Source organism: Camellia sinensis, chromosome 2, assembly GCF_055761805.1.
Source record: "Camellia sinensis isolate YWXY chromosome 2, ASM5576180v1, whole genome shotgun sequence".
In the NCBI taxonomy this organism is placed as follows: Eukaryota; Viridiplantae; Streptophyta; class Magnoliopsida; order Ericales; family Theaceae; genus Camellia; species Camellia sinensis.
Window position 1 is genome coordinate 188201402 of NC_138962.1, and position 72089 is coordinate 188273490.

General features: G+C 40.2%; 1 protein-coding gene across 3 annotated transcripts; it reads right to left on the reverse strand.

Moving 5' to 3' along the window:
• Positions 1–6624: 6624 nt before the first annotated feature.
• LOC114297248 (putative disease resistance protein At4g19050) lies at positions 6625–29843 on the reverse strand. Of its 3 annotated transcripts, XM_082916380.1 has the most exons (4): positions 29598–29843; positions 16802–24429; positions 16034–16179; positions 6625–6880 (listed from the first exon to the last, which is right to left on the reverse strand). In XM_082916380.1, the coding sequence occupies exons 1-2, from the start codon at positions 29651–29653 to the stop codon at positions 22353–22355; spliced, it is 2133 nt and encodes a 710-aa protein (XP_082772506.1). In that variant the 5' UTR covers positions 29654–29843; the 3' UTR covers positions 6625–6880; positions 16034–16179; positions 16802–22352. The 3 variants fall into 3 exon arrangements, with proteins under 3 accessions (XP_082772506.1, XP_082772505.1, XP_082772507.1); XM_082916379.1 differs by lacking the exon at positions 6625–6880 and having other exon boundaries at positions 15748–16179; XM_082916381.1 differs by lacking the exon at positions 6625–6880 and having other exon boundaries at positions 15748–16179; positions 29684–29842.
• Between the last annotated feature and the right edge of the window lie 42246 nt (positions 29844–72089).

A 72089-nucleotide genomic window follows, 5' to 3' on the forward strand; every position in this document is an offset into this window, starting at 1 on the left:
CAAGGTCGTTTTGTATAAGTGAATTGGACCTAAGGTTGCTCTGTAAAATTGAAATGGGCCTAAGGACGTTTTGTATATCTGACAAGGTGGACCTAAGGTCGTTCTAAACATTTGATAAATCTGAATATCTATATAGAATGATTGAATGGCCATTATACTATTGTAAATGATTGGACCCAAGGTCGTTCTGTTATCTGTTGGACCTGAGGTTGTTCCGTTAACTGTTGGATCTAAGGTCGTTCTGTTAAGATATGATTGACTCTACTCTGTACATCTGTTTATAGTTGGGTCCAAGGTCGTTCTGCCATATGTTGGACCCAAGGTCGTTCTATCATAAATTGCTTATGCTATTTATTGGACCTAAGGTCGTTCCGTTACCAAATGATTACGATATAGAAATGTATCTATTGTTTAAAAAAACTCATTCACTTAATCTCTTTACTCTGGTATTATTTACTGGGCTTTAGCTCACTTCGTATTTATATGTATGTAGGTGAGCAGCATGATGTCCAGTCCTAGCCTTAGTGAAATTGAGAAAGCGTAGCAAGATTTTGGAGTCAGCCAAGGTTGCCTCACGTATGAGGCTTTTATTTTATGAACTTTTGTTTTCTCCTTTGCTCTCTTTGACCGATATTTGTATATAAGCCTTGGTGATGTATAATGATGATATATGCTTGATCCTGGACATGTATAATATTTTATGTTCTGTAGGGTGTGAGTTATTATATATATGCGAAAAGTTTTTTTTTATTCATGCCGTATAAGCATAGCTCGTTGGACAAAATTTGTTATTCTGCTTCCGCTTCTGACCCCCTATTATTAATTTTATTTAATTTAATTTAATTTAATTTTTTTTTTCGTCTGAGGCCGTAGGTAATCTCATAACTGCTGGCTGGTTATGATTCTAACCTTTAGGGGTGGGTTTGGGTCATGACAATATATATGTAGGTGAGCAAGCGAAACATCATGTTTAAGGCAGCCTCGGACTCTACCCTTGTAAAGTCAGCTTTGATGTGCCTCTGTGATGGGGCGTACTTGGACTTGAGAGGAGCCAAGCTTGGTCAAACCCTTCTTTTTGTTTTGTTTGCTTTTGTTATTTTGGAACTTGCTATAGATGAATGTTGTATAAGTCTATTTTTGATGTATGTAATATATATCAGCACATATGAATTATATGAAGTTTAAAGTTTTAAATATTTATGATTTTGGCATGAATGCACTGCTCAATGGACTTTGTTATATTTTATTATTGCTTCCGCTAAGCCCTATTATTATATTATGATTGAAATTGTCATTGAGGCTGTAGGTAATCTCGAATTACTGGCAGGTCATGACTCTGAACCTCTAGGGGCAGGTTTGGGTCATGATAGAAATGGCCTAGCTCGGTGAACTCAGGAGGTCATGGCCAAGGTGTTGTCTCCTTGGCCGAGTTGTAGGCTACCCGCCTAGGATGTTACAAAGTGGTCGGCAAAGATGTATTGCGATCAGCTTCGGTGTGCATGCAAGGCATATCAAGGTGCAAGTGATCATGCTACGTAGGCCAAGGTGAGATGCAATGCTTGGCCCAGGAGTGAAGGCTAGACAAGAGTAGGTCTCGATGACCACACTTAGAGAATAATGAAATCTGAAAATTTAGGTTTCCCTTGAAAAACATGAACATGAACATGAACATGAACATGAAGAACATAAATGCTAAAATCATAACTTCTTATACAAAACCTGAGATTTCATGATTTAAGTTCAAAAATATGGACATGGATACCCATATTTGAAGATTTCATGAAAACAAACACAAAAACATAGAACTTAATACAAACTTTTAGATCAAAACAAAGCACAAGAACATCACTTTCTCTCTCTAAAACAAAACTTTAAATCATTGCATGGCTTATGAATCATGCTAGTCTATGCAATGTGATCGAATTAACATAAAGAACAACAAAAATAGATCAAGAATCTAACCTCAAACACAAATCAAATGGTTCAAAGTCTAAGAATCAAGCTTGAAAAATCTAACTTCCTCCAAGAACTTCTTCTTCTTCCTAGAGCTTCTCACTCTTTAAGACAAAGATATGGCAAAAGATATGAGTTTCTCAATAGTTGACTAACTTAAACCCACTATTGGGACACGTGGCATCATCTAGTCAAGTCTCCTCAAAAGGTGTCAGAATAAAAGGACAAGAGTAGATCTAAGTGTATACAACAAAGTAAGGTGGCATGGGTGCTTCTGACAAGGCAAGGATCCTGGATCAAAACATAGGCATCGGACAGGTAAGGTCCCTCTGACTTCGGCTAAGAGGGGTAATACTTAGCCTAGATGTGACACACCTCAGCCTAGGTTATACAAGACATGAAACAAGGTTCTTAGGTGTTGCCTAAGGTGCACAACTTAGCAAGAAGGTGCCTAACACGGCCGCAAGATTCAAGGATCAAAGATCTTGGATGCCTAAGTGATGCACGCCTGCATCAACAACCTCTTATGTTATCCAATTTTGTGGCAAATAGGACTCCATATGTGTTTTAAAAAAAATCCACGAAATAAATTTTGATGATGAACAAGTTGTCATGAGCAAATTAAATAAAACCTAATAATTTCATAATGTATATAATAATACACTGTTTGTGTAGATATTAAATTACATTAGTTAGTTGGTTTTTTGATTTTACAGACACACTAATATATATTTAAAATTTTCTTATTCCTTGAATTTGAACATAAAACTTGAATAAAATCCTGATCTTATATAGTTTTTTCATACATAAATATAATTAATTGTTCATTTAATAGTTTTAACATAAATCTTTAAACCCAATTTACATTTTTTAAATAAATATGTACATAATTCAAGGTTTATCATAGAATAATACAATTATTTAATGATTAGGCTATAATTAAATTGGCGTAAAGGTTAAGTCAACTAATTTCTAAGTCACTGTTAATGTGTAGACCAATTACACCTACACAAGCCAATCCTAATTCATTTTTTACGTGAGAGTTATGACATAAGATAAGTTATAATTTTTATACTCGAACAGACAAAGTTTTAGCCCTAAAAAAAATAGACAAGTGATAATTTGTATATTGATAATGTGAATTGTAATACATGTCTAACATGCGATCAACTAAAACTACAACGACAAAATCTATATAATAAAATAAGATGGTTTTCAAAAATGTCTATGAGATACAATTACTTAGAACGGTGTGGATTGACCTAAATATTGAACGGCTGAGATTAGTTGATTCGAAATAAAATTCTCCCCAAACAATTGTTAACTTTTATTTTATACAATCCCACATCAGGCAAAGAAGGAAAAAGTGAGTTGTTTCACTTACATAAACTAAATCTTATACTTCTATTTAATATTGTAGTGTTGTACATGCTTTAGTTCAAAAACATAACTTTCCTCAAAAACACGATTTTCCATTTAATATATGGGTATTTTATTTTAAAGTGAAAGATCCATATTAAATTACATAATTTGATACAAAAATTATGTATGATTTTTATTTATTTATATCATTATTAAAAAAATGATATCATGATATTTATTATGTCAATAAGATTACGCTCACTATATTTTTACATGATATCTAACGTGTGACATACACAATAATTGTTGTAATGGTTCCATATAAGTCTCATACATATTCATATTCCACCATTAATAGTTATGCGTGCTAAACAAAAAATAGTATAAAAATATAATAAATATAGAATTAATTCTTTTTTTAAACAAATTATTTTTTTTTTGATAATCTATTTTTTTGAACAATTTTAATGGTGTCAATTTATGAAAACCTCTCCAAAATTTTATATAATACAACATAATTCTAAAAAAAAATAAATAAATTCAAAGTTCAGTGGATTCAATTGAACCCACTACTTCATGCATAGCTCCGCCCATGTTTTTTTGATTATGTTACGTATTTTTGTGGTGTATATTATGTATTTTTACTTTCTTCCATTTAATTTAAGTTGCTGATAGTTCTTTTACATTTCCATTGATTTTCTTAATTGCTTGTTCTTTTGCTGAAGAAGTATTTGAAACTGAAAATTTTCACTTTCCTTTGTGAATTTTGTTGTCTACTGGCACCACTCTAATAGTGGCACAAGACATCTCAGTTAGAAGTGGAATTGCAGGGGTTTCTTTTTAGTATATGCTTCCATTTCGTATGAATGGATATGCTTGGTTGTGATCCTTTTATGAAATTTATGTGCCCATTTCTTTCGTGTAGTTGTAGACTGCTCATGCTTGTCAATCTCCATTTGCAAAATATCCATTTCCTCTGCTTTTTTATGTATCTCTTCCTGTAGTTTTTCTGTAATATCTTTCCTCTCAGATTCTAGTGCTAAAAATTTCAGCAACAAAGGCCTATTTCAGCAACAAATCTTGCTGCCCTTGGTTATTGATTAGAGCCTTGGATAGGCAGGCTTTTTGTTGTTTTTATGGTGCTTTTAGCCTTTACGTTTTGAACTGATATAGAAGTATTCTTTTTCTTCTTTTAGAAGCTAGCTATATCTATGAGGGCTGAGGGTGCTCAAAATTGTGACCCTATTGTGAACTCAACCTGGTATAAGTGACTGAACATCTAGTTCCAGGATTAGAAGGGGCAGTCACCCTCACTAAACATTACCAATGGTGTTTGAAACTACAGTAGTTAGCAGATAGTCCTAGGAAGATTGACTTTGGACATTTAAATTTTTCATATTTTGGTTTCAGTGGATAAAATTGCTTAAAAGTGATATGTTGGTTTAGGTGGATGAAATTGGTTAGAAATTGTACTGATGGCGAAGTCTTTGTGCATAATAGCATATAAAAAAAGAACGAATTGTTGGAAAATATTAATTTTTCAATGACTTTAATGGGAAATTCAAGTGGGTCTCAACCGCTGGTTGTGGTGGGTTCAAGTGGATTTAGATTCTTTACACTGAGATCTTTATACCACAAAAAGAATGACAAAAAATCATTAAGATTTAAATGAGAAATTGTCTCATAAAATTATCCTCATGAGGTTTTGGGGAAAGTGTGTAACAACCTATCCCACGTTGTTTATAGAAACAAACATTAATGGGTATTTAAATCCCTAGTTTAGCCTAAAGGTGTGAGCCTTTTGAGGCATCCAAATTTTTCGGACAAAATGGAGTTATCAATACTTCAAGGATGGACTTAGACCAAAACTATGGTCTAAGTTGGTTATCAAAAAAATAGAGACCGGGGCTCGTAGATCTTGAGGCTTGCTGGAATGGATAAGATTTGGGCTTGGCGCAAGTTGGTGCCCCCACAAACCTTACTCTTTTTTTGACTTAGGTCAGTTGATGGTTGCTACAGGACCTTGTAACCTTTGTGTTGAATGGTGGTTTAATCACAAAATTGAGTCTGCATTTGTTGCCTAGCCTTCATGGTTGAAGGCTCCTTCCCTTTCCTTCCCATGTGTATAAATAGAGACCTCATTCTCTTGTTTTCCTACCTAGAAATTCCAGAATTCTTTCGTTATTCTGTCTTTACAATATTTCTTCCAAGTGTGAGAGAGTACTGCTATTGTTTTGTTCTCCGGAGCTCTACTTAGAAGGTGCCCCCTGTTGTAGCTATCAACTTTCGATGTATCTTGAAAGACAGACACTGATGTACTTCCAACACCCATCGGTGATGCGACAAATCTGTTTGAAGGAAACTATATGATATACAGGCTTTGGTTTGCTTCATTTATAATTTTGTTCATTTTATTTTTAGAATTTGCTTCATTTTACTTCTCTATTCTTCAAGTTGTAATGTCCAATTTTAGTAGTTCTATTATTACTACTTTGTAATTCAATTAATAAATCTGAGTCTCTTTTATTTTTAGTTAAACACCAATTTTATACAACAATGTTAAAAGAGATTATTTGTGTTTCAAAAAAGAAGACTAAAAACAGATTCTTTTTATAAAGTATATTATAATAGTTTTATTTTTCTGGAAAAATTATATATGTTCCTCAATTTACTTGTTCTCTAAATTTTTCTTATTTAAAAAAAAATAAAAAAAAATAATAATCAGCTTGTTTGTTTTCATTTTTCAAAAAATACTTTTTAAAAAATTCTACATTCTTATTTTCCGTATTTTTTTGTTTTTATTGAATTTTTTTAATATTTTAAGCAATTTTTTTACTTTTTAGATACACCTAACATAAATACACTTAAAAAGTAAAAAAATTATATAAAAAAATCTTTTAAAAATTCACTAAATACCAAAAATACAAAAAAAAAATACAAAAATTCAGTATATTTTTTGTATTTTTATATATTTATTAATTTTTTAAAATATTGTTTTACAAATTTTTTACTTTTTAGATACATCTAGGTAAGGTGCATTTAAAAAAGTAAAAAAAATGTTTAAAATTTTAAAAATATTCACTAAAAACAAAAAAACACGAAAACTAAAAAATTCAATTTTCAAAAAACTTAATTCAGAAAACTCAAACCAAACACACTGAATAATAATTAGAACAAGTTGTTTTGGTTTTAGTTTTGTTTGCCTATTTCTTTCTAGTTTTATTTGGTATAACTTAAAATTAATTTAATTACTATCATGCCCCGTATTTTATTATTCGGATAACACTACCAATATTCATTAATTAAGTCTATTTACAAATGACAATTCATCCTTTGATAAAATGATGAATAAATAAATACACATGTTCCATCTCATTACACAACAGTGTCAGTTACATACAAATAAAATAAATACACAGAGGCTTACAATAAATATGATGGCGTTGTCCTTTACAAAGTATAAAACTTGGCCAAAGAAACAATAAAAAACATTACAGCTCATCACCACTTTATAACCATGTCAAGATAAAACTTCTTGTTTGATTCTCAAGTCCAAAAACATTCCCTGTACACATGTACAGGTAAGGAGTGAGTAAAGCACTAGCTCACAAAACAATCTCATATTATATGTTAGAATTTACCTACACCTACCACCACCTACTACCACACCTACTACACCTACCACCAATTTACCCTCACCTACTCCTCACCTACTACCCAAACCCTCTCCTATATAATGAGCCACTCTGATTTGTAATATAAGATATCAAGATACAACAATCAATAATACATAAATTTTTACATGGTATCAGAGCAAGGTTAAGAACCTGGTATTTTCGCTTCACCGGCGGGCGGCAGCCTCGCCTTGGCCGCCCGCCGGACCTCTCATCTTCAAACTCTTTCTGCATGACTTCCATCACAGTGAAGGCACAAGCCCTGTTCAGATCCACCTTGCCAGTTTCAATCATCACCTTCAGCCTCACCCACTCCTTGAATTTCTCAATGCCCAACAAAAACTGCATGATGGACCCTTCGGAGAGGTTTTGAAATCTGCCCAGGAAGCAATAGTTTTGCCTCCATGGGTTGCTCTTGCTATTCGGTTGAGGCCCGGTGTCTGGGAATACATCCGAGTGAATATTAATGCCCTTGTTGTTGAGGAGTTGAGCGTCCCGGAGTATCTTCATTTCAAAGAAGAACTTGTTGAAGGACCTCGCAATGGCAACTTTGTTCTTGAGTTGGATTTTGAACCATTCACCGCATCGTTTCCTCGCCCAACTCTTTCAAAGTCAATTGGGAATGGAGTTGAGTTCCTCAACAGGCACCTCTCTGCAAAAATGTTCCATGACAAGGAAAGCATGCTACCTCCATTATTTCCAACCCACAGGCTGCTCTCTCTCTCTCTCGGTCTGAACAACCAACAATGCCGTCGCCGGAACTCCACGGCCACCGCCAAAAGAACCACCAACAGAGGCGGAGGCCGCCAGCGACGCCTCCGACACAATCACATCTCCGCCGACACCTGGCTTCACCGGCTGTAGCAGTAGTTGAAGTTTGATCCAGCGATTGACTGGGTACCTCACCATTTTCCCCTGCAATGCGCTCTTCACATTCTTTGATCAAGTTGGTGAATCTCAAATCTCACTTGACCGATTTCTCTCTCTCTCTATGAGAGCCATGTTTGTTTAAAAGCAAAAAACACAAAAACAAGTGTGAGTGGATCTGACACTCCACTTCCTTTTCCTTTCCTCACCAAACCAGCTTTCACACTTGCACTCACGTGATTTTCTTTTATCTATTTCTTTTAATTTTTAATTCCTTCCATTCTCCAATAAAATAATTCTTCCACAGAACTCCCACAGAGGCCTATATGTCACACACCCACCTTTTTTTTTATTATTTTATCACACAAGGGAGACAGTCCCATGTGAACCATTCACACGGTTTTCACTTCCCCAAACAAAAATAAATAAATAAATAAATAAAATAAAATACCATAAAACAACAAAGCACAATACACTCATTTTATTCATATCGGGATCAACCTCGATCCACATTTTACACAAAAAAAAAAAAAAAAAATACACAAAACATCACAACCACAACAGCTTTGTTTTCTTTTCTGCAGCCGGCCACCAACCGACCTCACTTCTTCGCCTATTCCGCCGGTCTTTTCTTCTTGCCTCCGTCCTGGGCGGTCCTTGACGGTGCTGCCTCCGTGCTTCCTCGGTCACCCAGCAAGTTGCCTCCTGCCTGCTCCTCCACTGCAGCATATGGCGGCCCTCCAAATCGGAACATTACGGTGGCCTTCCGCTTCAGCTCCTTATTTTCCGCCTTCAGCACACTTATCTCTGCTCGCGCATCCTTATACATACGTTGGAGCAGAGCCAGTTGGGCGTTTAAATGCTGCACCTTATTTGTCCTACTCTGCAGCCGGTTCGACAAGTTTGTAACCGCAGTCATGGTTTCCACACATGACTTCAGCGTATACTGATTGGCCTCAATATCAGTTTGCACCGCCATTTTTTGCTCCACCGACCGCATCGGAAAGTTCAACGGAGCAAACTCCGGGGCGCTTGGTTGAGGTTCCAGTGCCACCGCACCAGTTCTCTCTCTTGTTGACTCGTTGAGGTCGGGAAAGAGGGTGAGCAGTCCACGGGAAGACGAAGACGAAGCCATTTTCTGGGCAACAGAGTGTTATACAGAATCTCTCTCAGCAATCTCTCTCAGAATATCTCTCACAGGTGTTTTTGTCTCAGCCTCAGCCTTCGTCTTGGTTATATAGCCAAGGCAGACACGCGCATCGCGCGACGCCAGCCGACAACACGGGCGCGCTAGCCAAGGCGCTCACGTGCCTCACCATCATGCCCGGCACACCTTTTGATAAGTTAGGCACGCCTTTTGATGGCACGCCTTTTTATGGATTGGGCACACCTTTTGATGGCACGCCTTTTGATAGATTGGGCACACCTTTTGAGGGTGCAACTTTTTATGGGTCCGACAAGACTCTATAAACTGTCCCGACATTGATTCCGGTTAGCTCCTTTATGGGTCCGACAAGACTCTATAAACTGTCCCGACATTGATTCCGGTTAGCTCCTTTATGGGTCCGACAAGACTCTATAAACTGTCCCGACATAGATTCCGGTTAGTTTCTACAAGGGTCCGACAAGACTCTGTAAACTGTCCCGACATAGATTCTGGTTAGTTTCTACAAGGGTCCAGCAAGACTCCGTAAACTGTCACAACATTGTCTGCTACAACGGTCCGACATGACCCCATAAACTGTCTTCTACATCGGTCTGACACCGCCATCCAGTGTCCTCTACACCGTTATGACACCACCATACAGTGTCCTCTACACCGTTATGACACCACCATACAGTGTCCTCTACAACGTTATGACACCCCCATACAGTGTCCTCTACAACGGTCTGACACCACCATCCAGTGTCTTCACCAACGGTCTGACACGACCATACAGTGTCTCATATCCTCTTTTATTTTTATGTATTTTCTTGTTTTGTTACTCTCTCCAAACTCAAGTTGGTTAGTTTCTATCCTCCTTGAGTTTGCGGGGGGTTGTTAGAATTTACCTACACCTACCACCACCTACTACCACACCTACTACACCTACCACCAATTTACCCTCACCTACTCCTCACCTACTACCCAAACCCTCTCCTATATAATGAGCCACTCTGATTTGTAATATAAGATATCAAGATACAACAATCAATAATACATAAATTTTTACATTATAACATTAAAATACATGCGGACCCAGCGATACAGTGATACCATACATATATATAAAGTCATATCATCCCATATCCTTGTGATTTTATTACCTAATTCCTCAAATCCAAGTTTAATTAATTAACCACAATTAGTTAACTTAAATAAATCAACATGCTTCAATGTTAACAATACATCTTTTTCAAAATGAATGCGATGCCAAAGTTTATAATACGAGTTATATGCATGTCTTTTCTTCAAAGCAAAAAATAGACAGTAATACACACACTGGGAATCTTTAGGTACGTGTCGGCAAGTAGGTTATGCAAGCACTACCAATTGTCATATTTACCGGTATTAACTAGAAGGCTCAACACCTAACTATGCGGATTTCTAAACTTTCACCACGGACACACAGGCCAACTTAATTACCACAACCCACACCTCCTAATCAGATTCACCACGGTATTCACCAATTTTTCTCAAAATAAACTTTTTCAATGCACGAGTATAAAACACTCGAATAGATGCAATACATAAGTGAATTAGTTTCAATCAACCTGAGTCTTATGTAAGTTCTACAACAATCAATACTATCCCCCACTGATAGCCTAAGCAGTTATCTCTAATGTATTAATCAAAAGATAACAACATGGATATACAATTCAACATACAACCATAACTTGGAATCCCGCATTATTCCCAACATTAGAAAATAATCCATATTTCACATTTTAAAGACAAATTTTCAACACTTATACAACTTTCCATTAAATTCAACATTTTAAAGGAGTAATCAATACTCGATATTCCAAAAGTTTCATAAGAGTTTTTCAATCAAATCCACAATTTTAAAACCAAACATAATCTTTTCCCAATAATCCAACAACTCCCAAAATATTAACATTTAGGTTTTTTTTTTTTTTTTTTTTTTTTCCACAAATTGGGGCTTTCTCACTTTCAAATACCAACATGTAATTTTATATACAGCAAATACATTTAATAGCAAGATTATAGGTAATCAACTCCCAATTTAACCAACCCTCAATTTACAAATCAAGTATCTCATATATGAATTTGAGGTTCAAAAATACATATTAGCATGCTCAAACTAGTAAAACTAATAATCAATTTCCTAATTGTTTTGACTCACACAAAACTTTCAATCAACTCTGTTCCACCTCAACCTAGATAACCAATATGATTTTCATCTAATCTCATACTTATTGAATATTACCATTCCTATCCTACTATATTAAAAGCTATAGTATAATCTTAATAATACACTTTTAATCATAAAGGATATAAACTTTTAACCAAACTAATTTAATCCACTAAATTAGTAAGTTTATTATATTCACAATTTTCCAAAGAAATAATATCGAACATAATATGTCTCATCTTTCAAACATAATCATATTTCATACCAAGCTACTCAAATAGCCAATTTTCGCCAAATTCTCAACAAATAATAATCTTCACAACTTTTCTAAAATTAACTAATCAACATGATATTTACATCAAAAATCAAGAAATTGTCCAAGAGTAAACTTTTTAAGGTTAGGAGTTCAAAAGTCCACATTTCATCTTTTCATTTTCACAAAAAAAAAAAAAAAAAAAAAAAGAAAAAAAGAACAAAACCTAATCATCAATATATCACCATTCATAAAATACCATGAATACAACACTTTAAAAATTTTTAATCCCAAAATAACTCTATAATTTCAACTTAACAATATACTCAATATTCATTATCATCCATTTAAACAAACAATATTGTACACCAATATCTTCAACATAAAGATTTTTAGTACACATAATGAAAGCAAAATCTTCAAAAAATCCACCCATGTGGCTGGCCATACTAGGTGCATATATATATATATATATATATATGTACTTTTGATACACTTTGCATGATTTGAGGATGTAATTATAACCCTAGTACCTTAGTATCCCAAAAAATGGAGATTTTGTTTGTACTTTCCATTCAATCTCAACAAACATTCATAAGTAGATCATGATTAGCACCTAATTAGGCACCTTAATCATCCTCCATTCCATTCAATCATAACTAAATCCAAACTATTCAATTCATTTCCAACCAATGAGCAATATAAACTTTTCACACTATTTTTCCTATAAATACCCCCACCCCCTCTATACTTTGAGCATCAAAAACACACCCACACACCCCTATATCCAGATGAGAGAGAAAGAGAGAGAGAGAGGGAGAGAGCTTTGGTGGTGGAGGAAAGAAAAATAGAAGAAATCTTGAGCTAGCACTTCTTTTGGCTAGGACTTTCAAGTCCTTCGGTCCAGAAATAGTTGACAAAACCCAGAATGTGCCTGAAGAATTCTTAATAAAGTGCTTCATTAATGGACCTACATATGAAATTAAGGCTGGTGTGCAAGGGTTCCAACCCTATACCATGGATCAAACCATTGGTTGAGCTTTACTACAAGAGATGAGCAATTGGAGCACCAATTCTGAGATCAAATCTCATGGTAAGAATTGATTTTTGATGGAAGTGCTGGTAATCAAATACTTAATTCCAAGACAGTTTTTGATTTTTAATGTGATCCAAATATGCATTACAATGAAGCAAAGGAATTAGAAGAGGGTGTTTTAAGTTGGAATGATGAAGATAGTGATTATAAAAAGTGATGATTCAAAAGTGATAGCTAAAAACAGGGGAATTATTATCCAAGTTGACGATGTATTGAAGCCAATGAAGATTTTGACAGAAAGAATCATTGTATCAAGTATGCTGGGTACGAGGAAGAATCTTATGATGGAAAAAAGTCTTGGATGGACGGATTTCTAGCAACAACAGCCACAACAGTTCAGATGATGAGTCGTATACAAATAAGAAGAATGTGGTGGTGGTAGTACAATTGGGGAAATTAAAAGTAGATGTTCCAAATCTAGATATGAAAACTCACTATCTTTTCCATTTAGAGATTGTGTCTAAATAGAAGATTCCTAAATCTGACAGTTCATCAGTGAAAAATGACAAATGTTCAAGCATCATTGAATTGGGAATTAAAGCAAACGAAAAAATTCAGATTTCAGGGATTTCACTAGATGTGTTGGCTATGGGACATCAAGCCAAGGAGGTTAAAATGGCTTTTATCACAGATCTGAATTCAACAATTTCTCTAGTTACAATGAATTTTGTAGCACAATATGATGAAGAAACAATTAATGTTGACATCTATCAGTTGTCTGTTTGTTCTAGAAGGCATAAAAAAGTTTCTGCCAGTTTTATTTGCTTATTTCCACTTTGCTTGCTTCGGTGAGACTTGGGACCCTGGTGGATTTGAGTGTCATTGTATTTCAACTTTGGACACAAGGTTGAACTTGCAGAGAGGCCTGTGGCCTGCCTCTATACAAGCTACAAAAATCCAGCGCCTTATTTGGATTCAAGCAATAGCAAATAATCTTTCAAATGGGAGAGAGTCTGTGGCTCAAAAACATATTTGTTTTGGCATTTTAATGCAGAGACAAATTGAGCAGCTGTATGTGGGGTCTAGCAGAATTGATACAATGACCATATGGGATTTTCTTGTTATGCAGGAGCTAGAAGTGAAACATAAGCAATGGCCTAATCTTGCTTATCAGGTCATCATTTTGCCTCTCCTGAAGTCATTCATAGAGGCACAATTTGAGGCTTTGACTAAACAAGCTGCAAGGAAGAAGTCAGATAATGTGAAGAGATTTTTTGTCATCTATGTCTTCTGATGTTTCTGTATTTGATACCAACCTTAGTCGTCTCTCACTCTAGCTTTTGTAATAACAGAAGGATGGAGAATAATATAATGAGGACTTAGGGTTTTATCCTATCTTTTGTATATGCATATAATTGACTTCCAAAAGTAATTAATCTCTTTTATTTATTTATTTTATTTTATTTTTGTCTCTCCATTAATTTACATAAATTAAAATTATTAGATCAAATTATAGTTTACCATAATTTTCCTCTTAAAAAATAATAATAAATTTTAAATTGTAATTAAATAGATAATTAATTAATTGAAATTCTGGTTCTTACACATGTAACATAGAATTGGATTTATGAGAAGGAATACCAACATTGACATGGTTCAGATGATAAGCATGCAGCGTGCGTAGAGATACGAAGCATTCATGAAACTTTTTGGATTCATCAATGCAAACTGAAGAAAATTGTTATGGGCGTGACTTGAATTCAATACAGATTATGTTCATCACTCATTGGGACCACATGACCCAAATAATTGCTAGGTCCACTATTTGCATTTGGGATATTTTGTCCTGGTTTGATTCTTTTCAGACCCTTGTATATATTGGATTATTTTGGGATTTTAGGTTTGATGGTCTTTTGCAGATCTTATGTAAGAGATGGTTGAGTTCAAAGAGCTGGCTCATTGTAATCTTTATATTTCTAGTGAAATTCACTCATCACTCTTCACCCATGGAAATAGACTTATAGCCAGACCACATAAATCATTTGTGTGCTTGTGTGTTAATTTCCTGTTTATTATTTCTTGATTTCTGTTTTTGCCATAAAAAAACACCATTTTTTAATAGGGTATTTTATTGTTTGGCTTATTATGAAAAGAAAAAGGTAAGCCTGATAGAGAAAGAGGGTTAAAATGATAAGAAAAATCATAAATCAGTCCTGACTAGGGCAAGAAAGAAAGAGTGAGTGGAACAAATGAGGAAGAACGTAGCATGCAAAAAGACTCTTTTTTGATTTTATTTTTCCCAATGCAAAATCAAGATAATATACAAATCTAAGGAAGTCTAGCAGCACAGAAATAACGCATTGGAGTGAGCATTCTACAAGACAACCCTGAATTTCTGAAAGAATGGGAGGCCAACAACCAACATTGACATCTTTGCTTTATTTTACTTTTTATTTACTATTTATTTATTTATTTATTTATTTTATTGGTACTGGGGTGTCGGGATCAAAGCCCAACTAATCCTCAGGGGTGCACAAGCCCTTAGCAATGAGTTTTCCAAAAGTGTACCATGTTTAATTCAAAGGTTTTTCCCCCAGTCCGATGGCCCCAAGAAATTGTTCACACCTAAGAGGTTTCGATCCGTAAACCTTCGAGGGAGCACATCCCCAAGACCTTGCCACTAGGCCTACTCCTTGGGGTTACTTTTCTTATTTCTAGTTTTGAAGTTCTTTTGCCCACCAAAGCTGTCAGACTCATAGAACAAAAGTAGGCATAAGGAGTCTATGTTGTTTGATAGTATATAAAATAGAGTCAACAATACAATCAACACAATGATACGAAAAAGAAAACTGCAAGGCCATTCCTTGGAATCCTGAATTATTGGCACATTTTAACACTATGAGCACCATATAGTCCTCTGAAATACAATGAAAAACATGATTCCCCTAATTCAATTTCTAGAGGATGCATACACTTCAGTCAAGAATTGCTTTCTGAGGATCCCTGAATTCTAGATAACATGACATTCATGTAAACAGGCAACTGCAGATGACAGTTATTCAAAGGTAACTTCTAAACAGACTCGCACAATTTGTTTTTACACCCACCAGATGCAGTGAGATCCTTCCACCTTATGAAAGAAATTCATGTACCGTTGGTGTAGAGAGATTCTTTCGGTGTATTTTCCATCTCCCTTATTCAATGGGGTAAAACTTGCAGGTGTAGAAAAATGTAGAAATGGGAAAGGACATGGATGATCTAGTCTATTGCTTATTGAGGTGAAGTAAGGCAAATAAGCAATTATTAACCCAAGGCGCCCAAGTACAACAAGTTTACTTTTTCTCCAGAGAAAATGCAAACCTACTCAGAAATGTACTTACAGTGCCTGCATATATGGCATAAAACAAGAGCCAAAATATGACAATACAAAGCGAAACAAGAGTAGGAAAAAAATATATTAAACAAAGGTGGCATGTAAAAATAGCAGTCAGCTAATGTAGAATCACACGCAACCGGAGACAAAGATGCTCACCTCAAAGTTAAACTTCCTCCTAATCCCTGTCTAGTAAAATCCCATTTATGCTCCAACTGAGATGACCAACGCCCAGGAATAGAAAGCAACTTCTCAATACAATGCAATTGAGAAGTGCAGTAGCAGCTAGAATGAATATACAATCCCTGCAAAATTAAAATGAGAAATGAATATTAAAAACAGTTTCTGTTGTTCAGAAGTATATGACGACAGACAACTAACTGTACTAGGCCCTAGAAGTTGAGAAAGGCTTTAGATGTTCATCCTGACTTGGATAAAGTTTTTCATAAGGCAGCACTGACATAGGTATCCATTCGTGCCCCACATTATTTTTCATTCAAGAGTTCAACCACCAAAATATTCATGAACACCATAGACATTATTCTTGTGCCTCTACATCCATGATTTATTGGCAGCCTTCTTCCAGATGGAAGCTGAAGTCTCAACAAATCCAGAAAACAAACCTTTGATTTAGAGGCATATGTAACTACAGCATAAAATCAAACCAAGAAAAGATTTTAAAAAAGAAAAAAAAAAAAAAAGGCATCTAAATATATATATATATAATGTCTCTGATTGGGATGAAAAATGATCAGCTTGTTGTTCCAGATTAATAAAAGGCATCAAGAAGCTCATACTAGAATTTAGGTTGGCAAGAACAAACAAAAATAAAAATAAAAAGAAACAAAAAAACAACTTTCAGCAGGATGTGGATGCACTTGTAAGTGAAACAAAATGATTATGAAAAGTAATATTAAAAATAATAACCTGAAGCCAGATTGGGAGTGCAAAAGGCAACAATTGTTCAGCATCTCAATGAATTTGTATTTTGTTCAATTACAATTGCCCGATATCCTTCCATGTCAAATTCCTCTGATATAGCTAACAGGTGGAGATCTTGATATTCAACCCACTAGGGAATTTAGGCATCCTGTGACAACAGTTTTTTTAAACCCAATTTCCTCCAATTTTGCAATTTGTGCAGATTCAGTGCGTGCAGCTACTGCATTATAGACTCTGATAATGTGTTGCTTCCAGACACAGGCTTTAATTTGTTGCATGACTTGATTTTGACAGTCATGGGACTTTGTGGTTGCTGCAATGAAGTGACAATAGTTTCAAGCATGGGGCAACTCTCAAGAATCAAAGTTTCAAGTTGCCGGCTTCCACTGTATATGTTCTTCAAATCAACAACATTGGAAATCCATAAAGTCTGCATACTTTCAGCCAATCTGATAGTGTCTTCTAATTTCTGCAGTTTTGGACACTCCCATACTTTTAGAGTTTGTAGAGAGGGCAATTTGCATCCAACGCTCGTTAGTTCTGGTAATTCCCACAGATATAATGTCTCCAGATTTTGCAATTTGGGCTCTGCAGATGATTGTTCAAATACAGTCTCCAATTTATCACAAAATCTGACTTGAAAAACTTTGAGGTTTTCTGGCAGCTGGGATGACGAGAAAACAGTTGAAAGCTTAGGACAACAGTCAAGATATAGACATTTAAGCTTTTGAAAGCTCCGACAATGCAAGTTCCCACTGTATATACTACTCAAATTTTTAGCATTTGAAATCCCTAAAATTTCTAACCCCAGTTCAGCGATATCATCTTCCTTTCCTGCTTGAAAAACACCCTCCATTTTTGTGCATCTCTCAATCCAACAGGCTTTGATTGCCTGAAGGCTGGAAACACCAATATCAGAAAACCATTTGTTGAATGTGTTATTGATAAAAAACACACAGTCAGCATTGCAGAGCACATCCCCTACACCACCGGGGAAAAGATCGAATCCATGTATCTCCAGTGATCGTTGCTCTTTAAAACAATCAAATTCTGCAGTCTGGAAGAGGATATCTCTGAAAATATGGTCATTTCTATAAGAATATGTATCCCCCTTCTTATTTTTCCCTTTGGTAGGATGGACACATAAATGAAATTGAGTCTCCAGTAAAGAGGGATTTTTCTTTAAAATTTGAAGAAACTGAATACCACTCACAGCAATGTGAGGATTGTCAAAACTGGACATGCTCCACTGATTAGGATCATCCACTTCTGGCAGGGACATCATATTTCTGCTCTCAACCCCTTGTATTTTTTCCGTGTGTGGCAGATCAAGGCACTCAAGATGAGTCAACTTTGAGATTCCATAGGGAAGCTCTTTGACAGTGGTCCCCAACAGATCAATCATTTCCCCATGCATAAACCCTTCCAAGTTTGAACAACCCCTAAGGAGGAGCTGTTTGAGGTTGCTAAAATTCTCAAGGGATGGTATATGAGTGACTGCTGTTCCAGAAAGATCCAGAACCTCAAGGCTCATGAGCACTTCCAAATCTGGCACTGTTGGTAAATCCTCACAACCTCTTATAGATAGCTGACGAAGGCTTTTGAGGTTTGACATGGATGGCAACCATCCAATCTGGGTTTCAGAGAGGTCAAGAATTTGAAGGTGGCTCATGCGCTCCAAAAAACCAGCCCCAATTTTCTTCAAAGAACTAACACCACATAAATTTAGCTCCTTAAGATTTGATAGAGTTTCTAGAGGTGGAAGTGCTTTCAAGTTGGTACAGTTAGAGAGGTCAAGATTTTGAAGGCAAGACATCTGCTCAAAAGATGTATCTTTTATCTCTGTCAAAGCAATACAGCCCGACAATAATAGTTGACGCAGGTTTTTAAGCTTGGAAACTGAAGGAAGAGTTTTTATTCCAGTTTTCGACAGGTTGAGAATTTGAAGAAAAGACAGATGGCTAAAGAATTGATCTTCAATTTCAACCAGACTTGAGGTACCTGAAAGATCAAGTACCTCGAGATCTTTAAGTGCTTCTGTTAGAATTTACCACTCACCTACTACCTCCACTATCTTTCTCCACACCTACCACCTCCACTATCACACACTCCACTACCATCCACCTCCACTATCACACACTCCACTACCATCTTCTCCTCTATATATAGGAATTGTAATATACAGAATAAATAACAATCTTGTAATCAATCAATCAATATTACATAAGTTTTAACATGGTATCAGAGCAAGGTTAAGCACTTAGTCTTTTTTCGCTTCACCGGCGGGCGGCAACCTCGCCTTGGCCGCCCGCCGGACCTCAACTTATTCCGCTTATTTTCTACATATACCTGCCATCACTAGCTGTAACAAAGTCTAAGCCCATCTGCAGGCACAAATGAGCTTGCTCCGGCACCGGTTGCAGGGGTTTCTGGTTCTGCTGCACTTGCCGTTTCGATTGGATCTCTTATTGTGGCTCTAGTGGCTGCATCATTTCCTTTTATGTGTGTGTAGAAAGACAGAGAAGAAAGTGTTCTCAGAGTTGACCACAGCTTGCCTCTTAGCAATCTGACCTACAAGCAAATCCCCAACCTTTGTATACGCCACCACAGACGGCGTCGTTCGCTGCCCCTCGGAGTTTGTGACGATTACAGGCTTGCCTCCCTCCATCGCCGCCACAGCCGAGTTCGTAGTACCGAGATCGATCCCTACTATCTCAGATCTATCGCGATTCACTGGCTTCTCTCTCTCTCTCTCTCTCGCTTGCTCGGCTCTGCTTCGAAATCCGCCGCGAAGAAGATAGATAGTAGTATCTAAGCTCCTCTCCCTCCCTCTTTCTCTGTGTGCTCCGAAAACCCTCTCTTTCTCTCTCAAGATCCTTTTCACGAGGTGAAGAGCAAGCGAGAAAAGAAAAAAGAGAATAAGGATACCAACCTCTATGGTCGGGAGTCCCTGGTCAAGTATCAATGGCTGACATTGTTAAGATGGGTAGAATGCATGGCAAGACTTCCAGCACAACAAACTCATCGCAGTATGGTGTCAATCACCACCATGTTCAGGCACCTCGATCCAATGTGTCACATCACGATTCACGTTCCTCTGATGATCATGTATCTAAGATAGATAGTAGTATCTAAGCTCCTCTCCCTCCCTCTTTCTCTGTGTGCTCCGAAAACCCTCTCTTTCTCTCTCAAGATCCTTTTCACGAGGTGAAGCGCAAGCGAGAAAAGAAAAAAGAGAATAAGGATACCAACCTCTATGGTCGGGAGTCCCTGGTCAAGTATCAATGGCTGACATTGTTAAGATGGGTAGAATGCATGGCAAGACTTCCAGCACAACAAACTCATCGCAGTATGGTGTCAATCACCACCATGTTCAGGCACCTCGATCCAATGTGTCACATCACGATTCACGTTCCTCTGATGATCATGTATCTAAGGTCTCAGAGTTCAATCCTGAGCCAGGAGTTGGTTCAGGCCATCATGTTTCTCCCACTTTACTTTTTCCACCACCCACACCACACAACCCCTTTCTTTTCTTTTCTTTTCTTTTCTTTTCTTTATTCTCCACTCACCAAACATTTTTCCTCACTTTTGCACCTCCCCACGTTGCTCCACTTTTTTTCTTTTCTTTTATTTTATTTCTTTATTTATTTCTTTTATTAAAAAAAAAAAAAAAAAAAAAAAAAAAAAAAAAAGCTCTCTCTCTCGGGTTGCATTTTGCAGGGGGGGCAGCTGGGCACCCATACACGAGGTGCACACCCATCATCATCTTTTTCTCTGTTTTCTTTCTCTATTTTATTGTATTATTATATTTTTTTTTTTATTATTAAAAAAACATAAAAAAACAAACACATAAAAAAAAAAAAAAAAAAAAAATCAAAAATAAAAAAAACCATAAACAGAAACAGCAGAAGAAGAACTGCTACCACACTCATTTTATTCCTGTTGGGGCTCACCCCGATCACCATTTTACAACAACACAAAAAAAAAAAAAAAAAAAAAACAAAAACAAAAAAACACAAACCAAAACAAAACACCCACACCCACAGTGGGCTTTTTCTTCTTTACTCTGCTGCAGGTCTCTTTTTTTTGCTTCCGTCCTGGGCGGTCCTTGACGGTGCTGCCTCGGAACTTCCTTGTCCACCACGTACGTTCACTCCCCCATACTCCTCCACTGCCGCATATGGCGGCCCTCCAAATCGGAACATCACGGTGGCCTTCCGCTTCAGCTCCTTGTTTTCTGCCCTTAGCACGCTTATCTCTGCTCGCGCATCCTTATACATGCGTTGGAGCAGAGCCAGCTGGGAGTTTAAATGCTGCACCTCATTTGTCCTACTCTGCAGCCGGTTCGACAAATTTGTGACCGCCGTCATGGTTTCCACGCATGACTTCAGAGTATACTGATTAGCCTCAATATCAGTTTGCATCGCCATTTTTTGCTCCACCGACCGCATCGGAAAGTTCAATGGAGCAAAACCAGCGGTGTTTGGTTGCGGTTCACTGGCCACCGCCCCAGTTATTTCTCTTGTGGGCTCGTTCAGTTCTGGAAAGAGCGTGAGCAGGTTCTGGGTAACTGGACGGGAAGAATAGGCCATGTTTTTGAGTTGCTAAGTGTTTCAGAGAAGGGTTGGTTTCCGGGTGTTTCAAGATTTGCAGAGACAAGCTCTCCGAGCGTTCAGAGGTTTCAGACTCGTATGCACAGCCTTCGCCTCAACCTTGTTTTAAATAGCCAGGGCCAGCCACGCGCATCGCGCGCCTCTTGCCGCCCGACAAACTGGCACGCCTTTTCATGGCACATCTTTTGATAAAGTGGGCACGCCTTTTGATGGCACGTCTTTTGATGGCACGCCTTTTGATAAAATTGGGCACACCTTTTGAGGGTGCACCTTCTACAACGGTTAGCTCCTTTATGGGTCCGACAAGACTCTGTAAACTGTCCCGACATAGATTCCGGTTAGTTTCTACAAGGGTCCGACAAGACTCTATAAACTGTCCCGACATTGATTCCGGTTAGCTCCTTTATGGGTCCGACAAGACTCTGTAAACTGTCCCGACATAGATTCCGGTTAGTTTCTACAAGGGTCCGACAAGACTCCGTAAACTGTCTTCTACAACGGTCCGACATGACCCCATAAACTGTCTTCTACAACGGTCCGACATGACCCCATAAACTGTCTTCTACAACGGTCCGACACCACCATACAGTGTCCTCTACAACGTTATGACACCCCATACAGTGTCTTCACCAACGGTCTGACACGACCATACAGTGTCTCCTATCCTTTTTTATTTTTATGTATTTTCTTGTTTTGTTACTCTCTCCAAACTCAAGTTGGTTAGTTTCTCTCCTCCTTGAGTTTGCGGGGGGCTGTTAGAATTTACCACTCACCTACTACCTCCACTATCTTTCTCCACACCTACCACCTCCACTATCACACACTCCACTACCATCCACCTCCACTATCACACACTCCACTACCATCTTCTCCTCTATATATAGGAATTGTAATATACAGAATAAATAACAATCTTGTAATCAATCAATCAATATTACATAAGTTTTAACAGCTTCAATGCAAGGTAGTTTTTGTAGCCGAAGGCAATGTTTTATAAAGAGATGATGAGCATTAAGCTCAAAAGGTAGTTTTTCTAAAGGAGTTTGTGATATATCAAGAATTTTAAGGCCACTAGAAAGTTTTTGTGACTGCTCATGGAATTCCTTACACTTTATAGCACCTGAAAGATCAAGAGTTTGGAGACTAGTTAGTAAATCAGTTTTGGGTAGTCTATCTAGGAGTTTACAGCCACGTAGTGAGAGATGGGTAAGCTGTCCAAGATCTTTAAGTTTTGGTATCCTGTTAATAGAGGTATGTGAAAGATTAAGCGTCTGAAGTTTTGGAGTGTGTCGAAAGGTTTTGTCGATAAATTTTGTCAAAGATGTAGCACCAGAAACATCAAGCACCATGAGATTTTTGAAATTTTTCATACTGTCTATTGTTTTGAAGCAAGAACACCCTCTAAGAATGAGCTGGCGTAATTCTTTAAGGTTGTAAAGAGATGAAGGTAAAGGATCAGCCTTCAGTTCGGATATATGCAAGCTTTGAAGCTGGAGCATATGTGCAAAAAAATCATCTGGAATTGTTTTCAAGGAGCTAGCATTAGATATCTCAAGAACAGTCAATCTTGTAAGTTCAAACTTGTGGTCCATCTCCACCAAAAAATCACAACCTCTGAGAACAAGCACAATAAGCTGGCTCATTTTAGACAAGAGTTGTGTCAGTGATTTGGCAGTCGGGTTGAAAAGGGCAAGAACTTGGAGTTCCTCCAACCCAGAGAAACTATCAAGGATTTCCAGACAACGATTTCCATTAAGGAAAAGTGTTGACAGTTTCTGCCCCATTTTAGTTGAACAAACTGATTTTATCATTCCATCTGCTTGACTGATTCTCCCAAAGCCTTCCCACTCACCATCCTCAAACAAATAAGCCAAGCCAAGACTGGTTGTCCCCTCACAGTCCTCAAGCAGATTAGCCAAGCCAAGACTGGTTGTCCCTCCGAATCCACAGTGGTCAAAGTCATCCAAATTTACAATTGCTTGGCCACTGTCCATGACAACATAACCACTATCCAGTTTTTTCAACAATTGACAATCCACAAGCTCCATGAAAACAGAATGGCCCTTTTCATATGCCTTCTCCATACAATCAACATGCCCAAGGTATCCTTCCAATATCCAGTAAGCTATCAACTCACTGTAATGAATGCTTCCACGGTTGCGAAAGAAGCGACTACCATGCCGACAATAGTCAATTAAAACACTCCTTGGTAACATGTCATACCCATTGTGTAGTAGCCATGCTAAATTATAGTTTTTACTATCAAATTCAAATGCTTCTTTCAGAGCACTCTCAAGCATCTGTGTTCCGGAATCACATTGAACAAAATAACTGAAGGCTTTTGCCATCAACATAATTGCAGCAGGAAAATATTTGGTCTCTTTTATGAATTTTTCAGCTAAATCTTTAATGACTGGGTCTTCATAAACTCTTCTCCCAACCCTATCTCGAAATAAGGACAATGACTCTTCCATAGACAAGGGCTTCACCAGAATCTCATCTTTGGATCCCGCAGGAGCATTTGTGCTAGTGATTAGAACCTTGTATGAACTTACATTGGGAAGATTCAGCAGAGTTTCCAATTCGGTCATTATCTGTCCTTCCTTCATTTTGTTTCCCTCATCATCCAAAATTAAAAGAACCTTCTTCTTCTCAAGGGATTTAGCTATCATCGTTTGCAAGTCTTCATGGTTCTCCTCCTCCTTTTCCTTCTTTTTGCTATCCTCAGCTTCCCACTCGTCAGCAATGGGTAGGAGAGACAATTGACGAGCAATACTCTCACTAAGAGCTGTCCCATGATATTTTCTGTTGCAGAATACCCAGAGAGCAATCTCAAATAAACCCTCTTTAATTGCATGCTTACTTAACTGTTTAGCTGTCCATGTTTTCCCAACTCCGGAAACCCCAACAAGAATAATTTTCTCTACACCCTTTTCCCTGAACATATCAACACCCCGCTGAACCACAGTACTAGATGCCATTGCAGAAAGAATTCCACTACAAAAATTTCATAAAGGAATTAATACAAAATTTGGAAAAATAAATTAATAACATAAAAATTGAAGATAGCAGCAAGTTCAGGTTTTGTCCAAGTTTAGATGCAAATGAACAGGACCATCCCAACATTAAATGTTGCATGCCTCCATTTGACTTGGGCTGTATTGTAAATACCTAAAAAACACAAACATTTGGAGGTTCTATGTGTGTTGGACATATATTGGACACATTCATTGGATACTTTTCGGTCCAACACATCGGACATGCATTGCAACATCCCTCATTATTTTTTTAGAAATGGACATTCTTCAAATTGTTAGGGGGACATTCAGGCACTTATCCATCTTTGAGACAATCATGAAACACGATGCAAGTTTAAAACAATGCCCAAATAGTACACATAACTGTGTGTTTGGCAGGGAGAGATTGGGCACACACCGAACCTTTGGGATCTAATGATAAAATAAAAATAATGTGAATTTATACAGATTAACACCTATATCTTTAGAGTTTTTAATTTTTCGGAATTTTCAATCCCACAATTTCCAAAGTTTTTTATGGTAGAGCTTTCTAAAATAGATATTAGGATTTGTTTGTTATTCTTTTCCAATATGTAAAACTAGCAATGAACTCATGCAATGCATGAATTAAGAAAATATTTTTGAAAGAAATAATTAGGGACAATTATTTTATTACTTTACGTATATATTTGAAATATTACATTATATGTAAATTATTTATGATCACAATTGTTTCTTAAATTTTAATTGATAGGAAAAAGGTATATAATGAATATAATAAAAAAACTTATTCGCGGATTAAATGCAAGGGAATGACTATTTTAAGTTACATTTTTTTCATATGCATTTAGAATAATTACATGAAATTAAGTTTAGCATTAGGCATTTGGTACTAGAGTAATGCATGGTTTTTATCACAACAAACCAAATGTTTGTTTGTAAAATTAATTGAACCAATGAAATTTAGTTTATCTTGGCTTGGACCTACAACTTTATATCATAGACATTGCACCCTAAAAATTAGGGCAAAAAATTTTAGTCTAGAGTCATTTGACTCATACTAGTACCTAATTACCTTTTGATTTATTATAATAATTTTAACGATTAATTACCTATAAGTCCTATTTGGTGACGTTATGTTAGGATAAGTCTCATGTGAAATTTCTTATCCCAAGAAGTCCTTTTTTCCAATTGTTTTTATTGTGAGATGATTTTGCCCTCAATTAAAAAGGGAAAGGAGCCAGATATGTGCTGATGCAAAAGCTTGATGATATGACAAAATATCATTTATGTATTTTAAAATTTAAAATTTCATAATTTTCATATTAAACATCCGCTTTTTTATAAAATCTATATTTTAGAACCTACTCATCGAGATCTATCAAAGAGAAGTTATTTAGTGCTCTTGGGGCATGGTCAGGTGGTACCATCAAAGAGATGTGTTTGTGGGAGGAGTGGGGCTTACAATTTTGTGTTGGGGCATAGAGGCATGTTGTTTGTTGATTGATGGATGACATTACGTGATGCACCTAGAGCACCTAATAATTTTTCTTTCAACTAGGCGCACTATTTGCATGTATGGGTATTTCTGGAGGAAAAAAAACACTAACAAGACTAATAGGAATAAAATATCATAAGTAGGACCTAACCCCCAACAATTCTATAAAATAGGACTTCTCACTAAATGCCTCTAATTTTAACACGTCAATATAATGTCTGCATATCTTGATCCGATAACCTAATATCTATGTTACATAGATTTAGGTACGGGTGTCAAGTGCAGATGCATACCTAGAGGTGGATCCATCAAAGCTCAAATTTAAAAGTAAACAGACTTGGCAAAAATTTTATTTATATTTTTTAATCTATTATATGAGACAAAATGGTGTTATATGTGACATTTAATGTCAAACAAAAATTTTACTCATTATATAGCAATTATACAACAATACATATATATAATGATAGTGTTAAATACACATATATAAGAAGCACCCAATGGAAAATATTGGATACATATCCCACACCCTTATCCAAGTGTTGGGTGTCTGACATATGGGTATTTATTTTTCAGAGTCCATGCAACATAGCCTAATATAATAAGATAAAGCGCATGACAATTAGGTTGGATTATTTAAATCAAGTGGGTTACTTCGTGCATATATCAAATTAAGAATAACTTCTTAATAATTAGGATGCATTCATTTTTCATTCATTTCTTTCTAGTTTTTGTTTTTAATTTTTCTTTATATTTTAATGAAGAAAATTTTCTCTTCGATTGAAAATAAAATGTAGCGTCAATAAAATTCAATAAATAATTATGGTAATTATAAATAGAAAAAATATATATATCATATAAAATCACTAACTTTATTACATACTCAATGATTGTATGCTAAATGGTCTCAATCAATTGTAGGGTATAGATTATGCTGGAAATAGCAATATTGTTTAAGCTCCTTTGCAACTTTTGCGTCCTCCCCTAAGAAATAGAGAGCGTGACAATAAAGTCAACTATTAATCTTTAATAAGTTGATAATATAAAGTTTGAATAAGATCATATTGAAACACCTCCACACTTAATCCATTACTCTTTAAAAATAAATAAAATTAAAAATAAAAAAAAACAAAAAAAAACAATGTTAAATAAATCAACCTCCTAAAAATGTTATATAATATAAGCTTAAACCTAAACTATCTTAAATTTTGCATACAATTTTTTATTTCATAGATCAAAAGAGTTGTAATTATTAATTTACCCCTTACGTTTTTGGCAATTAGTCATTTATCAAGTTTTTATTACAAATTAATTAACCTTCATTAAAACTTTTCAAATTAAATGAATTTCCCCCTTGATTTTGGATTTTTGGGTTTACAATTTTACCAATTTTAGAAATTGTTCATCATTTCTTAAGGCCAAAAAAAAACAAAAAAAAGATTCAAATGACCTATGGCTGCCAATATATATTGAGGTAACAAAAATTTATTGTTTTGAGGTATATCACATGTTCTCTACCCAGACCTAATACAAGCACAATAGCATGAGACGAGTACAATGAGGATCAAACTGAGACATAGCAGCTCCAGCACACATTGATTTTGCACCTTCTAACATCTCAAGTTGAGAATTCTTGTCTGGTTTTTACATTCACTATTTTATGTTATACATTCCTTATCAATTCTTCCCCTCATTCCTTTTCTCTTGGGCATCTCACTTGGAATGCAAAGCATTCTTTTCAATCTTGTACTAATAAATTCAGTAGATTGAACACCACCCGATGAAAAAAAAAAAGGAAAGAAAGAAAACTACAACAAATAACCTACGTCAACGGACACTTTCTTTTAGTTATAGTTCTACAACTATATAAATAAATATAACGAGAAACTTTCGTGTTTTTTGTTAACCCCTCTCATGTTCTAGGCTACACCTGCGAACTGGGACAACAAATTGATTGACTATTAAGTGCCACTGTGCCACCCTATAACTAGATAGACTTGCCTTGCCTTCTTAGAGAGATATAGCCACCATAGACTTGCTCATTCATAGGGCTATGATCAGGCTAGGATTGCCAAGCGGTCTGGAGATCTAGTTAACGCTCGGAAGGAGTACACTGATATCCTTCAGATATACATATATAAATATATATAGATACATATATTGGTGTAAATTTTTACATTTGGTTTCTATTTTTTTCTAGTCCACAATGAAAATTATGCATGAACCCAACTTATATTTATCCCTTCTTCCAATTGATTCTATTTTTAATTGTAATATATATCTTTGTTACATGAATTATATTGTTTCAATCAATTTTACTAATCAAACAATTCACATTAATGTAATTATTTAAGTCTTAATTTTAATTTTATTTTGTTTTTGAATTACACTATTTCTATCAATTCCACTTATCAAACAATTCACATTAATTCATGTCTTTTAATTCTCAATGTAGTCATTTCAACTTCACATTTCAGATTCTTTATGACAATCTTAGTTTCGTATCATGAAAGATATTTAAATTCATTCATTTCAAAAATTGCTTTCATTTTTTTGTAAATAGTTGACAATTTTTATGCCCAGGTTTCATTTTTGTTTTTATATTCAATGCATCATATAATTCATCTAAACATTAAAACATTAGCCTAAAATCACATGCCTATCCAATGATTCTCATTTTAAAAACTACTAAAATTGGTTAGGAAATAGACCCAACAACATATGTTAGATTATTTAACACTCCCCATACCGTGTGACCCTATCTCGCATGTTGAGAGACAAACAAAAAAGTTGAACAGAGTCCATAAATACACACAAAGTACAAAATAATAAGAGAAATTACATAAATATCCCCATTGTTTCAACCCATTAACAAATTACACACTACATTTTATTTTGTCAGTTTAAACTCTGTATTTTTAATTCATATAGTTTCAATCCAAACTAACAGAGAATGGAAAATTTAATCCTTTTACCAATCTCCTTTTGGATAATTTTTCAATTTAATCCTAGTTCCGGTGAGTGGCATTGTTGTTGTCATAACTTGGGGCAAAAAGGGAAAGAAGAAGGAGAGTGACAGCACAATAAAGAGAGAAAGAAAAGAGGGAAAATAGAAATTATGAGAATAAATTAAAAATATTAACCTTTCTCTATTAATTCTAATTAACAGAAATGGGCAAATGGTTTGAATTGACATCGCATTGAAAGATCAAGGTTTAATTTGACAAAAAAAATTAGAATAAGAGGGTTTAATTCATTGCAAAGGTCAAACCTTGATGTTTATTTTGTAATTTCCCCTGAAAATATAATGGGAAAACAAGAGTATACTATAAGACTTGAACTCCAAAAATTTTTGGAACCAACTACAATTTTTTTTAGAACACTTGGTGATCTAACACAACAAATGTAAAGGTGATAATCATTTAGTCTGTGTATAAATTCCAAAGCATTGGCGCGACGCTAACCTAGAAAGGCTTATACATGCATTATTATAATCAAGAACAATCTTACAAATGTATAAACAGATTTATCTGCTAAGAAATTAATTATAGAACTAATATTTGCCAAGGAAATAATATTAGTAATTTGACTTGAATGGAACTCAAAACTGTCAAATTGCAATTTTATTTTATTTTTCTAGGTGTACTTACAAATTTGATCGGGACGATGTACTGACATAAACAGGGGAAAAAATGTGTTGGATCATGAGAGAGAGAGATAGAGAGAGAGAGAGAACCTAGAAAGCAAGAGGGCTCCTTTACTCCTCTTTCGTCTTCAAAGTTGCTCGGATCGGCAAAGTTGGTGATGCTTCATATTAGTCAACTGGAGTCGCATAGAGGTAGAAGCGAAATACTAACTATGGTCAATTCAACCATGATTAATATTCCTACCCCAGTTTCACATTTTTTTTTTCTTTTTTCATAATAAGTGTTATTTTAAATTTTAGGAAACACGTGTTACGAATCGTTGGCTTTTACAGGACAAGTTAGCCGTTAGTCTTGGAACGCAGTTGTATGGTGTTTTAAGTGTCTTATAATTAATAGAGGGGTGTGATTCATAATTTTATATCGTGATTAGGAAATATAAGAAATACGTGGGTTTGTGATTAATTAGGAATCCTAAATCAACTAATAATTTTTTCTTTTACCGTGCAAAAGTCAAAAAACATAATTATGAGATATCAATAACGATTCAAAAAGTGACATTTATACATGAATCTCCCTTAGCTTACGTATATTCTACTTAGTATAAATTATTTCTTATGTTCTAATAAATTCTATGCGTTACATAATTATCAAAATACCTGTAATAATAATATTTACATTAACATAGTAAATGTTCTATAATGTGAATATTCTGATTTAGACCCGACCCATTTCATGTTTTGGACTCGAGTTTCATTGTTTTGTATTGCTATTCATGACTTATTCCTCCATTCCTTCTTGAGTTTGGCTTTTGAGATGTATTGGTTGCGTTTAAAATAAGTTGGTAGCTTATTTATCAAAACTTTGTTGCCCAGAATTTGGTTCTACGCTCGAGTGTAGCTTCTTGCACTCGAGCAGTCTTTGATAACTCCCAACACCTTTGCAAGTCTGCAAAACTACTGAGAGGATGCATCTTTCGCTCGAGCGGCGTTTTTAGCGCTCAAACAAACATTCTTGAGCTCGAGCGGTAGTCACATGTCTGCAAAACTTCTGATAGTTTGTATTCTTCACTCGAGTGACACTTCTTATGCTTGAGTGGTGACACTTCTTTGTGTCTGGACGCTCGAGCGTCACTTCTTGCGCTCAAGCAATCTGTGCGTATATCAGTTCGTAAAAGTAATTTTTTTCATCACTTTTTCATTTTTCTCCCTCTCTCTAAACTTTCTAAAAACCCTAGATCTGGACTCCCTCCCTCTAAAACTCATATTCTCTCTACAAATACACCTAGATTTAGTGATTTCTCCACCTACTCTCTTTGTTAAAAAGGTAGAGCACTCCGAGGGCTTGTCTTTGATCCGAACAAAAGTGGATTTCTGTTTCCTTGAGGTTTCTCCACTCTTCTTGGTCTTCTAACTTTGAGGTAGGTATATATTCTTCACACTCTTGTATGAGTTTTACCTTAGCTATTTGCTATTTCAAAGATTTATAGCGAATTTGGGGATTTTTGGTAAAACCTAGGGTTTGTAATCAAAATTTAAAAAAGGGATTTTCAAATGGTTTCTTGGAAAAGGTTGTGATGATGAAATTGAGGTTGATCTACGTTGAAATGCGATATTTATTGTATTGAAATTGATTTTCAAAGAGAAAGGGGTTTGCCCTAAAATGCAAATGTTGAGATTGTAAAGAGGAAATGGAATTGATATTGGAAATTGTGAAATTGAAATGATGTAAATGATGATGGTAGAGTTGGATATTTATTATCATTTCCATTTGAGATTTTGGAAAAGTGTATCTTAATTGAAATTTAGTTATCTGTTTAGAGATATCTATTTTGTACTATCAATGGAGGATATCTATGATTGTTGTAGAAATTGCATAAGGATTAGGTGAACTAAAACTAATTTCTCATGCATTTTGCATTGAATATTGTTGTATATTTAATACATTGAAAATGTATGTGATTTTGAGATAAAGAGGTGAATTTGGAAAGGAAGTGTGTAACACCAAATTAAGTTGGCCTGTATGTCCATGGTGAAAGTCCCAAAAAATGTGCGTATACATGGGTGTCGAATCCCATAGACGAAATATCCATAAAATGACAATGGTAGTGCTTGTATAGCCCATATTTACATGGGTCCCGTTTGACGGTTTCCACGAATGAAATATCCGTGAAAGGCTATACTTGTTTAAGATTCCTAGAGTTATAATTCGTTGCCCTAATTTTCTATTGTAAAAGAAATGAATTCATATATGATGATATAAACCTGGCATGGCATGGTTTTTGAAAAGAGATGTAAAATGTTTTGGCACGGGCATTGCATATGCATACACCTTATGGCTTTGTTAAGATTTATACACTATGTTGCAGTATTTCTATTGGGCATTGGCTCACCCTATATGGAAAAACCATTTTTAGGTATTGATGATATGTCTCCGCCAATGACTTAGTTTGGGAGAACCGTGGAGCTAAAGGCTCACTGTTGTTATTTGTACTTAATTTTGTATAAGCCTAGGACTTTATTTGTATTGAGCTTAGACTGACTTTTGTTGCACCCAAGTATTGACTTGGAAAGATGTAAGCCATTAAGGCATATGATTATCTGTTTAGTTTTTACCTCATCTCTTTGTTATGTGGCATATGTTGTAGGTTCAGGATGTAAGGTTTATGAATGTATAACGTATATTTCGCCTTTTGTATATCAAACTCTGATGAATGAAAGCTTGTCATTTCATTTATGTTGTTATTTATTAATTGTTACGAGATGGGTTTATTGTATTTATTTAGGAGCGTTACAAGACCGGCCTAAGCCTATTATGAATTGTTGGTGGAAGCCATGGCAATTAGGGAGGCTATGTGTTTGGGGGTAAAGATAGGCTACCAAACCATTTTAGTGAAAGGTGGCTCGCAATCGATAATTAATGGATTGAATGGAAGGGAAGATAGGGATTGTAGAGTGGTTGTAGTTCTCGAGGATGTGTGTGAGCATAAGAAATTGTTTGGGTTGTGCGAGTTTGGTTTTGTTCACCAAGGTTGCAATGTAGTGGTGCGTGCATTGGCACGTTTTGGAGATGTAGAAGTTGATACTCACACCTGGGAAGGCTTTGCTCCTACCTGACTTCTAGAACCCTTAAGGGGTGATGTTTGCTCAGTTTTGTTTCTATTTGTTGCTATACTTTTGCTATCTTTGGGGTGGGGAGGGGGGAATTGTTGGTTTTTTGACAATTTGAACATTAAAATATAATTGTGAGGTGTCAACAAGGATTGAAATATTCTTACAAATTAATTTGAAGTAGAAAAAACAAACAGTTACACATGTCAAAATTTACTCCTTGCACTATTCCACATTTTTTTTTCTTTTATTATTTTTGGACAATATATGCTAATTCAAATTTTAGAAAACATGTATTAGGAATAGTTGACTTTTTTGACAGTTCTGTTAGGATTTTTTCATTTAATAAGTTGTGTTTTGGCAATACCTCTCTTGACAAAACTTATTTCTAATTATTGATTCAAGTTATTTTGATTTTTATATTTCACAACATTTGTTTTTCATCTTCCTGGTAAGACATGTTCTGGATTGTTTGATCACCTTGTTTATTGATTCTGTCTTATCTACCTTGAGCTAATTGAATTGGTATTTGTGGAAAAGTTTGACAAAAGCATGCTCATAAATTTAAAAGATCAAACATGTGTTTCTTGTCTCATATTGGTAATTGATTGTGCAATTTTTTATTTTATTTTTTTATATATTAAATCTAACTTTTTTGTGGAAAGATGGTCAAAATTATGTGCAAGTTGGCATGGCAAACATAGGGGCAAGAAGGCTGGTTGTTTGAGAAAACGTGCCTTAAATGATGGAGAAAAAACAGGGCTTAAAAGCATGATGCAAAATGTCAGCAAAAACTGCTAAGCATGCATGTGTTGATGTTCCTCAATCGCACCCGTAAACTAAAACACTGCGACGGTGACCTATGGAATGGCGCCTGCATCAAGCTCGTGATTTGAAAAGTCAGAAATTCACACTCCCAGTACTTTTTGCTCTGAGCTCACAAACACACTATCGCACCCGCGATTAACCTTAACCACACCAGCGATAGTTCTCGCGATGGGTCTTTTTTTTTGGCCTATTTAAAGCAAGCCCAACTGAAGTGTTTGTTGTCTCTCACGTAGTTTTCTATGTGCTCACTCCGAAGCTCTTCTGAATGTTTGAGACTGATCTTGTAGTGAGAAACATTTGTAATACTCTCATTTGCTTGATGATTCATTAGCATCTAGGAGCTTCAAGTAAATCATCAAGTTATAACAAGTTCTTCACTCCTTTCAAAAAGTGAACCTTCTTGGTGGATTCCAAGATTGTAGATTTTGGTAGATTTCAGAATCATTGGCGTCGTGGTGATTCAACAAAGCGAATATCTAGTAGAGGGGAAGGTGGAGCTACTCGTCGATTGAACAATTGTGTGAGCCTGGATTGGCCATTGTAAGATATCACTTGTACTACTCTTTCTTGCATCAAGATTTGTAGATTTTGGTGGATTCTGGAATCATTGGCATTGTGGTGATTCGACAAAGTGGATAACAAGTGGAGATTGTGGAGGTACTTGTAGAGTAAGCAAAGACATCTGTCGTGGAGTGGACTCGTGAAGCTTGGATTGGCCTTTGTAAGAGATCTCTTGTACTACCTTCTTTTATGATGGATTATTCATTTGGTCAAGGGTCTGTGGTTTTTTATCACAATTTCAATTGTGATTTTCCACGTATAAAAATATTTTTGTCATGGATGATTTGTTTTACTCTCTTTACTCTACATTGATCATGATAGCATAATTTTTAAATTGGATTACCTAAATCAATAATCACTTATCACAGGACATCTAGATTTTCAAAAAGAGTTTTCTGCATAAATCTAGATTTTTCAATTGGTATCAGAACGGGTCACTTGTAGTTTGTTTTTCAAAGCTATAGGAGCGTGATCTTTTGGTGATTATTGGTTATGGATTCAATTCAAGGCAACCATTTTGTTATAGCTTCCAAAGATGATCAAGAGTTTGAATCGAAAATGATGACTTCGTTTACTAAAATGTTTCAACAATTTTTGAAAATAAAAAAACCTAATTTCAAGGATTTAAATTCAAGAGAGAGAGGTAATTGTGAGCAAAATCTTTTTAAACCCAACAATAAAAACTTCAAATTTCAAGAAGTTCAATGCTCTGAATGTCATGGATTTGGACATGTTTCAGCCAAATGTCCTTCCAAAGAGAATAGAAAGACATCTCTCAAAATCACATGGGATGATGAGAGCAATTCTGAAAAAGAAGAAGGAAGAGAAGGTCCTTTCATAGCCCATTATGCATCATCTTTAAAACTTGAGAAAGCTGTAACCCATAATGTTTTGGTTGCAAGACTTGACCCGACTTTAGAAAATGAAGACATTTCTGATAGTAAAGATGGGAATTCTCAAGAAATACATAAGATGTACCTCCAATGCTGTAAGTTGATGAAACAAAAGAAAGAACTTATAACCAGCTTGGAAAAATGTGTGAAGGAGAAGGATTAGTTGAAAAATGAACTTTTAGCGGCTCAAGCAAAGATTAATGTTCTAAAAAATGAAAAGGACGTTCTGATTGACAAATTCTCCACTTGTGAAAGTGAGAGATGTTATGTTCTTGGCACACATGATAAACTTAAGAAGAGAAATGATCTTCTTAATGAAGAAGCTGAAATTTGCGTCAAAACAGTGAAAGAGCTTGAAGAAAAATGTGCCAAGAGGGAACTTGAATTAATTGGTACCAATACCACACTCAAGTTGTGGGACACAAGTTCAAAAAATTTAGATGTTGTTCTAAATTCACAAAAATTGGCAAGTGATAAAAATGGACCTGGTGTAGACACCCCATTTTTGACCGACCTTGAGACTCAGACGTCACCAGTTGAGCACTTGGTGATATTGCATAATGTGCTCGTTCAGAAGTTTCGGAGTTGCGGTCGTGAGCCCTGCCTCCGGACTCCTGAACCCTCTTCTGTGCCCTGTCTCGGTTTGCGAACCAGACTCGGTTTTCTCTGCTTCTTTTCCTGAGGGGAGAGAGAGGTCCAGCAGACCATCTCTCAATGTCCGTAGGCTACATTTGGTGGCCGTAGGCCATTTTTCCCATTTCGGAGTCCGGTTTCCGGTTTTCAGAGCCGTCAGGCCGTGTGCCTCGGTTCGGGACCGCCTAACCATCTCTGTTTGCTCTGATTTTTGGCATACATCTTATTTTCTCCCTTTTGAGGGACACTGGTGTCTGAGAAACCCACTTCGTGGCCGAACGCCACTTTCGGTGTTTAACGGGCAGTTTCCGGGGCCCCGAACTGCGTGTTTTGGCCCCCGAACATTCGTTTTGCATCGGTTTTCGTTCATTTTTGGCAGGTACCTCTGTTTTATCACCAGGAAGGTCACTGAAGGGTGGGAGGCTAGTAATTGTTGCAGCAACCAGTTATCTCTCCTCCGGAGCCTCCCGGCGCCCGTTTTTCGCACTTCCGGGCTAATGTTGAACACCCTAGGGTTAGTGTTGCCAACTTTCAACCACATATTTGTGATGTACACACATGGGAGGCCACTAAAAAGTGGTGGCCGGCCATTAATTCCTTTTGACCCTTTTGAACCCCTCCTTCCGGGCTAATGTTGAACACCTTGGAGCCATTTTCTTCAAACCCCAACCACATATTTGTGATGTACACACATGGGAGGCCACTAAAAAGTGGTGGCCGGCCATTAATTCAACTTGACCCTTTTGACCCCTAGCTGGCCGGCTAGGGGGGGTGGCTGGCCGGCTAGGGGGTGTGGCTGGCCGGCCACCTGCAGAAAAAGTGATAGGCCGGCCGTGTTCCTTGCACTGTGCACTTTACAGCTGTGGGGCAATATCCCCCAGATATTTTCTGTGTCCGGGGGATATTTTGTGGGGGAGTTTTACCCTCCTTTTTGCCCCACCTTTACACCCTATTTTTGTCCATATAACCAGCTGGTGGCCTCACTTCAAAGGGTTAGAAAATTTACTCTTCAAGCTTCCATAGCCAATTCCATCTTCTTCCTTCTCAATTCTTCAAAAAACCCTAAGTCACTAACCATCATTCCTTCTACACCACCAAGCTCTACCACCATCATCTCATTTCCAGCAACAAGGAAGCATTCTTGAAGGCTAAAGAAGCTGCAAATCCATCCAAGAAGCAACAAAAGTTCGAATCTTCAAGGGTAAGTTACACTTTTACCCTTTTGAACCTTTTTCTTGATATATTTCTAAGCCCCACTTCCTTTTTGATTCAAGCTCCGGCCCTAACTGAAAAGGGCCATTTTTTGAGCTCATCTTCACTTCTCATTAAGGGCTCAACCCTGTTTGAGCCCTCCATGACACACTTGCTTCATTGACCTTCTTGTATGTCATGATTTTGCATGCTATTTTTGGCCCATGAGAAATTTATTTTCGAGCATGTTGTAAACTGATATAGGGCTTATTTTGAGCCCCTCTTCAACATTGGAGAGGGGCTCAACATTGTTTGGTGTCTCCATGTATCACTTGTAGTTATATCCCTTGTTTGGCTCCATTTTTGCATAAATTGGTAGCCCTCTTTGCTTCTGTTTTTGGACCTTGGTCCGAACTGAAAGTGGCCTTATTTTGGCCTATACTTCATGTTTCATTCACACTTTTTTTCTGTTTGGTGATTATTTTGTATACTTCATGTTTTAGCACCTTTTGAGCCTCATTTTGCATCATATTTTTAGCATGTTTGTATACTGATTTTGAGGCTGCCATATACTGTAAATGTTCATATTTTTGGTCCATCTTCAGTGTTGTAGAAGGAAATTTTTCAGTTTGGGTTTTGCTTATACCACTTGCTTCATTACCCCTCTTTTGGCCCCTATTCTTGCATGCTATTTTTCCCCTACCTATACTTGCAGTTTGACCATGTTTATAACTGTGAAAGTGCATCTTTTGGGACTGTCTAGCTTCTGTATTTTCATTGCATGTCCATATTGTGCATGTTTAGCATACCTATAGGCCATTTCGGGTGCCTAATGTTGCATTTCGGGACATTTCCTTGTATTTCATGTCATTTCGCTTCATTTCGGGACTGTTTTCCCCCATATTTTGTTGCTGAAATTCCATTGGCATGTTTGCATATCATTTTTGCCATATTTCATCACATTTTATCACTGCCTCGGTTTGCGTGCCCGTGTGCACGCATTTCGAGGCACTTCATTTTTATCCGCCGGCATCCGATGTGAGTGTGGCTGAGGTTCATTCATGTTGGTATAAGCCCACTTGTCATTTTCATGCCATTTCATTGCATTTTATCATTGCCTCGGTTTGCGTGCCCGTGTGCACGCATTTCGAGGCACTCCATTTTTATCCGCCGGCATCCTATGTGAGTGTGGCTGAGGCTCACTCATGTTGGTATAAGCCCATTTGTCATCTCCATGTCATTTGCATTGCGTATGCATTGCCTCGGTTTGCGTGCCCGTGTGCACGCATTTCGAGGCACTTCATTTTCTGCCATCGGCATCTTATGTGAGTGCGGCTGAGGCTCTCTCATGTTAGTATAAGTCCATACTTCATTTTCCATGTCATTTGCATTGCGTATGCATTGCCTCGGTTTGCGTGCCCGTGTGCACGCATTTCGAGGCACTTCATTTTCTGCCATCGGCATCTTATGTGAGTGCGGCTGAGGCTCTCTCATGTTAGTATAAGTCCATACTTCATTTTCTATGTCATTTGCATTGCGTATGCATTGCCTCGGTTTGCGTGCCCGTGTGCACGCATTTCGAGGCACTTCATTTTCACCCGCCGGCATCTTATGTGAGTGTGGCTGAGGCTCACTCATGTTGGTATAAGCCCATTTGTCATTTCCATGTCATTTCATCATATTTTACCATTGCCTCGGTTTGCGTGCCCGTGTGCACGCATTTCGAGGCACCTCATTTTCATAGCATTTACCATTGCCTCGGTTTGCGTGCCCGTGTACACGCATTTCGAGGCACCTCATTTTCATTGCATTTACCATTGCCTCGGTTTGCGTGCCCGTGTGCACGCATTTCAAGGCATCTCGTTTTCATTGCACCTATCATCGCCTCGGTTTGCGTGCCCGCGTGTACGTATTTCGAGACACCTATCATCGCCTCGATTTGCGTGCCCGCGTGCACGTATTTCGAGACACCTATCATCGCTTCGGTTTACGTGCCCGCGTGCACGTATATCGAGACGCATATCATCGCCTCGGTTTGCGTGCCCGCGTGCACATATTTCGAGGCACCTCATTTTCAGTGCATTCTGTCATTTTCTCGGTTTGCGTGCCCGTGTGCACGCATTTCGAGACATCTCATTTTCATTGCATTTGTGCATTTTCTCAGTTTGCGTGCCTGCGTGCACGCATTTCGAGGCATTTCATTTCCATAACATTGAGTATGTTAGGATTATATCTTAGTTGCATTTCATGCATATCATGCATATTGCATCGTGTCCGGAATAGGAGTTAGCCCGGACACGGGAAACGAGGTACATTTCGTACTCCGAGTGACGGAATGTGTCTCAATTCCCTAGTCACCGACACTCCGGATTATCCATGATGGAGTTAGGTTTTAGCTGTAGTTTCATGTGCATTCATCCTATATTGAGTTGTGCATTTCGACTCCTCGGCCATCATGCCTCGGTATGCGTGATTGGTGGCATGAGGGTCGAGACATGCATATATCTGTGCAAATACATTGCTATGCCCCTTTCCTGCTCTCTGTTGCAGCAAAATCAAGAATCAGCATTTTTTTGGGGCTTGGCACGTATTTCAAGAACAGATATAAACAGAGGCTAATCGGGGCATTCCGGTGGATTTCCGCGCAAGACAACCCGGACATGCATCATCCACCAGAAGCAAGGCAGTCCCTGGCTTGCACGCCAGTTTATTTGCTTTCTAGTTAATTCATTAATTAATTAGAATTCTGTAATATTTTGGACTGTAATATTCTTTTATTTTGGGGACTGTAATATTGGGACTGTATATTTATTCGGACCCTCTGCGCGAGGGCAATGTTGTAATAAGTGTGCGTGAGTGTGATGTATGTCTTCCAACCCCACGTCTTTCTCCCTTTTATTTACCAGCTTACGATGGTTAGATTAGGGCATGTTTAAATTAGCATATAGTATGACAGCATGTTTGCATCATTCATATGTATTGCATGCACCGGGCTCGGCGCATCATACTAACTGCATTGTACTTTCAATTTCAAAGTTGAATACATGTTAGTTGTAGCATTTCATGTGCCATCTTAGAATAGCCGAGCCTACTATAGTTGCATTTTGCATGTGTTGCATTAAGCATTTTTGTATACTTAGGATCATGCATGATTTCTAATGTAGTTTCTGTTTTTGGCTTGGAGTACTCGGTAAGCTTTATGCTTTAGCATCCTCGCATGCGTGTGAGTGAATGCCATGATAGCATGCTTACCATGAGGCTATGTGCTTATTTGATATATCTGCCTGAATGCCGGTGGGTGAAGGTTGGGTTATCTGAATTGGAATGAATCATCAAAATGTTTCAAGCCTACCTGCGGGTAGCAAACCATTTTCAAAAACAAGCATTCCAATTCGGGCGACCCGGTCTATACTTATATGCTGTGCGCATCACATAGTAACCTAGGCTAATAACCAGTATAAGAACTCACAATGTTTTCAAAAATTGATATCATGGTTAGTAGAGGCCGGTCTATGACCGGGCGAGCGGGGGTGCTCACGAAGTGACCTTCCCCAATCGTACCCAAGTTCCCGAGCCGAGGCAACTTTGGTAATGACGGACACGTGGCCTTTTGGCACCGAGTCAGGGTTTCCTAAATTTCCCAAAATAAAATATTTAGGTGGCGACTCTGTATCTGGCAAAGCAGTCCATGTTTGGCACTTCTTTCAAAAATCTGTTTTTCTCAAAAACGATTTGCCGGATTTGGACTTTTTGGTTCAGACTTAGAACCGTGACTACGAAAGTCGAGTCCGAGCTGTAGCGAGGTCCCCCGCGGGCTTGTTACAGTTTCTGGCGACTCCGCTGGGGATTTAGAGAACTTGACTCGAACTCATGATATCTGTTTTTGACTACACTTGTGTGTTTCTTTGCATTACATTTGCATTGGTGCGCCTAGGACACCGTGTTTGCTATCTGCTATTCCTGAACGGTTTGCCGGAGGCTTGTCTTGTCAAGGCATGACCATAAGGCTGACCGGTTGTGGGCTCTGCCAGTATGGGAACACAAACCCCGGTTTTACCGAGGCACCCTCTTTGACCATTCAACCTAGTGCATATTCGGATCCATAGTGACCATTCCAAACTAGGACAGGTTGCTTACCCGTTTATAGGTTGTTTGAAGCCGCTGTGTGCGTAATGAAACCCTAGCTCCTGAGAAAATAAGACAGGGAAACCCTACCCCAACATAGGGGTGTTTTGGCTCTCACTTATCTGTTATGTGCTTTAGAGTGTGTCTCTACAGGAATGCATGTATCAGTATATGAGTTTGGGCATCAGGCCTGTGGGCACCAGTTTGCGAATTTTGGCATCAGGCCTGCGGGCATTACTATCAGTATTTCGGAGTCAGCTTTACCCGTGGGTATCAGACTCAGTTTAGGGCAGAATTTTGGGGCAGAATTCAGTCGAGAGCACACTCATTCAAATAGGCTCATATCTATTCAGGTGGAATCAGGCTGAGATGCTGTCTGTTTTCTCTTTTGCAAGGTAGTCTGGGAACCATAGCTTCAGAAGGCTCCGATATCCCCCGAGGTTCATCGAACTTGTGCCGATAGACTTTGCTAGGTCAGAGATTCAGTTCAAGGGCAACCAGTGTTTTTTCGCTGAGGCAAGGTAAAGAAAAGCCGGTCAGGGCTCATTTGTTCATCTAATCCGTCAGTCACCAGTCACATCACCTTTGTTCAGACCCAGCAGGCCGTGATGGCACAAGGTTCCGAATTTGCGGCCGTGACAGCAGCGCTAAATCAGGGAACTACCATGCAGGCTGAGACCAGTATTGAAACGCAGCGCCCATCTGGGGCATCTACCTCACATCCAGCTTTGGGACCCCAGCCGAACTTTGATCCAATTCCGCCAGTTGAAGACTTGCAGTGTCTGAATCCTCGAGAAGGCTTGGCTCAAGCTCAGGTGCTCAGACCCCTGGTGCAGCCTAATGAGAAAACTCAACCCTTTCATGTTGATGAGTTCAATCCGACTGCAGTGAAAATTGTAAACCTTGAGAAGCAATTCAAAAGGGCACAGGGCCTTAATTCCATTCCTGGCATTGAGGATGGGCACACCGAGGCTTCCATCCGGCTCCCAGACAGATTCAAAATGCCATATATCGACCGTTTCGACGGGTCTAGAGATCCAATGGTACATATTCGACTCTTCTTAGATGTCCTGAAGCCGATGGGTCTGACTAAGCCACAGAAACTCTCTCTGTATGGAAGAACCCTGTCGGGTGTAGCAGCCACTTGGTATGCCAAATTGGAGGATATAGTGAAACAAAACTGGGAAGAACTGGCTGAGGCCTTTGTTGATCAGTATTCTTACAATACCCAAGTTGAAACGACCATCCAGGAGCTTGAAGCAACCCGCCAAAACCCAACAGAGCCTTTTGTGGAATTCGTTGTAAGGTGGAGAGCAAAGGCAGCGCAAATGACAGATCGTCGCCCTTCTGAGAAGGATCAAGTGCAGATGATGGTGCGAAACCTCGAGCATGATATGTTGCAAAAGTTGATAGTCGCTCCACTATTCACTTTCAAAAATTTGCATGAACTGGGGGTTCAAGTCGAGAATGCGTTCAACAGTGGGATCATTCCCAGGACAAGGGAACTAACAAGCAGGGTGATTTCAGGGAGTACCAATGCTGGTAGTAGCGCCAGTCCCAAACCCACCGAAATCAATACAGTCGCCACAGCCGACCCTTTTGCCAAACCAAGCCTACAAACAGCTGGCCCAGCCCGAGCTCAGGGCAGAACTTTCGCCCCCCTCTATAGGAGCCTGACTAGCACACTAAAAGCCTTGATGGAAAAAGGGCATCTCAAACCCCTCGATCCTCAACCTCTTCCCGACCCACTCCCAGCCAGACATAACCCCGCCAAGTATTGTATGTACCATCAGCAGCGCGGTCATGGCACCGACCGTTGCTACCGCCTTCGTCATGAGGTCCAAAATCTCATCGACAACCGGACGATAGCTCCACCTTCAGACCCTAATGACCAAACATCTCCTGCCTACCTCAATCACATCCACATACTGCCATCCACCTTTGACCCCAGCATATACATCACCCCGGCCCATCTACCCAAGCCTGAGGTGTTTATCCCAGAAAGCATGGACTTATGCATGATGGGTGCACCTGAACCTCAACCATCTCAAACCCGTGAACCCACTACTTCTGAGTTGATGGGAATGATTAAAGATCTTCAAAGAACCGTGACGGATCTGACCTCCGGGACATTGGCTCCATCATCGACCACACCACATACCGGGAACTTCATGTCAAAAGGCTCCCCGATGTTGGGACGGGCTGCATTTGAGGAAGGCCAATCCCTTGGCAAAGTGGAGGCGAGTGGAAAAAACAAGGTAAGGGCGGGTATGGATCCCCATGAACATCTTCTGTCCGCTGTTGAGGCTTTGAAAGCCGAAGGACTGAACAAACAGCAAGTGCTTGCAGTGATTGCAAAAACTGTGGATAACACTTTCGCCACTCAGAATGAGAGCAGTCTGAATCAAGGGGCAAGCCGGGAGAAAGGTCATCATACCAGAGACGATCCTGCTATCTCTAATCCTCCACTCGGAAGAGATCAGCAAACTAGGCCGGCATCTGCTAATCCCCCTGCTGGTGCGTCCAGCAAAAATCCACAAACCTTGAAATACCAACCCCGAGGTCGGAGGGTCTTCCATGCCCTCTATATGCCTTTGTCCAAAGCTCTCCAAATCCTTGTTGGACAAGGCCATCTCAAACCCCTTGAGCCTCGGCCTCTCCCGAATCCTCTTCCGGCTACACATGATACTACCCAGTACTGCGCGTACCATCAACAAACTGGCCATACTACCAATGCCTGCTTCCGTCTTCGCCATGAAGTACAGGATCTATTTGACAATGGAGTCATCCCCGCACCAGGTCCTACAAAGTCTATCGGCACTTGATCAGTGAATTTGTAGGGGATAATGTGATGTGATTGGAGGGATGAACCACCTGCGGGCAGCGCTCAGTTTACTTCAGATATGGTGGATGGCATGCACTGTTTTGAGCATTGGCGAATGCCGGTTTCCGACTCGGGTATTGGGTCAGTCTTGTTGTTTTGTTTTGAGTCTGTCTTTTTGTTTTGAGTCAGTCTCTTTTTATTTTGGATCTGTCTTGTTGTATCGAGTCAGTCCTGTTGTACAAGAGTCGGGTGATTCCGGGGGGTGTTACCTCGGGCGTCACCATTTTGTTTTGTGTTTGTCTTTTCGTTTTGTTTTGAGTCCGTTTCTGCCAGGGAGCCAGTTGTACCAACAGATTTGAATGAAACAGCAGTAATTTTTGCACTTCTATGTTCGCTTCTGCCGTGTGCTAGTTGTGACGGAATCTGAATGAAATGGCAGTACATTCCACCTGCTCTCTTCTGCACCCCAAAATCATTGCATTTAACCTAAGTTTTTCAAAACTTTTTGAACACTGCGGTGAAAACAAAGAGGAAGTAATTCCTCGGGTTTTGCAAAACTTTGATCATTTGAGAGAAAGAGAGGCATGCTAAGCCCTTAATGAATGAAATCATGCTTGTTAGCGTGAGTACTGAGAAGGACCCTGGCTTGATCCAGATTGGTTCTACACTATCTTCAGCGCGAGCGATTTGTCGCTTTCTTAAAAATTTTCAAAAACAAAATGTTTTGCGCGGTCTTGCGAAGACCTGTGTGGAATCGCTCTTGAGATTGTGCAGCTTAGGATCGCTCTCTGCCTCGAGACTCAACCCCTTCGCTTCCAAACCTTGAACTTGAAATCAGAAGGTTCGACGGTCAACTACGATGTGAGGCCTGTGTGGCTAGATTTGAAGCAGCCCTCGAACAAGAGGCACCAAAGTCAGGTCAAGAAGATCAGACCTCATCAGAAGAAGCTTACAAAGCAAAGCAGCAGCCATTCTCCTGGATTCAAATGACTCTAGGATCTCAAAACCATTTGGCATGGACTTGTTATACTTTTACCCTTAAGAGGCTCGCTGGGCCGAAAACCCGGAAGGGCGACCCAGGCAAAAGTTAGAGCAAGAGAAAAATACAAAAAAAGAAGAAGCAAAAAATGCAAAAAGAAAAAAAGAGAACAAAAAAGAAAGATGCAAAGAAAAGAACGAAAAAAATCAAAAAAAAAAAAGAAATGAAAAGAATTGAAAAGAAAAGAAAAACAAAGCTCGCAAGGTCGAAAACCTGCAACAGGCGCCTTGGCAAAAGTTAGAGCCTAAAAAGGAGAGGTTAATACCTGAGTGTACCTTAACCCCGAACTACGTGAGGCTTGATTCCCATCTTTGGGATACGTAGGCAACTTCATTCTGAAGTCCAGCCGTAAAATACTTCAAATTGACTATGCCCATGTAATGGTTTTGATCATCTTCGATTTCTCTGTATCTGAGAATTTGGTTGTATTCGTCGCTCTAAGGACTGCCTACAATGCGCTGCGGTGCCATCCACACAAGGGGCAACTTTCCGTTGTCATTCAATGCGCTGCGGTGCCATCCAAACAAGGGGCAACTTTCCGTTGCCATTCAATGCACCGCGGTGTCATTCAAACAAGGGGCAACTTTCCGTTGCCATTCAATGCGCTGCGGTGCTATCCAAACAAGGGGCAACTTTCCGTTGCCATTCAGAATGCCGCAGTGTCATTTCAAACAAGGGGCAACATTCCGTTGCCATGCAGTGTCCTTCAGACAAGGGGCAATTTCCCATTGCCATGGATCTGAGGTTGCGCATCTCAAGAGTAGGTCCCATGCTCGTTCAGCAGTGGCCGTTTGCGAAATAGTTTTTGAGAATTTTTTACTGAGGTTGACTAATCTTCTCGAAAAGTATTCCATTTTCAAAACTGGACCTTTTCTTGGACCCAAAAGAGGAAAATTTTCAGTGCTTATAGCCTAACTTGCATGATTTTAAATTAGAAAATTGAACAAGCATGTTAATCTAACTCTCATTTTGGTCAATTTTTTTTAGGAGAAAACTAAAACTAAAAAATGGTCAAAATGATGAACTACGGGCACAGTTGAGTCAGGCTTCCTGTCTTTCCCGTTGTCAACATACTTGCCAAGAAGGGCACTCTATCTGCCAGAAAAGGGCACAACAAAGGGCAGAAAGCTCTCACATCCTCCAAGCAACGAGGTATCGAGCAAAGTGCGAAGCACGAACTAGAATGGGGCAAGATATTCCACTCCATCATCCGGACAGATCTTACCACGTCCAAACTCCCCAACAAAGCATCATCAACTGATGTTAGTTGCAGATTTGCTACACACCCAGTTGTAGCGCAACCTTTCCATGGGAAGAATTCACTAGTTGTGAGCAGAAGAAAGAGAATCTAGCAGAATGCTAGGGACACGAGCCCACAGTTTGCTGTTCGTCCATCAACCACCCAGGGGAGGGATGGAAAATGGGAAAATGAAGAATAGAGAGATGTGCGATGAGAGGAAAAGTGAGAAGAGGGCTTTTTCAGAAAAACCGAGCTTGAGAGCCGAGTGATGTGAGAATCACAAATAAGAAAGGGTGGGAATAATACCCAGTGAAACAGGCTCCCTGTGCACGCCTGTGTGTCATGTCTTTTGCTTTGTTTGTCTCGTTTCTTGTTTTGAGTCGTTTCGAGTGTTACTCGATGTGTCTAGGTTGTGTGCCTTTTATTTCCTTGTTGGGTCTTTTTCGCTATGTTCAGTCGTAGGCTCGACACCCGGTCGAGAGCTCATTTATCAATTCCAAAATAAAATCGTTTTGCGCTCCGAGTGCCGTGCCGTTCTCCACATCTGTGCAAAACGAGATTCATTCTTTCATAAAACTGCAGGGTTCAACCCAGGTTATGTTAGAACAGCAAAACAAGGACCTATCTGAAGCTATATAAGTTCCGGACTACGAAGCAAAAGAAAATAAGGAAAATTTTGAGCATCTGAGTGTGTTTCACCTTCAGAAAATTCTGAGATTGCATTCCATATGTACCTCTTCAGGCCTTGCCAGTGCCCTGAAGAATGAGTGTGCCTCTACTCCAAGCTTAAGCATGCTTCAAGCCAGAACGGCAATTAAAGCAGCAGCAGCAGATGTTATCTCCCGCCAATATGAACAGGGTGTGCCCCTTTTGAGCTGAGTGTGTTGCAAAGTCCTCTAAGAGGTAAATCAGAGGCACCAGAGTACATGTTTGATGCTCCTCTACTACATAGAATGTGCACTTTCATATACACTTCTGTGACATGCCTGCCGCACATCGTTATGATTCATGCATAGAATATGCTTGCTTTCGATTCTGCATAGAATTTGCTTTCAATATTGCATAGAATATGCTCCTGTTTCTTGCATAGAATATGCTCGTATCTTTTGCATAGAAAATGCACTCTTCCATACTTGCATAGAATATGCTCGTATCTTTTGCATAGAAAATGCACTCTTCCATACTTGCATAGAATATGCTCGTATCTTTTGCATAGAAAATGCACCTCATTTGCATAGAACATGCATTCACTCGCACTATCTTGTGCACTTACACTTTAATCTCACTAGCACTGTCTTGTACATCTTGTGGTTGTATCGCACTGTTAGTGCATTTCAATCGCGCTGTTTAGCGTATCGCACTGTCTAGTGCATTTCAAAATCAATCGCGCTGTTTAGCGTATCGCACTGTTTAGTGCATTTCAAATCAATCGCGCTGTTTAGCGTATCGCACTGTCTAGTGCATTTCAAAATCAATCGCGCTGTTTAGCGTATCGCACTGTTTAGTGCATTTCAACCGCGCTGTTTAGCGTATCGCACTGTCTAGTGCATTTCAAATCAATCGCGCTGTTTAGCGTATCGCACTGTCTAGTGCATTTCAAAATCAATCGTGCTGTTTAGCGTATCGCACTGTTTAGTGCATTTCAAAAATCACTCGCGCCATTTTGGGCATCGCACTGTTTTGTGCAGTTTACATTTCGCGCTATTTTACGCATCTCAATCGCACTTTCTTGTGCATTTCGAATCAATCGCACTGTTTAGTGCATTTCAATCGCGCTGTTTAGCGTATCGCACGGTCCTGTGCATTTCAAATCACTCGCGCTTTCTTGCGCATTGCACTGTTTTGTGCACCTTATTTGCATTTTGCATACATTCCATCGCGCTATCTTGCGCATCTCACCTGTACTTGTTAGTGCATTGTATCGCGCTATCTTGCGCACCTTATTTGTATCGCACCCGGTCTAGAAGACCTTAAATCCTCCGGTCTGCGGAGACCTTAAATCCTGCATCTTTATTCGCACTATCTTGTGCAATCCTGGTCTAGGAGACCTTAAATTCTCTAAAGGTGCAATTCCTTTGGTGTTAGTCGTGCCCGAACGACTCGTCATGGTCTGGTATAGCCACCTGCCTGTGTTTGCGGTAAGTTCCTAGGAGACCAACTGAGACGGTGGAAACTAGAGTTCGAATGGCTTATGCCTAGAACGCAAAGGTTCGGGATTTCCGAGACTAAAGTCTGGTTTAAATACCCAGGGGTATATCATCGGCTTGAAATCTGTATGGCAGCCCCATAGATTGAGATAGCATCTGTATGCACCTCAATTCTGGATACTGATCCAACCTAGTCTGTCACCCTGTTGGAGAATAGGGAAAGCTGCGACCATGGTCAGGGAGAAAAGTTGTACCTGCAGTTCAACCAAAAGAAGCGGAAGATCCCTAACAGCATGAGGTAAGTCATCGCCAATTACCCCTGTGAGGTACCTTTACCTCTAGCCCATTACATTGCATTTTAGTCACTACATTACAGTGCATTGCATGAATCCCCAACTTTCAAAACCGGCTTCGCGTAGCGTATAAGTCCAACTTTCAAAACCGGCTTCGCGCAGCGTATAAGTCCAATCTTCAAAATCTTCTTGCATTATCATTTGCATTTTTTCCCCCCTGCCTGCGGGCACGTCTCTGTTTATCTTGTATGTTTGTCTAAGTCTTCGGCCTTGTCAAAAATGGGTCGTCTCTGGGCTTTGACATTCACTCCCGTCACTTGTGACTTCCGAGTTCTGTCAAAGAGGGGCAACTGTAGACACCCCATTTTTGACCGACCTTGAGACTCAGACGTCACCAGTTGAGCACTTGGTGATATTGCATAATGTGCTCGTTCAGAAGTTTCGGAGTTGCGGTCGTGAGCCCTGCCTCCGGACTCCCGAACCCTCTTTTGTGCCCTGTCTCGGTTTGCGAACCAGACTCGGTTTTCTCTACTTCTTTTCCTGAGGGGAGAGAGAGGTCCAGCAGACCATCTCTCAATGTCCGTAGGCTACATTTGGTGGCCGTAGGCCATTTTTCCCATTTCGGAGTCCGGTTTCCGGTTTTCAGAGCCGTCAGGCCGTGTGCCTCGGTTCGGGACCGCCTAACCATCTCCGTTTGCTCTGATTTTTGGCATACATCTTATTTTCTCCCTTTTGAGGGACACTGGGGTCTGAGAAATCCACTTCGTGGCCGAACGCCACTTTCGGTGTTTAACGGGCAGTTTCCGGGGCCCCGAACTGCGTGTTTTGGCCCCCGAACATTCGTTTTGCATCGGTTTTCGTTCATTTTTGGCAGGTACCTCTGTTTTATCACCAGGAAGGTCACTGAAGGGTGGGAGGCTAGTAATTGTTGCAGCAACCAGTTATCTCTCCTCCGGAGCCTCCCGGCGCCCGTTTTTCGCACTTCCGGGCTAATGTTGAACACCCTAGGGTTAGTGTTGCCAACTTTCAACCACATATTTGTGATGTACACACATGGGAGGCCACTAAAAAGTGGTGGCCGGCCATTAATTCCTTTTGACCCTTTTGAACCCCTCCTTCCGGGCTAATGTTGAACACCTTGGAGCCATTTTCTTCAAACCCCAACCACATATTTGTGATGTACACACATGGGAGGCCACTAAAAAGTGGTGGCCGGCCATTAATTCAACTTGACCCTTTTGACCCCTAGCTGGCCGGCTAGGGGGGGTGGCTGGCCGGCTAGGGGGTGTGGCTGGCCGGCCACCTGCAGAAAAAGTGATAGGCCGGCCGTGTTCCTTGCACTGTGCACTTTACAGCTGTGGGGCAATATCCCCCAGATATTTTCTGTGTCCGGGGGATATTTTGTGGGGGAGTTTTACCCTCCTTTTTGCCCCACCTTTACACCCTCTTTTTGTCCATATAACCAGCTGGTGGCCTCACTTCAAAGGGTTAGAAAATTTACTCTTCAAGCTTCCATAGCCAATTCCATCTTCTTCCTTCTCAATTCTTCAAAAAACCCTAAGTCACTAACCATCATTCCTTCTACACCACCAAGCTCTACCACCATCATCTCATTTCCAGCAACAAGGAAGCATTCTTAAAGGCTAAAGAAGCTGCAAATCCATCCAAGAAGCAACAAAAGTTCGAATCTTCAAGGGTAAGTTACACTTTTACCCTTTTGAACCTTTTTCTTGATATATTTCTAAGCCCCACTTCCTTTTTGATTCAAGCTCCGGCCCTAACTGAAAAGGGCCATCTTTTGAGCTCATCTTCACTTCTCATTAAGGGCTCAACCCTGTTTGAGCCCTCCATGACACACTTGCTTCATTGACCTTCTTGTATGTCATGATTTTGCATGCTATTTTTGGCCCATGAGCAATTTATTTTCGAGCATGTTGTAAACTGATATAGGGCTTATTTTGATCCCCTCTTCAACATTGGAGAAGGGCTCAACATTGTTTGGTGTCTCCATGTATCACTTGTAGTTATATCCCTTGTTTGGCTCCATTTTTGCATAAATTGGTAGCCCTCTTTGCTTCTGTTTTTGGACCTTGGTCCGAACTGAGAGTTGCCTTATTTTTGCCTATACTTCATGTTTCATTCACACTTTTTTTCTGTTTGGTGATTATTTTGTATACTTCATGTTTTAGCACCTTTTGAGCCTCATTTTGCATCATATTTTTAGCATGTTTGTATACTGATTTTGAGGCTGCCATATACTGTAAATGTTCATATTTTTGGTCCATCTTCAGTGTTGTAGAAGGAAATTTTTCAGTTTGGGTTTTGCTTATACCACTTGCTTCATTACCCCTCTTTTGGCCCCTATTCTTGCATGCTATTTTTCCCCTACCTATACTTGCAGTTTGACCATGTTTATAACTGTGAAAGTGCATATTTTGGGACTGTCTAGCTTCTGTCTTTGCATTGCATGTCCATATTGTGCATGTTTAGCATAGCTATAGGCCATTTCGGGTGCCTAATGTTGCATTTCGGGACATTTCCTTGTATTTCATGTCATTTCGCTTCATTTCGGGACTGTTTTCCCCCATATTTTGTTGCTGAAATTCCATTGGCATGCTTGCATATCATTTTTGCCATATTTCATCACATTTTATCACTGCCTCGGTTTGCGTGCCCGTGTGCACGCATTTCGAGGCACTTCATTTTTATCCGCCGGCATCCGATGTGAGTGTGGCTGAGGTTCATTCATGTTGGTATAAGCCCACTTGTCATTTTCATGCCATTTCATTGCATTTTATCATTGCCTCGGTTTGCGTGCCCGTGTGCACGCATTTCGAGGCACTCCATTTTTATCCGCCGGCATCCTATGTGAGTGTGGCTGAGGCTCACTCATGTTGGTATAAGCCCATTTGTCATCTCCATGTCATTTGCATTGCGTATGCATTGCCTCGGTTTGCGTGCCCGTGTGCACGCATTTCGAGGCACTTCATTTTCTGCCATCGGCATCTTATGTGAGTGCGGCTGAGGCTCTATCATGTTAGTATAAGTCCATACTTCATTTTCCATGTCATTTGCATTGCGTATGCATTGCCTCGGTTTGCGTGCCCGTGTGCACGCATTTCGAGGCACTTCATTTTCTGCCATCGGCATCTTATGTGAGTGCGGCTGAGGCTCTCTCATGTTAGTATAAGTCCATACTTCATTTTCCATGTCATTTGCATTGCGTATGCATTGCCTCGGTTTGCGTGCCCGTGTGCACGCATTTCGAGGCACTTCATTTTCACCCGCCGGCATCTTATGTGAGTGTGGCTGAGGCTCACTCATGTTGGTATAAGCCCATTTGTCATTTTCATGTCATTTCATCATATTTTACCATTGCCTCGGTTTGCGTGCCCGTGTGCACGCATTTCGAGGCACCTCATTTTCATAGCATTTACCATTGCCTCGGTTTGCGTGCCCGTGTGCACGCATTTCAAGGCATCTCATTTTCATTGCACCTATCATCGCCTCGGTTTGCGTGCCCGCGTGCACGTATTTCGAGACACCTATCATCGCCTCGATTTGCGTGCCCGCGTGCACGTATTTCGAGACACCTATCATCGCTTCGGTTTACGTGCCCGCGTGCACGTATATCGAGACGCATATCATCGCCTCGGTTTGCGTGCCCGCGTGCACATATTTCGAGGCACCTCATTTTCAGTGCATTCTGTCATTTTCTCGGTTTGCGTGCCCGTGTGCACGCATTTCGAGACATCTCATTTTCATTGCATTTGTGCATTTTCTCAGTTTGCGTGCCTGCGTGCACGCATTTCGAGGCATTTCATTTCCATAACATTGAGTATGTTAGGATTATATCTTAGTTGCATTTCATGCATATCATGCATATTGCATCGTGTCCGGAATAGGAGTTAGCCCGGACACGGGAAACGAGGTACATTTCGTACTCCGAGTGACGGAATGTGTCTCAATTCCCTAGTCACCGACACTCCGGATTATCCATGATGGAGTTAGGTTTTAGCTGTAGTTTCATGTGCATTCATCCTATATTGAGTGTTGCATTTCGACTCCTCGGCCATCATGCCTCGGTATGCGTGATTGGTGGCATGAGGGTCGAGACATGCATATATCTGTGCAAATACATTGCTATGCCCCTTTCCTGCTCTCTGTTGCAGCAAAATCAAGAATCAGCATTTTTTTGGGGCTTGGCACGTATTTCAAGAACAGATATAAACAGAGGCTAATCGGGGCATTCCGGTGGATTTCCGCGCAAGACAACCCGGACATGCATCATCCACCAGAAGCAAGGCAGTCCCTGGCTTGCACGCCAGTTTATTTGCTTTCTAGTTAATTCATTAATTAATTAGAATTCTGTAATATTTTGGACTGTGATATTCTTTTATTTTGGGGACTGTAATATTGGGACTGTATATTTATTCGGACCCTCTGCGCGAGGGCAATGTTGTAATAAGTGTGCGTGAGTGTGATGTATGTCTTCCAACCCCACGTCTTTCTCCCTTTTATTTACCAGCTTACGATGATTAGATTAGGGCATGTTTAAATTAGCATATAGTATGACAGCATGTTTGCATCATTCATATGTATTGCATGCACCGGGCTCGGCGCATCATACTAACTGCATTGTACTTTCAATTTCAAAGTTGAATACATGTTAGTTGTAGCATTTCATGTGCCATCTTAGAATAGCCGAGCCTACTATAGTTGCATTTTGCATGTGTTGCATTAAGCATTTTTGTATACTTAGGATCATGCATGATTTCTAATGTAGTTTCTGTTTTTGGCTTGGAGTACTCGGTAAGCTTTATGCTTTAGCATCCTTGCATGCGTGTGAGTGAATGCCATGATAGCATGCTTACCATGAGGCTATGTGCTTATCTGATATATCTGCCTGAATGCCTGTGGGTGAAGGTTGGGTTATCTGAATTGGAATGAATCATCAAAATGTTTCAAGCCTACCTGCGGGTAGCAAACCATTTTCAAAAACAAGCATTCCAATTCGGGCGACCCGGTCTATACTTATATGCTGTGCGCATCACATAGTAACCTAGGCTAATAACCAGTATAAGAACTCACAATGTTTTCAAAAATTGATATCATGGTTAGTAGAGGCCGGTCTATGACCGGGCGAGCGGGGGTGCTCACAAAGTGACCTTCCCCAATTGTACCCAAGTTCCCGAGCCGAGGCAACTTTGGTAATGACGGACACGTGGCCTTTTGGCACCGAGTCAGGGTTTCCTAAATTTCCCAAAATAAAATATTTAGGTGGCGACTCTGTATCTGGCAAAGCAGTCCATGTTTGGCACTTCTTTCAAAAATCTGTTTTTCTCAAAAACGATTTGCCGGATTTGGACTTTTTGGTTCAGACTTAGAACCGTGACTACGAAAGTCGAGTCCGAGCTGTAGCGAGGTCCCCCGCGGGCTTGTTACAGTTTCTGGCGACTCCGCTGGGGATTTAGAGAACTTGACTCGAACTCATGATATCTGTTTTTGACTACACTTGTGTGTTTCTTTGCATTACATTTGCATTGGTGCGCCTAGGACACCGTGTTTGCTATCTGCTATTCCTGAACGGTTTGCCGGAGGCTTGTCTTGTCAAGGCATGACCATAAGGCTGACCGGTTGTGGGCTCTGCCAGTATGGGAACACAAACCCCGGTTTTACCGAGGCACCCTCTTTGACCATTCAACCTAGTGCATATTCGGATCCATAGTGACCATTCCAAACTAGGACAGGTTGCTTACCCGTTTATAGGTTGTTTGAAGCCGCTGTGTGCGTAATGAAACCCTAGCTCCTAACAAAATAGGACAGGGAAACCCTACCCCAACATAGGGGTGTTTTGGCTCTCACTTATCTGTTATGTGCTTTAGAGTGTGTCTCTACAGGAATGCATGTATCAGTATATGAGTTTGGGCATCAGGCCTGTGGGCACCAGTTTGTGAATTTTGGCATCAGGCCTGCGGGCATTACTATCAGTATTTCGGAGTCAGCTTTACCCGTGGGTATCAGACTCAGTTTAGGGCAGAATTTTGGGGCAGAATTCAGTCGAGAGCACACTCATTCAAATAGGCTCATATCTATTCAGGTGGAATCAGGCTGAGATGCTGTCTGTTTTCTCTTTTGCAAGGTAGTCTGGGAACCATAGCTTCAGAAGGCTCCGATATCCCCCGAGGTTCATCGAACTTGTGCCGATAGACTTTGCTAGGTCAGAGATTCAGTTCAAGGGCAACCAGTGTTTTTTCGCTGAGGCAAGGTAAAGAAAAGCCGGTCAGGGCTCATTTGTTCATCTAATCCGTCAGTCACCAGTCACATCACCTTTGTTCAGACCCAGCAGGCCGTGATGGCACAAGGTTCCGAATTTGCGGCCGTGACAGCAGCGCTAAATTAGGGAACTACCATGCAGGCTGAGACCAGTATTGAAACGCAGCGCCCATCTGGGGCATCTACCTCACATCCAGCTTTGGGACCCCAGCCGAACTTTGATCCAATTCCGCCAGTTGAAGACTTGCAGTGTCTGAATCCTCGAGAAGGCTTGGCTCAAGCTCAGGTGCTCAGACCCCTGGTGCAGCCTAATGAGAAAACTCAACCCTTTCATGTTGATGAGTTCAATCCGACTGCAGTGAAAATTGCAAACCTTGAGAAGCAATTCAAAAGGGCACAGGGCCTTAATTCCATTCCTGGCATTGAGGATGGGCACACCGAGGCTTCCATCCGGCTCCCAGACAGATTCAAAATGCCATATATCGACCGTTTCGACGGGTCTAGAGATCCAATGGTACATATTCGACTCTTCTTAGATGTCCTGAAGCCGATGGGTCTGACTAAGCCACAGAAACTCTCTCTGTATGGAAGAACCCTGTCGGGTGTAGCAGCCACTTGGTATGCCAAATTGGAGGATATAGTGAAACAAAACTGGGAAGAACTGGCTGAGGCCTTTGTTGATCAGTATTCTTACAATACCCAAGTTGAAACGACCATCCAGGAGCTTGAAGCAACCCGCCAAAACCCAACAGAGCCTTTTGTGGAATTCGTTGTAAGGTGGAGAGCAAAGGCAGCGCAAATGACAGATCGTCGCCCTTCTGAGAAGGATCAAGTGCAGATGATGGTGCGAAACCTCGAGCATGATATGTTGCAAAAGTTGATAGTCGCTCCACTATTCACTTTCAAAAATTTGCATGAACTGGGGGTTCAAGTCGAGAATGCGTTCAACAGTGGGATCATTCCCAGGACAAGGGAACTAACAAGCAGGGTGATTTCAGGGAGTACCAATGCTGGTAGTAGCGCCAGTCCCAAACCCACCGAAATCAATACAGTCGCCACAGCCGACCCTTTTGCCAAACCAAGCCTACAAACAGCTGGCCCAGCCCGAGCTCAGGGCAGAACTTTCGCCTCCCTCTATAGGAGCCTGACTAGCACACTAAAAGCCTTGATGGAAAAAGGGCATCTCAAACCCCTCGATCCTCAACCTCTTCCCGACCCACTCCCAGCCAGACATAACCCCGCCAAGTATTGTATGTACCATCAGCAGCGCAGTCATGGCACCGACCGTTGCTACCGCCTTCGTCATGAGGTCCAAAATCTCATCGACAACCGGACGATAGCTCCACCTTCAGACCCTAATGACCAAACATCTCCTGCCTACCTCAATCACATCCACATACTGCCATCCACCTTTGACCCCAGCATATACATCACCCCGGCCCATCTACCCAAGCCTGAGGTGTTTATCCCAGAAAGCATGGACTTATGCATGATGGGTGCACCTGAACCTCAACCATCTCAAACCCGTGAACCCACTACTTCTGAGTTGATGGGAATGATTAAAGATCTTCAAAGAACCGTGACGGATCTGACCTCCGGGACATTGGCTCCATCATCGACCACACCACATACCGGGAACTTCATGTCAAAAGGCTCCCCGATGTTGGGACGGGCTGCATTTGAGGAAGGCCAATCCCTTGGCAAAGTGGAGGCGAGTGGAAAAAACAAGGTAAGGGCGGGTATGGATCCCCATGAACATCTTCTGTCCGCTGTTGAGGCTTTGAAAGCCGAAGGACTGAACAAACAGCAAGTGCTTGCAGTGATTGCAAAAACTGTGGATAACACTTTCGCCACTCAGAATGAGAGCAGTCTGAATCAAGGGGCAAGCCGGGAGAAAGGTCATCATACCAGAGACGATCCTGCTATCTCTAATCCTCCACTCGGAAGAGATCAGCAAACTAGGCCGGCATCTGCTAATCCCCCTGCTGGTGCGTCCAGCAAAAATCCACAAACCTTGAAATACCAACCCCGAGGTCGGAGGGTCTTCCATGCCCTCTATATGCCTTTGTCCAAAGCTCTCCAAATCCTTGTTGGACAAGGCCATCTCAAACCCCTTGAGCCTCGGCCTCTCCCGAATCCTCTTCCGGCTACACATGATACTACCCAGTACTGCGCGTACCATCAACAAACTGGCCATACTACCAATGCCTGCTTCCGTCTTCGCCATGAAGTACAGGATCTATTTGACAATGGAGTCATCCCCGCACCAGGTCCTACAAAGTCTATCGGCACTTGATCAGTGAATTTGTAGGGGATAATGTGATGTGATTGGAGGGATGAACCACCTGCGGGCAGCGCTCAGTTTACTCCAGATATGGTGGATGGCATGCACTGTTTTGAGCATTGGCGAATGCCGGTTTCCGACTCGGGTATTGGGTCAGTCTTGTTGTTTTGTTTTGAGTCTGTCTTTTTGTTTTGAGTCAGTCTCTTTTTATTTTGGATCTGTCTTGTTGTATCGAGTCAGTCCTGTTGTACAGGAGTCGGGTGATTCCGGGGGGTGTTACCTCGGGCGTCACCATTTTGTTTTGTGTTTGTCTTTTCGTTTTGTTTTGAGTCCGTTTCTGCCAGGGAGCCAGTTGTACCAACAGATTTGAATGAAACAGCAGTAATTTTTGCACTTCTATGTTCGCTTCTGCCGTGTGCTAGTTGTGACGGAATCTGAATGAAATGGCAGTACATTCCACCTGCTCTCTTCTGCACCCCAAAATCATTGCATTTAACCTAAGTTTTTCAAAACTTTTTGAACACTGCGGTGAAAACAAAGAGGAAGTAATTCCTCGGGTTTTGCAAAACTTTGATCATTTGAGAGAAAGAGAGGCATGCTAAGCCCTTAATGAATGAAATCATGCTTGTTAGCGTGAGTACTGAGAAGGACCCTGGCTTGATCCAGATTGGTTCTACACTATCTTCAGCGCGAGCGATTTGTCGCTTTCTTAAAAATTTTCAAAAACAAAATGTTTTGCGCGGTCTTGCGAAGACCTGTGTGGAATCGCTCTTGAGATTGTGCAGCTTAGGATCGCTCTCTGCCTCGAGACTCAACCCCTTCGCTTCCAAACCTTGAACTTGAAATCAGAAGGTTCGACGGTCAACTACGATGTGAGGCCTGTGTGGCTAGATTTGAAGCAGCCCTCGAACAAGAGGCACCAAAGTCAGGTCAAGAAGATCAGACCTCATCAGAAGAAGCTTACAAAGCAAAGCAGCAGCCATTCTCCTGGATTCAAATGACTCTAGGATCTCAAAACCATTTGGCATGGACTTGTTATACTTTTACCCTTAAGAGGCTCGCTGGGCCGAAAACCCGGAAGGGCGACCCAGGCAAAAGTTAGAGCAAGAGAAAAATACAAAAAAAGAAGAAGCAAAAAATGCAAAAAGAAAAAAAGAGAACAAAAAAGAAAGATGCAAAGAAAAGAACGAAAAAAATCAAAAAAAAAAAAGAAATGAAAAGAATTGAAAAGAAAAGAAAAACAAAGCTCGCAAGGTCGAAAACCTGCAACAGGCGCCTTGGCAAAAGTTAGAGCCTAAAAAGGAGAGGTTAATACCTGAGTGTACCTTAACCCCGAACTACGTGAGGCTTGATTCCCATCTTTGGGATACGTAGGCAACTTCATTCTGAAGTCCAGCCGTAAAATACTTCAAATTGACTATGCCCATGTAATGGTTTTGATCATCTTCGATTTCTCTGTATCTGAGAATTTGGTTGTATTCGTCGCTCTAAGGACTGCCTACAATGCGCTGCGGTGCCATCCACACAAGGGGCAACTTTCCGTTGTCATTCAATGCGCTGCGGTGCCATCCAAACAAGGGGCAACTTTCCGTTGCCATTCAATGCACCGCGGTGTCATTCAAACAAGGGGCAACTTTCCGTTGCCATTCAATGCGCTGCGGTGCTATCCAAACAAGGGGCAACTTTCCGTTGCCATTCAGAATGCCGCAGTGTCATTTCAAACAAGGGGCAACATTCCGTTGCCATGCAGTGTCCTTCAGACAAGGGGCAATTTCCCATTGCCATGGATCTGAGGTTGCGCATCTCAAGAGTAGGTCCCATGCTCGTTCAGCAGTGGCCGTTTGCGAAATAGTTTTTGAGAATTTTTTACTGAGGTTGACTAATCTTCTCGAAAAGTATTCCATTTTCAAAACTGGACCTTTTCTTGGACCCAAAAGAGGAAAATTTTCAGTGCTTATAGCCTAACTTGCATGATTTTAAATTAGAAAATTGAACAAGCATGTTAATCTAACTCTCATTTTGGTCAATTTTTTTTAGGAGAAAACTAAAACTAAAAAATGGTCAAAATGATGAACTACGGGCACAGTTGAGTCAGGCTTCCTGTCTTTCCCGTTGTCAACATACTTGCCAAGAAGGGCACTCTATCTGCCAGAAAAGGGCACAACAAAGGGCAGAAAGCTCTCACATCCTCCAAGCAACGAGGTATCGAGCAAAGTGCGAAGCACGAACTAGAATGGGGCAAGATATTCCACTCCATCATCCGGACAGATCTTACCACGTCCAAACTCCCCAACAAAGCATCATCAACTGATGTTAGTTGCAGATTTGCTACACACCCAGTTGTAGCGCAACCTTTCCATGGGAAGAATTCACTAGTTGTGAGCAGAAGAAAGAGAATCTAGCAGAATGCTAGGGACACGAGCCCACAGTTTGCTGTTCGTCCATCAACCACCCAGGGGAGGGATGGAAAATGGGAAAATGAAGAATAGAGAGATGTGCGATGAGAGGAAAAGTGAGAAGAGGGCTTTTTCAGAAAAACCGAGCTTGAGAGCCGAGTGATGTGAGAATCACAAATAAGAAAGGGTGGGAATAATACCCAGTGAAACAGGCTCCCTGTGCACGCCTGTGTGTCATGTCTTTTGCTTTGTTTGTCTCGTTTCTTGTTTTGAGTCGTTTCGAGTGTTACTCGATGTGTCTAGGTTGTGTGCCTTTTATTTCCTTGTTGGGTCTTTTTCGCTATGTTCAGTCGTAGGCTCGACACCCGGTCGAGAGCTCATTTATCAATTCCAAAATAAAATCGTTTTGCGCTCCGAGTGCCGTGCCGTTCTCCACATCTGTGCAAAACGAGATTCATTCTTTCATAAAACTGCAGGGTTCAACCCAGGTTATGTTAGAACAGCAAAACAAGGACCTATCTGAAGCTATATAAGTTCCGGACTACGAAGCAAAAGAAAATAAGGAAAATTTTGAGCATCTGAGTGTGTTTCACCTTCAGAAAATTCTGAGATTGCATTCCATATGTACCTCTTCAGGCCTTGCCAGTGCCCTGAAGAATGAGTGTGCCTCTACTCCAAGCTTAAGCATGCTTCAAGCCAGAACGGCAATTAAAGCAGCAGCAGCAGATGTTATCTCCCGCCAATATGAACAGGGTGTGCCCCTTTTGAGCTGAGTGTGTTGCAAAGTCCTCTAAGAGGTAAATCAGAGGCACCAGAGTACATGTTTGATGCTCCTCTACTACATAGAATGTGCACTTTCATATACACTTCTGTGACATGCCTGCCGCACATCGTTATGATTCATGCATAGAATATGCTTGCTTTCGATTCTGCATAGAATTTGCTTTCAATATTGCATAGAATATGCTCCTGTTTCTTGCATAGAATATGCTCGTATCTTTTGCATAGAAAATGCACTCTTCCATACTTGCATAGAATATGCTCGTATCTTTTGCATAGAAAATGCACTCTTCCATACTTGCATAGAATATGCTCGTATCTTTTGCATAGAAAATGCACCTCATTTGCATAGAACATGCATTCACTCGCACTATCTTGTGCACTTACACTTTAATCTCACTAGCACTGTCTTGTACATCTTGTGGTTGTATCGCACTGTTAGTGCATTTCAATCGCGCTGTTTAGCGTATCGCACTGTCTAGTGCATTTCAAAATCAATCGCGCTGTTTAGCGTATCGCACTGTTTAGTGCATTTCAAATCAATCGCGCTGTTTAGCGTATCGCACTGTCTAGTGCATTTCAAAATCAATCGCGCTGTTTAGCGTATCGCACTGTTTAGTGCATTTCAACCGCGCTGTTTAGCGTATCGCACTGTCTAGTGCATTTCAAATCAATCGCGCTGTTTAGCGTATCGCACTGTCTAGTGCATTTCAAAATCAATCGTGCTGTTTAGCGTATCGCACTGTTTAGTGCATTTCAAAAATCACTCGCGCCATTTTGGGCATCGCACTGTTTTGTGCAGTTTACATTTCGCGCTATTTTACGCATCTCAATCGCACTTTCTTGTGCATTTCGAATCAATCGCACTGTTTAGTGCATTTCAATCGCGCTGTTTAGCGTATCGCACGGTCCTGTGCATTTCAAATCACTCGCGCTTTCTTGCGCATTGCACTGTTTTGTGCACCTTATTTGCATTTTGCATACATTCCATCGCGCTATCTTGCGCATCTCACCTGTACTTGTTAGTGCATTGTATCGCGCTATCTTGCGCACCTTATTTGTATCGCACCCGGTCTAGAAGACCTTAAATCCTCCGGTCTGCGGAGACCTTAAATCCTGTATCTTTATTCGCACTATCTTGTGCAATCCTGGTCTAGGAGACCTTAAATTCTCTAAAGGTGCAATTCCTTTGGTGTTAGTCGTGCCCGAACGACTCGTCATGGTCTGGTATAGCCACCTGCCTGTGTTTGCGGTAAGTTCCTAGGAGACCAACTGAGACGGTGGAAACTAGAGTTCGAATGGCTTATGCCTAGAACGCAAAGGTTCGGGATTTCCGAGACTAAAGTCTGGTTTAAATACCCAGGGGTATATCCTCGGCTTGAAATCTGTATGGCAGCCCCATAGATTGAGATAGCATCTGTATGCACCTCAATTCTGGATACTGATCCAACCTAGTCTGTCACCCTGTTGGAGAATAGGGAAAGCTGCGACCATGGTCAGGGAGAAAAGTTGTACCTGCAGTTCAACCAAAAGAAGCGGAAGATCCCTAACAGCATGAGGTAAGTCATCGCCAATTACCCCTGTGAGGTACCTTTACCTCTAGGCCATTACATTGCATTTTAGTCACTACATTACAGTGCATTGCATGAATCCCCAACTTTCAAAACCGGCTTCGCGTAGCGTATAAGTCCAACTTTCAAAACCAGCTTCGCGCAGCGTATAAGTCCAATCTTCAAAATCTTCTTGCATTATCATTTGCATTTTTGCCCCCCTGCCTGCGGGCACGTCTCTGTTTATCTTGTATGTTTGTCTAAGTCTTCGGCCTTGTCAAAAATGGGTCGTCTCTGGGCTTTGACATTTACTCCCGTCACTTGTGACTTCCGAGTTCTGTCAAAGAGGGGCAACTGTAGACACCCCATTTTTGACCGACCTTGAGACTCAGACGTCACCAGTTGAGCACTTGGTGATATTGCATAATGTGCTCGTTCAGAAGTTTCGGAGTTGCGGTCGTGAGCCCTGCCTCCGGACTCCCGAACCCTCTTCTGTGCCCTGTCTCGGTTTGCGAACCAGACTCGGTTTTCTCTGCTTCTTTTCCTGAGGGGAGAGAGAGGTCCAGCAGACCATCTCTCAATGTCCGTAGGCTACATTTGGTGGCCGTAGGCCATTTTTCCCATTTCGGAGTCCGGTTTTCGGTTTTCAGAGCCGTCAGGCCGTGTGCCTCGGTTCGGGACCGCCTAACCATCTCCGTTTGCTCTGATTTTTGGCATACATCTTATTTTCTCCCTTTTGAGGGACACTGGGGTCTGAGAAACCCACTTCGTGGCCGAACGCCACTTTCGGTGTTTAACGGGCAGTTTCCAGGGCCCCGAACTGCGTGTTTTGGCCCCCGAACATTCGTTTTGCATCGGTTTTCGTTCATTTTTGGCAGGTACCTCTGTTTTATCACCAGGAAGGTCACTGAAGGGTGGGAGGCTAGTAATTGTTGCAGCAACCAGTTATCTCTCCTCCGGAGCCTCCCGGCGCCCGTTTTTCGCACTTCCGGGCTAATGTTGAACACCCTAGGGTTAGTGTTGCCAACTTTCAACCACATATTTGTGATGTACACACATGGGAGGCCACTAAAAAGTGGTGGCCGGCCATTAATTCCTTTTGACCCTTTTGAACCCCTCCTTCCGGGCTAATGTTGAACACCTTGGAGCCATTTTCTTCAAACCCCAACCACATATTTGTGATGTACACACATGGGAGGCCACTAAAAAGTGGTGGCCGGCCATTAATTCAACTTGACCCTTTTGACCCCTAGCTGGCCGGCTAGGGGGGGTGGCTGGCCGGCTAGGGGGTGTGGCTGGCCGGCCACCTGCAGAAAAAGTGATAGGCCGGCCGTGTTCCTTGCACTGTGCACTTTACAGTTGTGGGGCAATATCCCCCAGATATTTTCTGTGTCCGGGGGATATTTTGTGGGGGAGTTTTACCCTCCTTTTTGCCCCACCTTTACACCCTCTTTTTGTCCATATAACCAGCTGGTGGCCTCACTTCAAAGGGTTAGAAAATTTACTCTTCAAGCTTCCATAGCCAATTCCATCTTCTTCCTTCTCAATTCTTCAAAAAACCCTAAGTCACTAACCATCATTCCTTCTACACCACCAAGCTCTACCACCATCATCTCATTTCCAGCAACAAGGAAGCATTCTTGAAGGCTAAAGAAGCTGCAAATCCATCCAAGAAGCAACAAAAGTTCGAATCTTCAAGGGTAAGTTACACTTTTACCCTTTTGAACCTTTTTCTTGATATATTTCTAAGCCCCACTTCCTTTTTGATTCAAGCTCCGGCCCTAACTGAAAAGGGCCATATTTTGAGCTCATCTTCACTTCTCATTAAGGGCTCAACCCTGTTTGAGCCCTCCATGACACACTTGCTTCATTGACCTTCTTGTATGTCATGATTTTGCATGCTATTTTTGGCCCATGAGAAATTTATTTTCGAGCATGTTGTAAACTGATATAGGGCTTATTTTGAGCCCCTCTTCAACATTGGAGAAGGGCTCAACATTGTTTGGTGTCTCCATGTATCACTTGTAGTTATATCCCTTGTTTGGCTCCATTTTTGCATAAATTGGTATCCCTCTTTGCTTCTGTTTTTGGACCTTGGTCCGAACTGAAAGTGGCCTTATTTTGGCCTATACTTCATGTTTCATTCACACTTTTTTTCTGTTTGGTGATTATTTGTATACTTCATGTTTTAGCACCATTTGAGCCTCATTTTGCATCATATTTTTAGCATGTTTGTATACTGATTTTGAGGCTTCCATATACTGTAAATGTTCATATTTTTGGTCCATCTTCAGTGTTGTAGAAGGAAATTTTTCAGTTTGGGTTTTGCTTATACCACTTGCTTCATTACCCCTCTTTTGGCCCCTATTCTTGCATGCTATTTTTCCCCTACCTATACTTGCAGTTTGACCATGTTTATAACTGTGAAAGTGCATATTTTGGGACTGTCTAGCTTCTGTCTTTGCATTGCATGTCCATATTGTGCATGTTTAGCATAGCTATAGGCCATTTCGGGTGCCTAATGTTGCATTTCGGGACATTTCCTTGTATTTCATGTCATTTCGCTTCATTTCGGGACTGTTTTCCCCCATATTTTGTTGCTGAAATTCCATTGGCATGCTTGCATATCATTTTTGCCATATTTCATCACATTTTATCACTACCTCGGTTTGCGTGCCCGTGTGCACGCATTTCGAGGCACTTCATTTTTATCCGCCGGCATCCGATGTGAGTGTGGCTGAGGTTCATTCATGTTGGTATAAGCCCACTTGTCATTTTCATGCCATTTCATTGCATTTTATCATTGCCTCGGTTTGCGTGCCCGTGTGCACGCATTTCGAGGCACTCCATTTTTATCCGCCGGCATCCTATGTGAGTGTGGCTGAGGCTCACTCATGTTGGTATAAGCCCATTTGTCATCTCCATGTCATTTGCATTGCGTATGCATTGCCTCGGTTTGCGTGCCCGTGTGCACGCATTTCGAGGCACTTCATTTTCTGCCATCGGCATCTTATGTGAGTGCGGCTGAGGCTCTCTCATGTTAGTATAAGTCCATACTTCATTTTCCATGTCATTTGCATTGCGTATGCATTGCCTCGGTTTGCGTGCCCGTGTGCACGCATTTCGAGGCACTTCATTTTCTGCCATCGGCATCTTATGTGAGTGCGGCTGAGGCTCTCTCATGTTAGTATAAGTCCATACTTCATTTTCCATGTCATTTGCATTGCGTATGCATTGCCTCGGTTTGCGTGCCCGTGTGCACGCATTTCGAGGCACTTCATTTTCACCCGCCGGCATCTTATGTGAGTGTGGCTGAGGCTCACTCATGTTGGTATAAGCCCATTTGTCATTTCCATGTCATTTCATCATATTTTACCATTGCCTCGGTTTGCGTGCCCCGTGTGCACGCATTTCGAGGCACCTCATTTTTATAGCATTTACCATTGCCTCGGTTTGCGTGCCCGTGTGCACGCATTTCGAGACACCTCATTTTCATAGCATTTACCATTGCCTCGGTTTGCGTGCCCGTGTGCACGCATTTCAAGGTATCTCGTTTTCATTGCACCTATCATCGCCTCGGTTTGCGTGCCCGCGTGCACGTATTTCGAGACACCTATCATCGCCTCGATTTGCGTGCCCGCGTGCACGTATTTCGAGACACCTATCATCGCTTCGGTTTACGTGCCCGCGTGTACGTATATCGAGACGCATATCATCGCCTCGGTTTGCGTGCCCGCGTGCACATATTTCGAGGCACCTCATTTTCAGTGCATTCTGTCATTTTCTCGGTTTGCGTGCCCGTGTGCACGCATTTCGAGACATCTCATTTTCATTGCATTCGTGCATTTTCTCAGTTTGCGTGCCTGCGTGCACGCATTTCGAGGCATTTTATTTCCATAACATTGAGTATGTTAGGATTATATCTTAGTTGCATTTCATGCATATCATGCATATTGCATCGTGTCCGGAATAGGAGTTAGCCCGGACACGGGAAACGAGGTACATTTCGTACTCCGAGTGACAGAATGTGTCTCAATTCCCTAGTCACCGACACTCCGGATTATCCATGATGGAGTTAGGTTTTAGCTGTAGTTTCATGTGCATTCATCCTATATTGAGTTGTGCATTTCGACTCCTCGGCCATCATGCCTCGGTATGCGTGATTGGTGGCATGAGGGTCGAGACATGCATATATCTGTGCAAATACATTGCTATGCCCCTTTCCTGCTCTCTGTTGCAGCAAAATCAAGAATCAGCATTTTTTTGGGGCTTGGCATGCATTTCAAGAACAGATATAAACAGAGGCTAATCGGGGCATTCCGGTGGATTTCCGCGCAAGACAACCCGGACATGCATCATCCACCAGAAGCAAGGCAGTCCCTGGCTTGCACGCCAGTTTATTTGCTTTCTAGTTAATTCATTAATTAATTAGAATTCTGTAATATTTTGGACTGTAATATTCTTTTATTTTGGGGACTGTAATATTGGGACTGTATATTTATTCGGACCCTCTGCGCGAGGGCAATGTTGTAATAAGTGTGCGTGAGTGTGATGTATGTCTTCCAACCCCACGTCTTTCTCCCTTTTATTTACCAGCTTACGATGGTTAGATTAGGGCATGTTTAAATTAGCATATAGTATGACAGCATGTTTGCATCATTCATATGTATTGCATGCACCGGGCTCGGCGCATCATGCTAACTGCATTGTACTTTCAATTTCAAAGTTGAATACATGTTAGTTGTAGCATTTCATGTGCCATCTTAGAATAGCCGAGCCTACTATAGTTGCATTTTGCATGTGTTGCATTAAGCATTTTTGTATACTTAGGATCATGCATGATTTCTAATGTAGTTTCTGTTTTTGGCTTGGAGTACTCGGTAAGCTTTATGCTTTAGCATCCTTGCATGCGTGTGAGTGAATGCCATGATAGCATGCTTACCATGAGGCTATGTGCTTATCTGATATATCTGCCTGAATGCCTGTGGGTGAAGGTTGGGTTATCTGAATTGGAATGAATCATCAAAATGTTTCAAGCCTACCTGCGGGTAGCAAACCATTTTAAAAAACAAGCATTCCAATTCGGGCGACCCGGTCTATACTTATATGCTGTGCGCATCACATAGTAACCTAGGCTAATAACCAGTATAAGAACTCACAATGTTTTCAAAAATTGATATCATGGTTAGTAGAGGCCGGTCTATGACCGGGCGAGCGGGGGTGCTCACGAAGTGACCTTCCCCAATCGTACCCAAGTTCCCGAGCCGAGGCAACTTTGGTAATGACGGACACGTGGCCTTTTGGCACCGAGTCAGGGTTTCCTAAATTTCCCAAAATAAAATATTTAGGTGGCGACTCTGTATCTGGCAAAGCAGTCCATGTTTGGCACTTCTTTCAAAAATCTGTTTTTCTCAAAAACGATTTGCCGGGATTTGGACTCTTTGGTTCAGACTTAGAACCGTGACTACGAAAGTCGAGTCCGAGCTGTAGCGAGGTCCCCCGCGGGCTTGTTACACCTGGCTATTACAACAATCTCAACCAAGAAGTGTCGTCTCCCAATGCAAGCACTCAAGAGGTAAAGGATTTTGTCAAGCGAAAGGTACAATTTCTTTAACTTCAAATTTGTCTCATGAATATGTTTTGAAGAAGAAATTTATACTTGTTTGTCATCATTGTGGAGATTGTGGTCATATTAGGCCTCATTGCTTGAATTTGTATAAGGCTAACCATGGGAAGGGTAGAGATGGTTTTAGACAAGCTCAAAGGCCTCAACATGTGAACAAGTAGAACATTCAATTGGGTAAGTCGGCTGACCCAAGACCCATAAGGAGAGACCCAGTCAAGGTGGACTTGGATTAACTTATCCTGGGGTAAAGTGTGATTAACCCACTATCTCATCTCTTGTGGAGATAAAATTGTGGGTAGTTATAACACTCCCATATAATATACGTATTATATTATGAGAGTTAATTTTTAACTGTATCTCATCAGTCTCTTGTAGTCTTCTCTAATCTTTTTTTGCTCTCTTTGTCTCCATAGAAACACATAATAGCCTTTGTACTTGTTATGACCCAAACTCGCTCCTAGAGGTTTAGCATCGTAACCGTCCAGTAATCTTAGGATTACCAAAGGCCTCTGAACAGATTAACAAAATAAAAGGGCTAGCGGAAGCAAATATATGAAAATACAATGTCTATAGAGTTGTGTAGACGTAGATGGGACATAAAATTTGAAACTTTATTTATATATATGTGACGTCATATACTTCAGTCTTACGTCACTGCTTTTACAGACAAGCCAAAACGGAACTTAGCCCAATATACAGATAAAACAAAAGAAAACAAAAACATAAGACTTGATCATAAAACTTTGACCACAAGGACTTTCAAGAACCTCTTCGTGAGACGCGGTTGACAGAGCAGAACTCTAGGCAATCATCACTAAGCCTGGTCATGCGCCTGATCACCAACATACATAATTAATAGTGTGAGCTGGAGCCCAGTGAATTACAGAGTAAAGGTTTTATGAATGATGTCCATAACAGATTAAAAAATCAGAGTTTAAATCAAAAACAGATTCATATTCAGATTCAGATTTCACAGATAATCATACGTGGTACATCCATTAGCACTAACAAATTAGATGGCTCATAAATACATGAGACATACAAATGACCCATACTTACATGGGACGTTCATAAGGATCCACATACAGATGGCTCATGAGACGTACAAATGACCTATATACATATGAGACATCTACAGAACAGATAACAGATATCACATGATGGTAAGGATGCCACGAATACATTTTAGAAAAATTGGATAATCATTCATTTATATAGAAAATAATAATTTAGAAAATAGAATATCACATCATTCAAAAAATATATATAACTGAAAACAATTTTACAGAGTTGTTACTTACAAATAGCTCTAATATTAGAATAGACGAGTTAGACAGATCAAATGGTCTATGGCACGTGACCTACACAAGCACATAACAGATACATATTAAAACACACACTCGGAAAACTCTTAACTTATTTCTTTTCTATCTTGGTGTGTTTCTAATCCTTATCCTCATTGTTATGTCTTAATTGAGGCTTATGAATGCCTAGGATACAATGAGGATGTCAAAATGCACTTTGAAACACTTAATCAAATTTCGAAAAATAGGGCAGTTCGTTCGAGCGGACCTCCAAGTCTGCAAAACTTCTGGTAGCTTGCATTTTACGCTCGAGTGTATATCTTGGTTGCTCAAGCCAAAGTCCAAAACAAAGGGTTTTCGCTCAAGCTCAGGTTCTATTGCTCGAGCAAAGGTTCATGTCTACAAAACTTCTAGGAGCTTGTATTCTTTGCTCGAGCGAAGATTCCATCGCTCTTGCAGAGAGTGCGAATTTTGGAATTTCCAGATTGCTCTCTAAGCTTCAAAACTGAATTCCAAAGCATTAAAACACATTCTTTTTGGGCCAAAACTTTAGAAAACACTTGTAAATTTGTAAACCATCATGAATTAAAGATTTTTTCGCAAAATCAAAGCCCCAAAAGCAAGTCAATTGTTCAAAACCAAACTTGAAAGTTTATATATATAACATGCATTCATGAACTTGAAGTCTTTGCTTACAAAACTTGTACAAATGGCATAACGAGAGATGAATCATGTTAAACCTTCAAAATTATGCAAGTCTAGGCCCATGCATGTAAACATGAGATGGAATTTCAACTCAAATTTTATGAATTATGAATGCAAAGCATGGATCATGCTCAACTCTATTTCCTTTACTTAATTCTTATGTTAATTCATCAAATTCTCTAGAATTCTTGCATTAGGTACCTCAAATACAAGGGTTGAGAGTTGAATTCCTACCATAAACCTTGATTTAGCAAGTGTTGAAGCTAAATTCTATCAATTCCTTCTAGTTCTCTTCAATTACCAAGTAATTCTCTTCCCTAAGCTTGAATTCAAGCTCTCCTTTGTTCCTCTCTCTATCCCTCACGTGTTGTTGAGCTCACATAAGGATAAAGTATGTAGAATGTTCTTGACTCAAGCCCTATATAGGCATCATTAAGTTAAGTTAATTACACTTAATTATTCCTAATTAATTTTGTTTAATTTATTCTAATTATTTGGTTCTGAATTGAATTTCAATTAAACCTACAATAAATTCCTAAAAATCCTAAATTACACATAAACCCAGACAATTTTTTATTCAATGGCCGATAAGGCCTTCAATTCGCAAAACAAAGCAGAATCCTGAATGGATATTCTATGACAGACAAATATAAACACAAATGACACATAACACATGCATTTAACTCAAAATTCCTTCTTAATTACTCATTAGGCACACTTAATCATGATTTATTAGTTAATCTCATATCAGGGTCGTCACAGTCTTCCCCTCTTAAAGACTTTGGTCCTCCAAACTTGAATTACATTCATTTCGGAAGAATGTTGGGTTCAAAGGAAACAAATCAGGGTATCTTTTCATCATGTCCTCTTCAGTTTCCCAAATTGCATACATCGCTCCGTGATGTTGCTACGAATGGAATTTTTTTGTTCCTCAGACTTTTGATTCGACGGTTCACAATCTGGGTTAGCTATTTTCAAGTAAAATAATCTTTTAGAAGTACATGAGTTGGTTTAATCACATGTAATGGATCTCTCAAATAGTCTCGAAGCATTGAAGCATGAAAGACATTGTGCATATTCTTCATGATCGGAGGTAAGGCCACTTGATATGTAACGGGATTGATTTTCTCAAAAATTTCATACGGTCCAATGTACAACGGCACCATCTTGCCTTTTACTCCAAACCGTGTTTGGCCTTTCATTGGAGTTACTTTGATAAATACGTGATCATCGACTTTATATTCTTTGTCCCTTCTTCAAACATCTGCATAACTCTTTTGACAACTCTGTGCAGTTTTCAAATGCTGCTAAATTAACTTAACTCTTTCAGTTGTCTCTTGCACAAGTATCGGTCCCAATAACGATCTATCACCTACTTCGGCCCAACAAATCGGAGATCAGCACTTTCATCCGTACATAGCTTCATATGGAGCCATTTCAATGTTTAAGTGGTAACTGTTGTTACATACAAATTCAGCCAAAGGCAAGTAGGTTTTCCAATTTCCTTGGAAATCCAACACACACATCTGTAACATATCTTCCAGTGTTTGAATGGTTTTTTCTGATTAGCCAATTGTCTGTGGATGATATGCATTACTAAGCCTCAGCTCAGTTCCCAAGGCTCGTTGTAAACTATGCCAGAATATTGAAGTAAACTTAGAGTCTCTGTTAGACACAATAGATACTGGCACCCCGGGTAATCTCACAGTCTCATTCACATAAATATTAGCCAATTTATCCGCATTATAAAAAGTTTTCACAGGTAAGAAATGAGCAGACTTAGTCAAACAATCAACAATGACCCAGAAAAAATCCATACCTCGAGAGGAATGAGGCAGTCCAACAATAAAATCCATCGTGATATGCTCACATTTCCATTTCGGTATTGGAAGCGGCTGAAAAAGTCTAGCGGGTCGTTGATGTTCAGCTTTTACTTGTTGGCATTACAGACATTTGGCTAAAAAATTGGCAATACACTTTTTCATTCCAGGCTACCAGAATTCTGTTTCAAGTCATACATCTTTGTATTTCTTGGATGTATAGCAAATTTGGAGTTGAGCCTCAGTCATGATATGTTTTCTTAGTTCAAAGCAGTCCAGTACACAAAGTCTATTCTGAAACTTTTAACACATTATTCTCAAATACAAATCTTGGCCTCGATTTTGAATCAAGTTCATCAAAAATCTTTTTCAGAAATTCACCTTGATGTTGCTTTTCTTTTATTTCTTTGATGATGGCTGGCTGTGCAAAGATAGTAGCTAGGACTCCACCCTATTCATGTAACACAACTTCAATCTCATTTCTTTCTAAGTCACATAACAACTCTTTTTGACCGGTGAGCAAACATGCCAAATTCCCAATGGATTTTTGGCTCAAAGCATCTGCCACGGTGTTAACTTTCCCTGGATGGTACAAAATCTGCAGATCATAGTCTTTAATCAATTCTGACCATCTTTTCTGTCTCATGTTCAGTTCTTTTTGTGTGAAAAAGTATTTCAGACTTTTGTGATCGGTGTACATGTAGACACCCCATTTTTGACCGGCCCTAAGACTTGGGCGCTTTCTTTTGATTACCCGATGATGACAATTAGAATGTGTTTCTCACAAAATTCTCAGTAAGAAAGATGGAATTTAAGTTTTAATCCCAACCTTCACCCATTTTTTGGCCAAACTATTTTAGACCTTAAAACCCT

What these genes read in the sequence shown, in the direction of transcription:
- LOC114297248 (XM_082916380.1), bottom strand. Translation starts at nt 29,653, where the DNA reads ATGATCCAACACATTTTTTCCCCTGTTTATGTCAGTACATCGTCCCGA. An exon ending in ACATCGTCCCGATCAAATTT is followed by an intron (nt 24,430 to 29,597) that starts GTAAGTACACCT and finishes AAATTTTTGTAG; the next exon opens with TGGAATTCTTTCTGCAATGG.